The sequence below is a fragment of the Vigna radiata genome, chromosome 3 (genome assembly GCF_000741045.1).
Source record: "Vigna radiata var. radiata cultivar VC1973A chromosome 3, Vradiata_ver6, whole genome shotgun sequence".
NCBI lineage: Eukaryota > Viridiplantae > Streptophyta > Magnoliopsida > Fabales > Fabaceae > Vigna > Vigna radiata.
Window position 1 is genome coordinate 1,663,077 of NC_028353.1, and position 58,854 is coordinate 1,721,930.

Consider the following 58,854-nt stretch of genomic DNA (forward strand, 5'->3'; position numbering starts at 1 on the left):
ATATATATATATATATATATATATATATATATATATATATTTTCATTACTCTTATGTCTATTATCGTTCTTAGTTGCATGAATTGATTGATTATACATTTGTAAGTATCTATTTATTGGATCCGATGTTGGAACCTAGACTAAGATAGAACAAGTAATTGATTTTGCATCTAGGCATAAAGCCTAACGGTTAGTCATTCAAAACATCTCAACTTAAAGCTTAATGTGAACTTTTAATAAAAAAGATATAAGAGATTAATGTTTTTATTAATAAGTTTAGACTTATCTCTAAGACATTAGAAGGGTCTAAATAATGATGTGAATGGTAGAATTAAAATTAGAGTTATATTGTTTACTGTTTTCATATTGATTTGGTGCATAAAATATAACTCTAGTTAAATCTTTACCACATAAGTATATTCATAAATTTAATTACATTCTAGATCTTGACATTATTCTCATAAAAATTAATTATTTTCATCATTAAAAGCTTTTATGCATAAATTAATAAATAAGTTTTTTTTAAACAACGTGAATTTTTTTCTAAACAACATAAATTAATAAATAAGTTTTTTCAAAGCTTTGATTAATATGATTCATATACTTCCCAATATCCATGACACATACCAACTCAAAGATTGACTCTAGTCCATGAGGCTTGTGTTGTTATTTAGGTCTTGTGAGTTTCTTCTAATATGGACCTTTTGATTCTGTTGACTTTAACACATGTAGATTGAATACCTAAATCCTTTGGACTAGAGCCGTCAAAATGGGTCACAATCCGCAAGCCAGTTTGGCTCGTCAGGGTTCGAGTCGGGTTGGGTTTGAAAAATACAACCCACTTATATGCGCGTCAGATTTTAACTCGGCTCATTTAGACCCGGCTCATGCGGGTTGAACCCGTGGTGAGCCGGGTTGGCCCACCAACCCACCTACCTAATTTTATTTTTTAATTTATTATTTTATTTATGAAACCCTAAAAACTAAAATATTTTTTTCACTCACTGTATATACCAAAAAATTAACTTCTGCTCTCACAAATCACTCTCACGGTACTTGCTCTCATTTGACGGTGCTCTCACCTTCACTTCACTTAAATTCTTCAAGGATCAGGTAAAACACCCTTCCTTTTTTCTTCTCTTTTCTCCACATTTTTGTTTTCTCACTTCTCTTTCTTCTTTTTTTCAAAAACCCTATAATGACAAAAATAGGGGTTTGCGAATTTGTTTTTTGTTCTTGGGGATTTGAAGACATGGAATGATTTTTTCATGTTCTGACATGCTTGTATCAGATTTTGCTCATTGTATTTAAACAATTTGAGTATGCATTATTTGAACAAACTCTTTTTGATATCTTTGAATTTGGGAAATTATGTTACAGATTAAACTATTAATTTTTTGTTGATGTTGTTGAGTACTGGTTCTCTTTCTTTTTACTAATATTTTTTTATTGATTGTCGGAATTGTTCTGATATTAGGAAAATCTTTATTAGTGAATTTGAGACAACAAGAACAGGGGTCAAGGGTTACAACAAGAACAAAAAATGATGATTATAAAAAACTTATTTGTATGTTTTTTGTGTTTGTTTTTGAATGACATTTGGATTATATTGTACTTTTTATTATTATTTTGAATTGTCTTTAACATAATTTTTTTGGAGTGAAAATTGTTTAAATTTAAATTACAGAAAATTTGTATTTTTTTTATTTTAAAAAAATGTAATTAAATGGGTTAGCGAGCCAACCCGTTTACCCACCAACCCATGGTGGGTCGGGCCGGATTCAAGTTTTTCTAACTCGCTAATAAATGAACCGGGTTGGGTTGGCTCACTAAGTGACCAACTCGTGGTGGGCCGGGCCGGATCGAGCCGGATTACCCATTTTGACAACTCTATTTTGGACAGAACCATCCTTAACTAGAGTTTATTATATGTGATTAGTAATATCCATATTTTATGTCAAATCCGTCTCACTTATTAATTTTTTTTATTTTGAATTAAATATTTTTCAAACTTTTTTTTTATTTTAAACAATAATTGTTTTTGAACTTAAATATATTTTATTCCTTACAAAATGAGTCAGTATTTTTATTTATATTATTTGTTTATTAATTTTGAAATTTTTATTATTGGTTCTTGTAAAATATATGAATTTCAATTTTATCTCTATTAAGTTTTTTTTGTTGTTTTTAGTTTTCCAAATTTTAAATAACTAATTTTAGTTGTGGCATAAGTTTTAGAATAGTTAATAACATATATTTAATAAAAAATATTTATCTTACTTGATTACTTTTTCCCTATTATTTACTTGTTTTTATCCATTTTACTCCTTTATTAACAGAAATTTCAATCCACTCTCTCGATTTAAAAAAAATGTAATAATGTTAATTTCTTTGAAGATTGAATTAAGTTCCTCAATTATTTACAACACAATTATGTGTCTATTTACGACGAATACAAATTAGGAATTTAGTTGATTCTTTTATTAATAGTGCAACTAAATTAAGATAAATAAACAAATAAAAATATAATTAATTAGTTTTTTAATATACTACATATAGACATATTATATTACACTTTATTACTTAAAAATATATAATTTTATTAATTTTATGAATATTTAATTAAAAAATAGAAAAACAATACAATTTGAGATACATATATAATTTGTAAAAATAGTATTAACAAAATAATATAACCATTCTTTTTAAAAGATAAATTATTTAATTATTCCAAAATAAAATAAATCATTTATGTATTCTATTAACTAAATATTATTTTCTTAAAATAATATTAAGAAATTTATGTACCCTTTATTTTAAAAACTATGTAATTATTTAAAAATAAAGAAAAACGATTTAATTATTTGTGTTAGTAAATAAAAAATAAACAAATTTTATTTGTTAATGAATAATTCATTCAATTAAAAGATAACTTTTTCAGGATACGTCAGCTCTTAACAAGTGTCAGATAACTATGATAGAAAGAAATAACCTTTTTTAATTTTGAAAGAAATAAAAGTAAAACGTCTTTCATAAAAATTAAATTCAAAGAATTAAAAAGCATATTTAAACCTTCTTATTGTTATTTTGATATTTAAAAAATAAAAGGTATTGAATAGAATTCGTAATGAAGTGTTTTTATGTAAGACTTCTATTTAAAATTAAAATAGTCTGTCGTAAAAATCCTTAGAGATTTAGGTGTCACCGACAAGATAAAGCAAAGTCTGGTAAAAAGAAATAAAACAATGTTCAGTTAGTTTAGAGGAAGACCTTCGAACTGATGATAAAGTTTGGTAAATCTCAAATAGAAATCAGAAAAAGGAAAAGAGAAAGAGACATCAAAGGAGAGAAAGTGCGAGAAATGTGCAAATGCTTGATTGAAAATTAACTATTGAAAAAACAGAAAAAAAAAAGTATTTATATATATAAAAAAACATCACACACAAATGAAAATTTGATTGTTTTAAATTTAGTTTTTTATTTAAAAAATCATATTTACCACGTATTGTTTTTATTATTATTCTTTCTTTAAAAATGGAATATCTTATCGAGACTTTGTAATGATACCTGAAGTGTTTTTCAAACTAGTGATGCGACCATCAGAGATACGTGTTGTATACGGACAAGGAAATAAGTTAAGTCCTTAAGAATAAAATTTCATGTATATTGTAAAATTGATAAAGGGAAGAATACTTTATTTTTCTTTTCAATTTTTTGCACATACTTTCATTCTTTAATGACGTTGAAACTCACGGACAAATAATCATTTAATTATTATAAGAAGACATAATAGTACTTTTTAAATTTTCATATTTTGCAATGAATTTTTCACTTTTAAATAGCATTAACTCACCGACAAATAAACACTTAATTGTTTAAACTCGCTTATTTATTTTTATTTCAAACATTCATTTCTATTGCTAGCTGTTACTATTAAAAGAATTGAGACAAAAATAATAATTTATTTAAAATTAGTCTTGAAAGAACTAAATTTATATGTAAATACAGAAATAATGCAGGTTAAGCAAGTTAAAGATTAACCTAATAATTCTCTATTGTTTGATGTAACATTTAAATAATATCACAGAAACTATTGTACCAACTAGCTGATATTTCTTTTATTTCATAATAAATGAGAATATTGTTTTAAATTATTTTATCATGTAAGTGACCTCGGGACAAGACACTCTTTATGACATTTTCTGTATAACTGTAAAAAAATTCATAATCTTGAAATTGACATTAAACCAACCAAACTAGTGACGTGGGTTAATTTGGTCAATCCATTAACTCCAACTACTGCTTCAGACGCAGCGTCTTTGAAGATGAATAATTCACATGACAAAATCACCCTTTCACTTCTTTTCCTCCTGGACCTCATTCTATGCTAAATAAACTTATCCTTTAGCAATATAGTGAGGGTATTCTTGTCATATCAGAGTCACGCGCTTCAGCGCCCATACCCAAAAAGCCCCCAAGGAATGAAGATTTCAATACGCAGTCTGTGTCTCGTATCATGCCACCGTCGTGACCGCGAACCAATCGGAAACGAGGAGGGCATTTCTGGAATTCAGAATCATAATCCGCCACGTGGAAGTCGTACACGTGGCATCTTTACCCTTCTCTCCTCGTTTTCTTTAAGTACCCATCCCTTCTGATCCGCTCCTTATCCTGTTCTTCCTCACCGCTCCACTGCCAAACAAATAAACAAAAGTTCAATCAACACTCTCTCTCCACTCTCCGCTGTCGCCGTCCGGCGTCACTAACATCGGAAATTTTGAGCCACTCACCGGAGATTATGGATGCTCCGGCTGCTGATCTCGTTTTCCTAAAGAACAACAGCCATCGCTTCTTTGGGAGCCCCAATCTTCTTATCTGGTAGAAACCCTAAGCAAAAGCGATTTAACTTGCCAAGAGTTCATTAGTTATTCTATATCATCCCTCTTGAAATAATTCAAACAAATTAAAACGAAGAGTGCTCTGCCAGAAAAGCATTTATTGCATATCATAATTGTTGCATCTCTCATTTAGCTAAAATCTGCAGTTTCTAGTCAACTTACTGCAAAGTTGTTTGTGCACATTGAAATCCAAAAAAGCGGTCCAGCTTCTGCAGAGTTTCAGTTTCAAAGATTTAATTAGCTTTCAAATAGATTATAGATTAGTATTTTTCTCTGTTCTGACTCCCAATTTAAAATCAAGCATCGTGCTTCGGAAATGAACCAGAGGGAGGATTGAAACTTGAGAGAAACTAGTTGTGTTCCGACACACGGTCATATATCGTCATCATGCCTTTCACAATGAAGATTCAGCCAATTGATTCCCCCGGTCATGAGGAGGCAATTCGGCTTGAGCCGGTGAAGCCCATGATGAAGTCGCGGCTGAAGCGACTCTTGGAGCGCCAGTTCTCTGGTGTCCTCCGCAATTCGGCGGCGGAGAAGATCGTTGCTGAGGAGCTGCCACGTTCCGGCAAAGATGGTTTCGCTGATCTCGAACCGAGCTCAGTGTGTCTGGCAAAGATGGTGCAGAGTTTCATGGAGGGGAATCACGAGAAGCATTCCGCTGCCGTGAAATGCGTCCGAAACCGCTACAACAGCTTCGAGGATAGCTCTGACGCGGAAACGCTAGCGTTTGGTAGTTTCAGCGACTCGAGTTATTCCTCCTCTGGTGAAACGCTGGAAATCCTCAAGGTATTTTGAATTAATTGCTCTGTAATTTATTGTTCCACTGCGAAATACGGTTTCCTTATGTTGTTTTTTTGTGTGTTATTTGGTAGGGTTTGGTGGCATGTGCGAGTGTTTATGAGAGGAATTTGCTAGCGGACACTACAAAGATCATTGAGAAGAACAAGGCAACGTGCAAACGAAAGGACGATTGTTGCAGAAAGATCATCACTGAAGGGTTGTTGGCTGTCGGATACGATGCTTCTGTATGCAAGTCTCGCTGGGAAAAATCAACGTTCTGCCCTGCCGGTACACACACTCTCTCTGTCTCTGTTTGGAAAATCTGGCTTACGGAATTAATTGTTCAAACAAACACGAAATCCAAATTTAGGGTCTTGTTGATAAATTATTTGATTTGTGCAGGTGAATATGAATACATTGATGTGATAATGGGAAAGGAGCGGGTGGTGGTTGACGTTGACTTCAGATCAGAATTCGAGATTGCTCGACCCACCAAGACATACAAAGCGATCCTCCATACTCTACCTTACGTGTTCGTCGGCACGTGCGACCGGTTGCAGAGCATCGTGGCAATCGCTTCGGAGGCGGCGAAACTGAGTCTGAAGAAAAGGTGCATGCATGTTCCGCCGTGGAGAAAAGTGGAATACGTCAGAGCCAAATGGCTCTCCCCCTACACGTGCTCGCGTGGAGTCAAAGAGGAGACCGAAGAGAAAAAGCAACTTGTGGAAGCGTTGTTGGTAACTGCTGCTGCTGAATGCGATACTTCCCGTGAAGATGATGAAAAATCAAAGTCAAAGTTGGTGTCTAAGAAGCCACTGGAGATGAAACCCAAGAGCTCACAGTCCGGTTTGGCAGCTGTGTTCCATGAAAAGCCGTAATTTTTTTGTCTTTTATTTTTTTGTTTGTTTACTTTTTTGGCTTTTTGTTTTATATAAAGTTTTCAGAGTGAGATTCTAAAAGGCTGTGTAAGTAGTTTTTCTATGATAACTCTGTGCCCTTCTTCTTTTTATTGTAAGGGATGGATTTTTAGTGACAGGAATAAGAAGTAAAGGTTAAAAGAATTATATTGTCAGCTATTGGCGAGATTGTGAGAAGATGATTCTTTACTTATTTGATAATTTTAGTGGATTGCTTTCTCTTTTTTGTTTGCTTGGCTTGAATTATCTTCTATTCCGACAAATTGTTTTGAATTTGATTCGGTGGGTTGGAAGGGATTTGGAGTGAAGATAGAATGATAGAACATTTGTAAGTTACTCCTTTGTTTGAAGCTTGATTCTGATTCTTTTCTTGAAGAGGAAGTGATGGACTTGACAAACAAATCTGCTGCCACTGTAGATGCCTTCAAACACACTAAAATATGTGAAGATCAAAGAGTATTGTGTAATGTAATCTTTAAAATCATTAAACTGTACACCCCCAAAAGAATGCAAGAGTTGAAAATGTTGGAAGATACTCTCTCTCTCTCTCCTATTTTACTTTTAGAAAATTTCTAAAGTCTGTGACACAGGATGCTTCCCCATATTCATCATCACTTTCTGCAAAAACGCCAGGATTTCTTTTTCACATAGTAAATATTCGTAAACAATTGAGTTTCCTTCGAGGAGATGATATCAGAAAATGTCATTCATTCTCTCCCCGGGAATTGTGCAGTAGGGTGACTTGGTTTCACAGATAATGTTGTCGGTATCTACAAACTATAGTTATAGCTCCCTTCTGTCCAACAGTGCATCCTTTTTCTTTTCTTTGGGTAAAAACACCGTATTCAGTCCTCCAACTAGCCATGGAAACTAGTACGTATTACTGTTATTAATATTAATTATTTTATTATTATTATTATCTGGACAAATAACATATAACGATTAAATATTATTAGTTATAGATTATATATTTTTGAATTTTTATTTCCCTAGAATAGATAAATATAATAATAAATATTTATTTGATGACTAAATGATTGGATTTATTTAATTAAAATAACTATAGTTGCTGTTAAAAATAATATATTATTCAAAGAGTACAGTAATATTTTCTTTTTGGTAATTAACAGAGTATAGGAAAGTCTTAGTCTTAATTAGGATCGTGAGTTAAGGTCGATCCATTCATTATTAATGGATAGGTTAAATTGGTCAATCCATTTAAATTTTCAAAATTTGTAACTTCTAGGTTAGAGAAGTTGCACAGTAACTTCCCGTGAATGACGTTGCTGAGAAGCAGAAGCTCGATGTGGAGTGTAAAAACGGTAAGACTATAGACAGTGAGAGATAATTTTGTAATAATAAAAGTATATATATAATAATGAATTATAAAAATGAGGAGATACTATTATACTAACTTTTTAATTAAAATATTAGAGTCGTAAAAGGATTTTAAATGTAAATGTATCATCATTCTTAAATATGTGAGAAGATATATCCTTTTTTTAAAAATTTCTTTTCTATTTCTTTTTTTCTCTCCCACATCATCATCAAGTCAAAGAAAGCATTGGCGAAATTTTCACCCTTCAAATATGCCCTTGGTTTCTTCATTTTTAATCAAAGTATTTGCTGATTCAACCCTACTTTGTCGTTTTGAGGCACCTTGCTTAGTTCTGAAGATACACGTAGTGACACGGATTGGACTCAGCTTTCAGTAATTTATTGCTTTAATTATTTTATTGCCATTTATCATTAATGAATAGCATAATGGATAAAAAAGTAAAAAAAAAATACCATAATTTAAATACGCAAAGTCAATGCATGGGTTTTGAACAGAGTACTACCAGTAGGAGGCGTAAATATCTAGATTATACAGAAATTGTATTTTCTTTTGGGTTGACTAAATAATCATGTTGAATTTTTTTTATCGAATGTAATTGAAATTGAGTAGGGGAATAGCTTTATAAATTTAAAATTAAATAAATCTAACTAAACCAACCATATAATTAATAATCTGTGCATGTGCCGAGCTACAAGGATTTTCTTTATTAACCTTTTAATAATGTGTTGGCAGCTGTATATGCTTGTAGAACAACATTTACAGATTCTTTAGAGTGATGTTTGAGAAAATTCGAAATGGTGTTATGATTCTTATTGTTATGTGTAAAAGTAATAATAATAGCTTCAACGTCTTAAAGTTTTAGGACAATAATCGATTATAAAAAGTAGAATAGTCCTCTAAGATGTATTTAATCATACTTGCATTTTCAAAATTTCGAAATATACATTGTATAATTTTTGGTTAACTGTGCTGGGAAAAAGCGAATATTATAACTTTAGATTTATTTGAAAAATAATTGTTTTGTAAGGGAATTTATTTTAATAATTTGTAAACATGTTGCTTTATACATTATTTGGATTAATAAGCTTCTAAGTTGATTAAGAATGCATTAGAAATTCGGGCGTGGAATGGTGGACTTTTTGTATGTTTCAATGCAAAAACGTAAAGAAAATTTAGTTAGATTTACAATATATAATATTGTGGATATTAGTAAGGTATTTTAATGGCAGATAATTGTTTGAAGAAGTTCATAGTTGATTGAAGAATGATTCTAAAAACAAATTGTAGATGATGATGCATTGCCTATGTTTATTTGAATTCAATATTTGGTTGTAAAAATTGAAGTAGAAATAAAAAATGGAATACATGTTTTAATGAAGTTATAAATCAGAATAAATAAATGATGGTTATTACAAGAGAAGTCTCAATTGAGAAATATTATTTGTGAAAGTTTGCATTTAGAATCTTTAACAAAAGCTACGAGAACACAACATTATATATTTATTGACTAATTAAAAACTATGCTAATTAGAATATTTGATAGTGTTATTTTATTTTGGTCAAGAAGGTGGGCGCCCAATTTGACCAATTGCTGTTCAATAGTATGTATAAAAATATAAGGGTTCTCCACTTTCGTTAAATGTACTTATCCTCTTTTTAGAAAAAAAAAAGTTTTATCCTATGACAGATCATTACTTTTATTCAATTTGCTTTCAATTATTTTGTTTCATTTAATCATCGTATATATATTTCATTCCGTTTTCTACAATTAAGTGATATTAAGTTAGATTATCAATGAGAGTAATAAAATGTACACGAAAATATGATATTAAAAAAGATACAAGATGGATTATTCTGATATCAATTTAATTTAAAATGTTTGTAATAAAATCCATGATAATTTTTTTAACAACCGATTTGTTAGTCATGTGTATTAACCAAGTACATAGAGATAGAAATCATTCATAATAGTCAGAAAATGTTTAAAATCACATACGAAAAGAACATTGCAAGCACCTATATATCTATGTGAATGAGATGAAAAAAATGTTCATTGTATTAGAGGTGCTATTATGAAAAAGATAACTTTTTGTATTTGTCACGATGACAAGTATCACATATGTATGTGAGATTATGAACAATGGAGGATATTTAAGTTTGAGACTATGCAATTTGATATCAGAAGGATGTCCTAATCTTAAATGTCATAGACCAATATTATTTACAACATTGTTGGCAAAACTAGAAGTAGGTGTAAGCATGTTTGAAGAAAAATCTGAAACATATAAATCACCAGTGAGTTTAACTATAAAAACTTTCTCTTTGGTTCGAATATTATGTATGGAAAGAAAACGTCAAATCATATTTATTAAAAGAGATCACTTTAAATATGGAGATAAGGTTGAAAGAAAGTTGTGGAACATAAAGAACATCAAAGAGTTAGATCTCATGGTTAAGAATAATAATTCCAAAATACTCAGAATAAATAATAGTATCATTAGGTAAGACAATTTGAATAAGTTTGATTCTTTTATAAGAAGAAAAACTTTGTAAAGAAATACTTACATGGTTTGTAGTTTCAGAATAAAAAATTCATTTATTTTTAAAAAACATAAAGGTAAGATAAGAACTGATATTACCTAAAGAGGATTAGTTGTTGAAATAGAACTGGTGAGGTGAATTTGAGCCAAAGTGAAAGAGCAATTCAGATTGTAGCTTTTGAGAGCTCTGGCAGAACTTGAAACTGTTGTGACGTAAGGAGAATGGTATCGATATTGTCAGAATTACTATCTTTGGTATTTCCTTTGTCTTCTTGTGGTGAATTTAAGCATGCTTATTGTAGAGCTTATGATAGGGTACCCATGTTTCTTTATAGCAAACCTCCATTGTATGACCGCTTCTATTGCAAGGAGTGCAATGTCTTCTGCTAGTCTGAATGTTTTTGAAACTTTTGCCTTAATTAGGGAAACCATTCTTTATAGCTGATTACTTCATTGTGCCCATATATGCCACAATAACCATAAGTGGTGGAAGAGACTAAAGCAGTGCAAGTGGTGACATTATTAGAATTATTGTTATCTTGAATCCTGGCTGCAGTAATCAAATTTCTAGAAGATAATTGTCTTTCTTCCTGAACCACTAATGAGAAAACCTTGGCGATAGATCCAAAAGAAGCACACGTGAAGCAACATTAGAAAATTGATCATCCAACACCCATAAGAATTGCATAAAACTTGATCTTCTTGCTTTCTTCGTTTCACGATATTCAAGACTTAATAATTGCAACTAGGGCTACAAATATAGACAGGTTTTGGTTGGAAATTTTTTATCTCATCCTAAAGAATACGAAGTTTAGTAAAGTATTTAGAAATGGTAAGGTCACCTTGACGGAGGGTAGCAATGTCAAGTTGAAGGCTTTATATGTAAGATAAGCTTATTTAAGAAAACCTATTCTTTAGGTCATTCTAGATCTCCGAATATTTGTTCATCTTTATAATACTTTGTCTGATGGTCGTGGATACAAAATGGACAAGTCATGTTATTTCCCCGAATCCAGGTAGCATATTCAAGCTTATCGTTTTTAGGTGAATGGAATTGCCAAGGACCAACATAACCTTGCTTTTAGTGTTAAAAGAAGTTAACATTGATTGAATCCAAGAATGGTAGTTGATATCGTCAAAAACTGGCGACATAAGGACAATGACGGGATTCTCACTAGGATGAAGGTAGAGATAAACTGTTGTTTTCTATCATGACAGAGAAAACAAGAGCAAAAACAAGAAGAAGGAGAATGAGACATGAAAAAAGGTAGAGTTACGCATAATAAAGCTCTTCAAAGGAAGAACTCTGATACGATAATGCAATGGTAGATGCAATTATTAGAGTAAGGCATGATCGAGAAGATGACAATAAAGTTCATGATGAAGAAGGCAAAAACCAACAATAAATAAGGGAGACAAAGGCAAGAAAAAGAGAGGAAAATTAGACAGTGAAGGATTGAGCATAGACTCCCCCAACATGTCTCGAAGGTTATACAAAAGCATAAAAGGAAAAAGAAAGTGTGTGGTGATTCCTAAAACAGGCCCAGTATATCAACTATCAGGCCAGTCTTAACATTATAGAAACTTGGGGTTTACACATACCACACTCTAATGACCACACTCAAGTAGCATATATATTATCTGAAAGCAACAAAAGGACCAACAAATAGTTTATTAATTAATATTAACAATATATTTAATAAATCTGAGAACATTTTACAACAAACGATAAGATCTTATGTACGCTCGAGACCATACCATAAGCCTTTGTTTAGCTTATTTGCAATAAGTTACATGAAAAAACTTATTAAATAAACATTTTTTGTGTATTGTATGCTTTAACTTATGAAATAATGCTCTGATTATAAAGACATACATGCAAGATAAGAAGATTAAAATGGCCAAACAAAAAAACATAGTAATTGTCAGAAAAGATAACACAACGCAAAAGAATCAGATTACACGTTCTGGATCCATGAGTGCAGGGTCATCTTTCTCTCCAAGCTTTGCCTTCACAGTGCTCCTCACGTTGACTCCCTCAATACTTGTAAGCATGCATCACGTTGAGTGTCATTACCTTGACACCGTCATTCTACTTACTTCCAGTTCAATGTCCATGCATGCTCGTGCAATCAATCCTATGTCTTTGAGAGTAAAAGCACGAGATTGAAAACCATATCGAGATCGAGAATAACCTCAGAAATTTTCTGAAATCAAAAGCGTGTACTGAATTGATTAATCTGAAATGTATTTTCGAAACCTTCAAGAAATCGTAAGACCTAAAGAAGTCCCAAATCGAGCCTCGTCCATAGCCACCGAGAACCTGCAAAAACCAAAAAATTCAAAACAAACATTAATGGTAAGACAAGAAATCCCAAATTAGGAACTCTAATCGTGAGTTCATCACGAATAAAAAAGTGCCCAACCCTCTGCAAAAAATCATCCAACCGGGATCTTTGATTGTTAAAGCTAGGGTTAAGGAGACTCCAAAGTCAGTATGCTGAAGCTCATCATTTTCACCTAGAGAGGCATTTTGGAATGAGGCAATTTTACTTGCTGACACTGAAAGAAGCATCCAATCTTCCCTTGAAACATTTTAATTTTTCGTTTCAGAACAATAGTTTAGAAGAAAACGAATAAATATGTACATTCGCTAAAAAACATGAAAATAAACGAAAAAGGAAAATCTGCGGAACATTCTTCATCTTGCAAAGGTCGAAGGTTTTTCGCATCAAATCTAACTTTGTTGGCTTTATCATCACTATGGGTAGAATCACGAAACTCGTATGTTACCGAGATAAGTCAAAGGGTTTATTTTCTTTTATCTTTCGTTGCTATCGCCAATCGTATCAATTTTCGGACATGTGCACAAACGACAACATTTGTATCTAGTCGCTTCTCGTTCCAATTGTGTGTTTCTTGTTCAGATTGTGAAGTTAACAAAGTTTAGGCATCTCTTTGTTTGTTTACAATTTTTATTTTATTTTGTTTTTTCATGTTAGAAGAAAAAGGGTAAGAGTTGTTCTATGTTTGTTTGATGAATTATGTTCAATAAGATATTCAGCAAACTCCCTCGAAAGTCATCTCGAGAGGTTCCCGAACACGGTGGAAGTGGAAAAGGCCATCATGGCATTACCACTTTTACGAAGAACAATGATTCTGTTAGTACTTCTCTATATGGCCGTGATTTCGAAAGTTTGGCAGAAAAAACGATTATGACTGATTGTGACTGACATATTACATACAAGAAAAAAATGAACAACTCATCAAATTTTGTATAGAAGATAGTTACACCGTTTAATTTTTAAAACTGTAAGAAAAAAGGATTAACTTCACCGTTTTTTAAAAAGTTATACTTGTAAAAAAGTAGAATCATTTTAACATAACTCCTTATTTAAGGACCTATAGATATATTAAGCTGTTGAGTAAAATAGTACAAACTGCTTGAGTATTTTTCTTTTTCTTATTTTTTTGGTCATTTTAGGTGATAATATTCAAGCGTATCTATAGCTATAAATATTTGTTTTCCGAAAATATGCCTATTATTTTATTATTAATACATTCGTTTATCTGTATTATTATATGAAAGAAGATTTTTTTATTTTGATGTACACATCTATTTTTTTTATCTGTTAAATAATTATTATTTTTAAATTAAAATAATTATTTTATCAATTTTATATTTAAGTCATCGTTTTTTAAAATTGATATTTTTTATTTTTATCTTTTCTTAAATTTGATAATTTTTTAATTAAAATAATTATTTAAAATAAAATTAAAAAAGTTCTTTATATTTATTTTTATAATCATGATTATAATTATAATTTTATTACATTTTTTATGCAAAAAAGACCAACACAAAACGCATGTATTTTTACTGGTACTCAATAGTTCAAATTGTCTGTTTTTACTATTAAAGATGCCATTGTTAACTTTTTTTTTACAAATACACAAAGCCCATGTTTAATAAAATTGAATTTGTAACTCTACTACAATTATTTTAAGCAATATTTTCGTATTAATTTAAAATTGAAATATAAACATTTGAATTTTTCTATAATTAAAATAAAAAATGTCAAAAGATAAAGAGATAGATATAGAAGTAGACTGTAAAAAAGTAAAGGGGGAGACAGAAATAAAAAGATTTTCCAGTAGATGCTTAAAAAAGTTGTTGACTAATTGACAAATTCATGAGATTAGTAGATAATGATTTGTAGATAAAAGAGGAAGACATGAAGATTTAGTTTGGTCAAACTAAGGTTCAACTGATTAAATTATTCAATAATTAAATTTAAATTTTAAATAAATTTTCCTCTCATTAACAAAGAACGGAAACCATTCTGTATATGTTAAATATGACAACAAAACCCACGTGGCAGAAACTAAGTAGCAACGTTGGCACTGCAGAGCAGACGAAATCGATCGATCCCTTCATACAATCAAGCGAAAGAGCAAACCCTAACATGGAGTCGCACGGCGGAGGTCCCCTTCGTTCCCGCAGTTCCCAGTCCCCTTCACCTTCCCACTCCGCCTCAGCCTCCGCCACATCCTCAATCCACAAGCGCAAGCGTGCATCCGAAGACCACGCGCCTCCCTTCCCGCCCTCCTCCTTCTCGGCTGACACTCGCGACGGCGCCCTCACCTCCAATGACGACCTGGAGAGCATCTCCGCCCGTGGCGCCGACTCCGATTCAGACGACGACTCCGAGGACGCCGTCGTCGATGATGACGAAGAGGACTACGACAACGACTCCTCCATGCGCACCTTTACCGCCTCCAGACTCGGTAACCCTCCCTCCGCTCCCCGTAATACCAAGCTAAAGACTGATAACTCAGCTGTAAAAATCGAGAACTCCGACGGCGCAAAAGACGCCGCAAATGCCGGAGCTGGTGCCATGGAGATTGGACCCGTCCCTAGCATTGTGGTTAAGGAAGACCCGACTAAGATATTTACAGATAATTTGCAAACGAGTGGGGCTTATACAGCTCGGGAAGAGAGTCTCAAGAAGGAGGTATACCACTTTGTCTGGTTCATCTTAAATCTAGTTCGATTCTATACCTTTTGTGAATGTGAAATTTCAGTCCATTTCAAAATTAACTGTACATTCGATCCTAGTTTGTCAAAATTAAGCAATTCCCATGATATCCAATTTCTGACGGAAAAGATAGAAATTTGGAGGTGTCAGTGTTCGTTTGCAATTTTACTTATTCATGTATCGTATTAATAGCAATGTTTAATAACTAATTTTTAACCTATGTTGTCTCTTAAAAACCATGATTTTTTTTTGCAATTAGATGATGATATAGTAATGTTGAACAAAAATTGCTTAATTTTGGAAAAGTGGATAACCAAATGTGTTATTAAATTTTTGTAGGGATCAAAGTTGCCCGTTGATGAAATTATGAGGGAGTAGAAGTGTATTTAAGCCAAAAAATTATTAAATATTTTTTAGGTTCAATTATTCGTTTGGTTCCTTTGTCCCCTATGCCTGATGTATATGAATATTTTCTCGCATGTCAATGGTTATAATTATTATATCGTTCAATGTAATGTGATGGTCTTTTACATTTGTGGCATTTTCGTTGGTTTATATCTTGATGAATAAATTGTTAAAAAAATTATTTGAGATGATAGGTATTCATGGTTGTGACCTACTTTATTGAAAATTTGTCAGGAGGAAGCGGGGAGGCTTAAATTCGTATGCCATTCAAACGATGGTGTTGATGAGCATATGGTTTGGTATGTATTTTTCGTTTCCCTTTAACATCGTGTCGCCCTGACCATGTCACTAATATCATTATTAGCATATATTATCCACTCGTACGATTATACTATCAAGCATGTAATTTTATATAATATAAATATAACTAAAAAATTAACATTTTTATTTTTGTGATGGAAAATAATTTAAAATAAAACAATGTAAAATATAAGGACTACGTTGACATTCTTCACTGACATTGAGGGGTAATTTGATTCTAATTAATAAATAGAAGACAGATGTGATTCCATGTTTATATTTTACAGCGTCTTTGGGTTACAGCTCAGTTGAATGCAACAACATTTATTTTCAATCCACCAGTGTTGTTCCTTTTCCATTGTGTGTTGGGGAAAGTATGAACTGATGTTTCTAACCATCTCAAACGGAAAACCAAATAACCACGCTTAAGGATAAAAAATCTAAATGAATGTTTACTGTAAAAGTTAAGATATATTAAAATGCAACTTGTCTAAGTTGGTGAAATAGACCTTGGTATATTTCTTTCGATTAAAATTGTTTATTTGTGTTTATGGAGTTAGTAGACAAAATGATCATTAACATATAACATAACGATTACTTTAGCTTTTTCAAGAATAAGACTAACTCCTATGCCATATGTTTAATATGTAAAATTGAAAACATATTATGCCATAACTCCTCTCACCAGTCTCTTCCGGTTACATCTACTTGGCATATACATTATACCCTACCATTGGAACTGGCTTAACGAGATTGAGTTGGCAATTTTATTTGGATTAAAACCTCGGCAAATTTTAATTTTAGCTAGATTATAAATTGATCATTAATGATAATGAGTTCCATTCTTGCTTTTGTTATTTGTTCCTTAGGTTGATTGGATTGAAGAATATATTTGCTCGACAACTTCCCAATATGCCCAAGGAGTATATTGTTCGACTTGTCATGGACAGGTAATGTTACCAATCTATTGTTTGGCATATATTGTGATATTTCTTATACAAATTGCCCATTTTTAGATTGCAGATATGTTCAGTTTTTCTTAACTGACTCTTCTTTCTTCTTTTGTTTAAAATCATAAATCCTTTATTATAAATTTGTAGGAGCCACAAGTCTGTAATGGTCATAAGGCGTAATCACGTTGTTGGAGGCATTACATATCGCCCATATGCTAGGTAACAATTTTTCTACGGTACTTTTTCTATATGCAAGTCTCTATTTTTTGTCTCAAATTTATATATTATGTTGATTCAGTTGAAAATATAGTTGATAAACTACAATAGGACATTGTAATTAATTACAAGTTCGTTGTTAGAAGATTCTAGAAATCTCTTTGTATTCATACTTTAGGATTGGGTTCTTGATTTATAGAGGCTGATATACTGTGTCGAAGAATCAATTCAATAATAATCTTTTCTTTCATTCAGGTTAATCCTTTTGAAATTATTATGACATTATTTTGTTATATTTCCTGTTTAAATGTCTGAGAACTGTTTTACAATGGTTACTACCAATGTTAGCTAATAAAAAAAGAATGAACTATTGCCTGATTGCCATCAAATTTATATATTTTGACATTATTGCGTTATTGTCTGCTTTTATTGTTGCAAATTGCTGCTTTGGTTGCATATGATAAAAATGCTTCTCAAAGTCCATATAAGTGGATCGTATGGGATTAGTCCGACTGATTCTTTTATAGAAAATATCATAGATATGATTATAATTTAATTGTTTTGCCTTGTTATTTTTTGCTCTCTTTCGCACCTGCTATTCAAGTTTTTCTCGTTCTGGACTCACTTCCTTGCCAAGCTAATCTATGGTTTTGTTTGTTAATACTATTGTGCATTATGATTGACAGCCAGAAGTTTGGTGAGATAGCTTTTTGTGCAATTACAGCTGATGAGCAAGTAAAGGGTTATGGTACCAGATTGATGAATCACTTAAAACAGTATGCACGTGATGTGGATGGGCTGACACATTTTCTCACATATGCTGACAACAATGCCGTTGGCTATTTTATCAAACAGGTTTGATTATTCATATTTAAGATCCTTACTATCTGGGATGATGTTTATTCCTTTTATGTATTAAGTCATAGCCCATAGCAAGAATCTGAGAGAAATATTTTACTTTCTAAATCATTTCAAGTCATATTAAAATGAAGTACTATACATATTTCTAATGTGTAGGTGCAATGTGGATTGTGCCATCCGTGCACTGAATCCCACTTGGATTGTGCCAATAGGGATTGTGCAGCCATTTGTAATACAGAAAAAAGTTTGTTATGGCTAATTTTGGGAATTTGTATCAATTAAAAAATGACTAATTTGGGTTAAAAGACCTTACTGTCTGACAAGGGAGATATTACAGATAGTCATAGTTGGTTTAGTTAAGGAAGAGAAACATACATCATGTATTATCTGAGACATCACCAGCTGGCACTATACTGTATTTTATAAGTTCCCTTCATGTGAAGCCAACCTCTCATTTACAATAGAACATATACAACTATGTCAACAAATTCATTTTTGAAGTCTTTTCTCCTTCCCAAGCAACATTTTAAAACCTGACTCTGACTCGTTAATGATAAACTGGTGTAAAATTGGATTGAGCCAGTATAATCCAGTCTGAGCGAACTGAGGATGTTCAAATTTGTGCCTTCATACTATTGCAGCAGTTTTTCAAGTCTCATGCACATGAGCACAGCTCTTCACACATCAGTGTTCATTTTGTAATTGAAGGATCATTCTTTGTGTGCATCCACCCTGTCTATTCATGTTCTTTAACCAGTGACCCACTAGGTGAACTACTAACCTACCATCTATAACTGTCTGAGTTTTAGATTATTTCTCCCAAATGTAGAAAATGATTGTTGAGCCAGTCTGTAAACTGTAAGGACCCCATAATTTATAAGGCTATTTTGCCCTAGTAGGAGGCAGCAGGCCCATCAGAATTAGAACACTTGGCTTTAGGAGGGGTTCCTTTTTCAAATCAGATTTTCATTTTACTCATTTTCCCTTCTCTCTCTAAAAAGGCTCTTATGTCCTAACCAAATTTCCTCTGCCTTCTCTCTACAACTCCAGCATTTTGAACCGTTCAAACTGTGATTTGGTGCTTCCAATTTGTTCCTGGCGCAGAGGGCTTTAATTTGCACCGAACGTTCTTCAATTCCGACTGGTGAATACACTTTCCCCTTTTCTTCAACCATTCTTGAACCTAGGGCTTGTTGTCCTATAGATTTCATGTGCTCTACGTCTGTTCCTTTCCATTCGTTACTTGGTAATAGCCCTAAGAAATTGTCTCCATCATCAATTTGGTGATTTATAGGTTATGTCCTGTTCAGCACAGTGTAAGGGTTACTGTTGGAGCGTTTCCTTTAGTTGTGAGCTTTCCAGGTAAGGGGAGTTAATTATATGAATTTATGTGTATTGGGAATTGTTTGAGTGAATGACTGAATCTGTTGTGTCCTTTGCATGTTAAGATTTACCGTGATGTACTGGGTGGGAATTGAATTGCTACTGTTATGTATTTTTAGCATGTTCTTGAATTGATTTGAGTTACTGCTTAACAATTGATTTTCTGTGTTTGGACTTGATAAATATGGTTTGTTCTGAATGAGTTAAATATTGGACCTGGATACGATGAAACGTGTTTTGAGTTATTGAAAATGTCATTATATTGTTGATCTGATGAGGGGATATGGGCTGTGTAGAAAACTTAGGTCTGTGAGTGGAAGTGAGGCACTGGTAAGGGCAATTGAGGACTAGAACACAGTAGCTTAATCAGGATACCTTAACTGAACCAAAATCTATCAACAATGTCATAATTGAATCAGGGCCCCTAAGTCTTAGGAATGAATGTTTTAGAGTTAAATTCACACCTAGGTCAGCTTATAATCATTATAAGAATAGTTTAAATTGGTTAAACATGTTTCATATCAATATTAGTGTTACAGAATTTAAATTGAACAATTGGATATGTCTAATATGTACTAAAACCAGAAAAATCAGGTTGCTGTCAAAAACTGATGAGAATAATCGATTATCTCACTTGATAATCGATTATTCTGGTCAGAACTTCATATTTTCTTCACATTNCTCGTAAATAATCGATTATCACATGTGATAATCGATTATCATAGGTAATAATCGATTATCATATGTAATAATCGATTATTGTTGTCGAAAAATCATACAGGACAGTTTTGGGTGGTTTTCGGGGTTCGGGTATCATTTTTGGACGTTCCTTAGGTCGTTCTGGGGGTTTTTGACCCTTCCGGAACTATTGGTGATGGTTTCAAAGTTGTTTCGCATGTCTAAGTATGAGTTTAAGGGGGATTGGGTTATTTAGTGGTTCTCCTTGAACTGTTATTGACTGTTAATGTATATGAAATGGTTGCTATTTGTGGGGTATTAATCGAGGTTCTTGTTACTGTTATGTGGAGCTTGACTAAGTAATTGTATGGTGGTGCAAACATATAAGTTCTCAATATTTAAGTTATAATTCAAGTTGTATAACATATTCTATAAGTTCAAGATCTCTTGGTGAGATCTTTAGTGTTTTAAAATGAAAGTAGGGGCTCAGCCTTGGGAGTCATTCTGACGCTTCAATGGTCAATCAAACTCACTTAGAGAGGTTGAACCATGTGGTGAGAAGTAGCAGGAGGTCCTTAGTCTTGGGGGCTCCCAGTATGCCTCAAGGCGCGGAACGGACTAACCTCGTGAGTGTGGCAGGGTGGGAAACCCAAGTTTCATAAGTCACCACGGGTGCAAGACTCGCCATAGCCCGACTCTCATTTTAAAGTCCGGACGAGTCAAGTCTAAAATCTTACATGTTTAGGTTGTTTGCTATAAAATGTGGTTGCTATCCATGTACTCTCTTATGATTAAAATGTTTAACCTGTTGTATGATGTTTATTTATATAATTAGCTCACCCTTGCCTTGTTTTTGTGTATGTTGTATGTTTCTCTTTTGCGATGATCATCCTTGTTGGATGTTTTAGAAGACCAAGACAACACTGATGCTGCAGCTTAGTTTTTTTTAGGATTTAAAATCTGTTAAATTTTATTTGAACTCTGATGTATTTTGACGAACTTTAGTATCTTCCCTCGTGTTTTAAATTTCTTCTAAATTTCCTGGATTACTGTAATCCTAACTTAAGTACCTTAACACTCTAACTGCTTTATTATATGATCTATGGTGACGTCTTGATTTTTATATACTTGTAGGTTATAAAATAGGGATGTCACATAAACTGAGTTTTTTCGTTCATAGGAGGTCATTGGGTTCAGTTTTCCTTCAAGAAACTTTCATGAAGATGTGTGTTTCTTGTTAAGTTTGTCTAAAATCTGATAGACATAGAAGTAAATTCTCAAATGTAGTAGTAGCTCTATAGCAGTGATAGAAATCTGTATCTTGTTTTTTGGGTTTCATGTTTCAATACTCTTGAAGGTATTTTTGTGCATGAGGAGAGGAAGTTTGTGAAATGACTGTTAAATTAACTGGATTCTGTTTTGGATATCTTAAGGATGTTTGATTCTGTTTTCAGGGATTTACAAAAGAGATTCACTTGGAGAAAGATCGATGGCAAGGGTATGATTGTACTTGATATTCTTGTGTGGAAAAGGTCATTCATTTTAAGATTTTATTTACATTCTTTTTTTCATATCTCATTAGATAATGATTTCATCATTCATTATTTTTATATGCTGTATACTATCTATAATGATTCATTTTATGCAATTGTCATTTCAGTTATATAAAGGATTATGATGGAGGGATTCTGATGGAATGCAAGATAGATCCAAAGCTCCCTTACACTGATTTGTCAACTATGATCCGTCGTCAAAGACAGGTAAGATAATTTCTATTTGCTACTTTTATTAGTTTTTCGTTACGCTATTTGAGATGCTGTTTCTGATTCGCATGTTATAAGATATACTAGTGGAAGTTTTTGTTAAAACTTCTGAATATTTCTCAGCTAAATGTACATTTTGTGCTTGTTTCACTTGAAATTAGTTTTTCTTTATGGTAAAACAGACCTCTGTTTTACAGCTTTTGTTATAGGCTTTTCTCTTTACCACATTCGCAAACCCACTGCCAAAGTATGTGTAGTGCGGAGGGGGCTGTCAAAAAACATTACAGCTGAGAGATATGAGACCTTATTTGTAATTGCATGCATTATCCTTGTTTCTATCTCGTGTATAGACTGTCTGCCTATTCTTTTCTCATTTAGTTTTATGTTATCAATTCATGATGTGTTATGTCATTCTTGGTTATAATTGTAGGCTATTGATGAAAAAATCAGAGAGCTGTCAAACTGTCACATAGTCTATACTGGAATTGATTTTCAGAAGGTACAAACACATTTTATACTTTTGTGTTAGAGAAGATCGTCCATTTCTTGGCTGAAGTTACACATTTTTCTTCTCTTTTCTTCTATTAGTAAAATCATTTATTGATGGAATATTAACTAGTGTTGCTCGTGGTTGTTGATATGATGTGCAGAAAGAAGCGGGCATTCCTAAAAAAATTATTGACGACATCCCCGGTTTGAGTGAGTTCTTATTTCCTGATCCAAGTTTAACAACTTACGAATTATTTTTATTGTACCTTTGTGTAAAATTATGCATTACCTCTCTAAAGATAGCATGCTTTGTGTCAATCCTTTCATATATTTTTTAGGTTTTTGCTAACTTACTGGGGTATGACGAAATGTCCACCTCCTGTCCAAGACCTTATGCTTGGTCCTAACCTTTTGACTGCTTTTCCCCTCCGTCTTTAGTGCCCCTCCATATCAAGTGTCCAGACATAGCTTAATAGATTAGTTTGTCTAGCAGGGTGTTGGGAAAAAAATTGATCGATAATAGAGTGAGATGATTTATTTTTGTGTACTTTGATAACTTCCTGATTAATGTTTCACTGAATGCAATGACAGGAGAGGCTGGATGGACTCCTGATCAGTGGGGTCATTCTAGATTCAGAAGTCTAAATGTCTCTACTGACAATACTACTAATCAAAAACATTTGTCTGGTTTTATGCGATCACTTCTAAAGGCAAGCTGGTTATATGTTCTTTACATTTACTTTAATTTCCATTCATTTAACTCGTTTTAATTTAATTTTCGTTGGAAACTCTGCAAAATTCCACAAGAGCATTGATGAATAGATCCTTATTCTTGGCAAATCAAAACATGCATGAGACCAAAAGAATTACACGATTGAGAAATTAATTCTTATAATTGGATTTATCTTTTTGAGCAGTCTATGCTTGATCACGCTGACGCATGGCCATTCAAGGAGCCTGTTGATGCACGGGATGTCCCTGATTATTATGACATCATCAAAGATCCAATGGGTAAGTATGTTAAATACTTCATATTGACTACCAGCTACTTTTATTAATCACATTCTTATGATTTCCTCTCATCAGCTATTTCTTATTTGGAGCTAGCTTTATCTTTGGCACTTTTGCCTGCCCGCACATGTGTGTGTGTTCTACATGTAAAAGAGGTTTGACTAAATTGAATTATATTGTTCAGTAAACTGAACTGCGTAACAATTTAGGTGAACTGAAGTGCTTTGGACTATTTTGAATTGTTTTTGTTGAACTATTCAAATTGTTTGAATTATTCTTAGTTAATCTCATACACTTCAGTTAAGGATGGTTCAGATTTTAAAAGCTAAAGTAGAAGAATACTTTAGTTTAATTTTTTTAAACAGATCAGTTTAATTTTGTTAAAAAGTTTAGTTTTTTTCATTGCAGTAAGTTCAGAACTAGTGTGGTCCAATTCAAAATATGTGAATGCACCCTTGGAAAGTCTTATTGTCTATGTCTAATATAATCGTTCTTTTGTTGCAGATTTGAAGACAATGTCTAAGAGGGTGGAGTCAGAGCTATATTATGTAACATTTGAGATGTTTGTTGCCGATGTCAGAAGAATGTTTGCAAATGCGCGCACTTATAATTCTCCAGAAACCATTTATTACAAATGTGCTACAAGGCACGTGCCCACACTTCCACCTCCTAGTTTACCCTTTTCCTGTGATGTTTCTTACATTTATGATTTTCAATGCAGGTTAGAATCCCACTTTCAAAGCAAAGTACAAGCGGGTCTTCAGTCTGGCTCAAAAATTCAGTAGGCATTTCAATGGAGACCGTTGGGCTCTTCAATAAACTCCATCCGAAGTATTTTGTTTATGACTAAGGTTGATTTTTCTGAGTCCCAACAAATTTGTTGTTTCATAGTTATTCTAGCCAATGCTGTCACTGTTTGAAAAATAGATTCTGGTACCTGATCCGAATGTTCTGATGTAAATATTCATAGTATGTAAAATTTTTATTTAATTCATAGCAATATGTTTGTATTATTACAATGCATCAACATTATGCATTTGACACGATGTAAGTTTGTTTTTCTAGTTATATTTATTTGTTGAATGGTGGGTTTGATAGAGGGGAGAAGAAATTGATTTATAAAAAAGAAAAGAGAAATAAGTGATAGATAAAGTGAAAATATGAGCTTTCGGTTTAGGAGAATTAAAATGAAATATGAAAGGAAAAACACTGACAACTTTTAATTATTAAAATGAATTTTACTTTATGTTTTTAAAATGAGCATGATAGATTATATTTAAAAAATAAAAATTGTAGTGATTAAGTGCCACGATTGGAAAAAAATGGTCCGTATTTGACCATTTTTAAAGATTAAAAATATCTAGAAAGTGAGCGGTGGTGAATTTTAATCACACATTTTCTGCTATAAGAAATGAATTTCATTTGTTAAGACATCTAGGTTACGAATATAATTTAAGTGTACTTAAATCAGTATTAACAATAAATATATTTTCGATTCTAATATCTCCCGCTTTCTTAGTAGGATGTTAGTTTAGCTTTAAAAGAGTACCTCCAAATGAATTTATTCAATTACAAGTTTAAGATATTTTTTTAAGACTGGTGTTATTTAATAAAAGATTATTACTATTTTTCTTACAGAACAATCAGAAATATTTCTTAGTAAAAGTTATTCCCTCTGATTCAAAATAATAAAAGTGACAACATTTTCAACAAGTACATATATTTCCATAAAAGGTACATAAGAAGAGGAGCAAACCCAAAACCAACGAATAACGTTTGATGACGGAGAGAGCACAAAAACAATGGGAAAGGGAATAACCCAAAAATCAACAACAATACAATCACATTTTCCTATTCCTTTTATGCTTTTTCCCTTTCATTTGCTACGCATAAATTTTGTTACCACATCAATAGTCCTTGTGCCATGTATGCCATGTGGCTGGTCGCATCCTCTCGCGCTTAAATAGACGATGATGCTCTTCTATCAATACCCTCCACTTTAAGATGCTGAAGTCCCATATTGTGAGTGACGAATCTCAGAAAACCCGCCTTAAACTAGAAATAATATTGAATTAAAATATAAAAGTGGATTCAAATCTCAATTTACAAACTAATTTTATAAAAATGAATTAAACTTATAATAATGAGTCAAGAAGGCACTGAAGTTTATTGAAGACCATATTGACAATTTGAAACTCATCATCACCAACATGTTTCCTATCAGCCAATTGCTTCATTCAAACTTGTGCTAAATTAAGATTGGCTTTTCGTGTAAATAAGACAATGTCACATTGTTGCATCACGAAGGAAATCCCACAGCAATGGTGGAGCCTGGCGACCATAAACAAATAGGAAAGGAGTCACATCAACAATTGTTTGATAAGCCATTTTATACTAAAACTTAGCCCATATTGAAACCAAAGACAGGGTTTGTCATGGACACAACACTGAAAATACATTTCAGTGCAGTTTCATGATGGTGAGCAATGCTCATAACCAACTCGGTCCCTTAACTTTTAAGTGTGACGCAAGTTACTAGAGAAAGTTTTGGCACAGCACGACAAAATTTATATGGACATTTATTTCAGTAACTAGAAATCTCATCATAATTGAAAAGGAACAAAATTTGCTGATACCCTACATCATGATCAGAAAAAATAAAATTGAATCATATTTTTATTCAAATCCAATATATATAATGACGATAAGTACTAGAATTTTGAGCTCTTAAAGCTTATTTTTAAGGAAGTGCCTCCTTTAAGGAACGGGCAAAAGCTTTCAGCTCTTTCAATCCCTCTTGAGGAGATTTGGCTTCTCCAAGCACCTTCACCATGGCACTGCCAACAATCACACCATCAGCTCCCCATCCTGCTACCTGTATCAAAGTATATGATTGATTATTAACCAAATTGCCTGAGGTAGAAACATATATACATATGGACTGAGAAATAACCTGTTTAACATGCTCGGGCTTTGATATTCCAAAACCAACAGCCACAGGTTTAGTTGTTGCCTGAATTGCAATTAAAAAAAAGGATTAAACAAGTATAAATATTGAGATTGACCAAGTTGAATGGTAGACTATTGTTTTTATCATAATCGATCTGATAAAGCGGCAGGACCAGAGTGGGCCTAAAAAGGGAGGGAAAGAGAATTGAACTTTGATGAAGTGATCAGAAGACAACCACCACATCATACAACATGTAAATAGAGTTGAGAAAAAGATTAAAAAGACAAACCTCTTTAATTTCCTGCAGAAGAGACTGAACATTACCACTAACTGATGATCGGGCTCCAGTGACCCCCACCGAACTCACCTAAATTAAATCAACAAATGATTAATGACATTTGCCAGCAGATGATGAACTGAGGTACTAATGCAAGATATCTTCTGTTTTCACAATCACAGTATATTTTTCTATCCAATTTCCAAAACTTTGGGATAAAGGTGACTTTACCAAGTTCTAGGCGCAAAATATATCAAAATCAAATGTTTGGAATCGTAAACATGCAGTAATATGAGCAAAAATTAATTACAAAAAACAAGCATGAACACAAGATAACACCAAAACACAAGATAACACCAAACTTTCGTAAAATAAGGTTAAAAATTAATCATTGTCAATTTCAAGTCGGCTACTGTAAAAAGAATGTCCCGATCCAGCCTAGTAAATACTTCAAAAAGCTACCTTCAAATACAGAAGGTCAAAAGGCAACTGCACCAACTACAAACAATAGTTTTGTCTACTTGAAGTGCAAAGAGAAGGTCAAAGAGAGTTAATAAACAGAGGAATAAATAAAACCATTGGCATTTTGCGATATACACTGGTTTCTTTGAAGACGAGAAAACAATAATAGTTCACGAGTTTTTGGAATATGCCAAATGCATGCAAACAACATAAAAAGAAAAATTAAAATTTATTCTGATTTCACCGGCTTAAAGCAGGACCAAATTTGCGTTCTAATATTAAAGAAGGCAACCGGTTGGTGAATGGCTAACTTCTTATCCAGTCTATGAATAAAATGTTTGGAAAAAAATATAGAACACAAATAAGCAGATAATGGAGTTATAAGAAAACTAAGAAGCGTAGCCCAAAAACAGAAGTTAATAAATAAGGTTGAAAGAAGTTCATACAAGGTACACAAATCCTTCTGCTGCATCAACAATGGCCTTCATTCGGTTTTTTGGAGTGGTGGGTGTTGTGAGGAGTACCTTAGCAGTAAATATGCCAAATTAATTAGGTATAATTTATCCAAACAAAATTTAAAAGGAAATAAACTATAAAATGTTAACCAATATATATACTAACATATTTATATGATATTGCGAAATATATAATGCAATAGAATGGAATGCTGTTAATCACAAGAAAAGTTCATATCTCCACAATAACCACCATGTCTCCTTTGGTGTGGCTAACAACTGGATTTCATATTTATAGTACAAAAAGGATTCACCACTAGTTTTCAATCATTGGGATCAATGGTATAAGAATATTAATCTGAAATCCAAAATAAAGCAAGAGATCATTTAACGGTAAGCAAACCAGTTCAATTCCATTTTTCTTAGCCTCCACCCTTAAAGTCTCCGTCTCCTCCAGAGGGACATCTGGGACCACGAGGCCTGCATAGCATACATACGGCAAAGAAAAGAATATCGTTCGAATTACCATACCACAGGAAAAAGAGACAAAACGCAAACAAGATCTTGCTTCAAACTTTACAATTTGAACGAAGAAGATGACATAGAAAATGTAACCAGGACTAGGCAGGACAGGAGAGTGAAGATACATTTTCTTAATGATAAATATGTAAATTAACGAAACCAAAAAATCTAACTTTTAATAGTACATGGTGTATGTAACTGGAACTGCTCCCTTATTTTATCTATGCATTTTACAATATTGAATTATTATAGAACTAATACAGAAATTAGACCCAAGTGAAGCATGGCATAATGTAAAACTTTGGAAAATCATTACTTGTGTTGACCCGTACCATGTACGCCCGTTTCTCTTATAATAGACATAAATTTCTCAGTACCACGCTTCAGTATTGGATTGTAATATGTAAACAATGCAATTGGACATGACAATTCCGGAACAACCTGCCAAATCAATCATTGCAAAGAAACACCAATTCAGGAGCCAAGAGAAGCTACACATGACAAAGCAATAAGAAATGGTTTCTGAATCCTTACAAAAAGGAATAATTGTTGTAACAAGGTACAACAGACAAAAAATCTCTCTCCAAAGGTTCAAATTTTGGGAAGTTCAGTGTATCATAGGAAATTAGATATCTGTATCATATATCCTAGATTTAGGGATATTATTTCCTATTTCCTGTTACATCCAGTATCTATATATCAAGGTAAAATAAAATATTGCTTCAGTGAATTGAATCAGTACAAGTCGTTCAAGTTTATTCTTCTGTCCTGGTTTCAAGTAAGAAAAGGGATATTGGATGGATAGGCCTCACTTGTTCAAATTTCATAACAATCTACCAACATTGGTTGTTTGTACTACTAACTTGTAAATTGAAGGAATGAAATTAATTGCTAAATCATTAGCTGTTGACAGTGATAACTAATTAATGGCAAGGAGTTGCACAATTACCTCCTTCAACATAGAAATGATTGCATTGAAGTTGGTCCCCTTTGCAAGAGATCTTGTAGCAGCAGCCTGTAGAGAAAGATGCTTCAGTTTGAGAGTCAGGTNGTATNAGTATCACAANAACANNANAAAATGGAAAGCNTCAAACCTGGATAACNGGACCATCTGCCAAGGGATCAGAATATGGAACACCTAGCTCAATTATGTCAGACCCGCATGAATCAAGCACTTTCAGTGCTTCTGCTGTGGTTGAAAGGTCAGGATCACCGGCTGTAATATACGGTATGAAAGCCACCTTGACACAAACATCTTAGAAAATATTCATTTGGCAGTCAAGAATAGCTCTCAGATTCATTTCTCTTTGCAGTAGGAAACTTGATACGGTACTAAAAGTAACCAACACCATTCCATTTTTATAATCAGGCAGATAAAAGTCATTGATTTGAAAAGGCAAAAAAAATGGAATCAAGTTGAAATGTGATATAATAGTAAACATGACCAACATGGAATCCATACAACTGGAAAAATAACTACTAACTTTTCCTTCTTTTTTCAGTCTGGTGAATGTTTCGGAGAGTCCCGGAACTTCCATGGTCCTCATAGCAGCCACTGGAGTGTATCTCTTCACAGAGATTAAAGCCTTCTCAGAGGAAAAACAAACATGGAAACCGACCTCAGGTTTCTTCAATTGCAAGAAGCAACTTGACTTGAGTGCAAGAGCCATAAAATTGATAACTACTGAAATTTCACATGAAATTAAGCATAAGGGTTCCCAACAGAAGAAAAACCCCTGACCGCGATATTACAGAAAACGAGAAAATGAATCTTCACGGTAAACCAAAAATGCACAAAATCCAACCCTTCAATATCCAAAGAATTTACAGCAGTACATTACGGAACATTCTAGAAACCCATTGAACAATGACAAAGCTTTCACCATAATCAATTGGATAAATGCTAAAGCAAAGAGACAAATGACATCAACACATGCATTTTCACATTCATCTTAACCAAAATACAGTGTTTTCTGAATGGAATACGGAGGTTTAAATTCAACGCAAGTACCAAAAGAATTGTGGTACCTAAAAATTAAAATAAGTGAAAATGAAAGCTGAAAAAGACAGAGAATCGGAGAATGACCTGATTGTTTTTATGTTGGGTTTCTTCTCTCCTTCCTGAATGTGAATCCTATTCTGAGTCTCTCAACCTTTCCTTTGTATATAATAGATTCACCTTTTCTCAGACTTGTGGACAATAAAGAAATTCAACTATGCATTGAATAGTCTTTTTACCCTTTATTCATTCAACGTTTCTGTCCTTTGCTTTCATTTTCATTTTCTTGTCTGCTTTAAATTAAATTCACCGGGGAATGAATTTCGTTACTCTGATAGAATTTAATTTATTTTCATGTAAATGATAAATTAAGTCCTATATATTTTCAATATTTAAATAAATTGTCTTCAATACTCTTAATTTAGAAAACTGGGCGAAAATTTTATCTTCATGATATGCAAAACGATTGGTTAAGTTGAACTATGATATTTAAAAATTTTACTAAAATGATTTTTTTTTTTTGCATATCTATTATGTTCAACGAATTCCATTCATAAAGCAAACATCATTTTGAGACTTAAACTCATTCAACATATTTATAATTTATTCATCAAATTCATATAACTTTTCTCTCTCATTTGAAATTTTCTTAACACATTCAAATTTGAGGACAAATGAAAATGTTTTTTTTTAAGCGGTTTAGAAGAACGTTTAGGTTTTGTTTACTTGAAAAGATTTGGAGAAGAATAACTGAGAGGATTTGATGATAACTTTTTTTGTTTATTTAAATAGATTTGGAGGTTAGTAAGAATGAATTTAGAAGTAATTTTTTTTTAATTTATTACATAAATTAAATCCTACACTAATTCTCACAAATTTTACTTTCAAATTTACTTTTACTTACTTCCAAATTTATTCAAATAAACAACAAAAAAAATTACATTCAAATCTTCTCAATTACTCTTTCTCAGATCGATTCAAATGTACAAAACTTTATTATTTTCTGTTTTCCGATACAACAGTATAGATTCTTAAGACCTATATATACACTATGTACTTTCTTTCACCATCAATATAAAAAATACAGTTTCAGATTTATGATTACTTTTCTCTCCAATAGTCTTTATAATATGGTATCAACACTCAGAAATCGATCCACAACCGTCAACTAAGTTCTCATCTTCACAACACTCATGATATTTTTGTAGTTGGACCAAGCTCGGGCATGACAGCTGTGAACTGATCTCCGAGCAACCTGTCTTGAGAATAAAACCATGCGCCAATTCTTGGGAACCATAAAATCCATTATTGATGAACTTGCTAGAATAGGGTGTTCTAATAATCAAGAAGAATATATACGGTAAGAAAAATAGGTACAGGTATTATTGAAGATGAAAATTGGTCGAAAACATAAAAATTTATCAATAATGAATTGTTTTTACGAATCAAAACTTATCAATAATAGTATAGTTGGTAACATGTTCCGACAAAATTCTATATCCACCATTAATTACTAAAGGAAAAAGGCATTGATAATTACTGGAAAAAAGTCATGGGTAATTATTGAAGAATATACTAATAGTTAATTGTTGAAGAAAAAAAATTCTTCAATAAATATCATGATCCGGTTCATCTTTATCATATAATGATCTTTAAATGTTCCTTCATCATGTTTTCATCACTTCTAGCAACCATGGAACAAACCCCATTTTTTATTTGCATTTCATCATTATTCCTCTCATGCGTCCATGACGCCCTTCTCCAATCAATTTCATCTTCATCATGCTACACACAACCACTCATGCACCAATCATAAAAAATTACGAACCTTAATCTCCTTCGTTTTTTTTAACGCTTCATTCTCAACACCATACCAAAACAACTTTCATACTCTATTGTCGTGATGATGGATTGCATATCGTAGTGAGACTTGCTAACAAGGGACTTTGGCGACTCTGTTTAGCATTATTTCAAATAATGGCGCCTCTAATAGCCGGAGAACATGGCTAACGAGTGAAAATGCAATGGCAGGCTTGGAAGAAATCCTCGCGTGGAAAAGCGAAATTAAAGGGAGAAGAGGGCAAAAATTGTGATGACATTGTGTGAGCTCTCAGACACAACAAATGACAACCACAAACAGAGCTCGGTAAAGATTATGCCATTGGGACAAGAACAAAACCCTACACAAAGAGAGAGGCTCATCGATGCCATCAACATAGGTCGTCATTGCAGGCACTGCGGCGACAATGAGCGATGGTGGTGTGAGCAGGTGACCTAGTTTAGGTCTGGTGGCTTGTGAATGTGAAAGAGATGAGATATATATGTTGGTAAGAAGAATATGAGATTATGTGGACGAAAATTTTTCCATTTTTTTATTAACAAATTTACCGATAGAAAACCTGTTAATAATAAACATTTTAAATTATCAAAGGATGTTACTGACAGATTTCAAAATTGTCATTATCGTAGGATTTTACCGTTGAAAAAACTTGTCGATAAATGAACTACCGTTAATAAATCCTTTCGGTAATTCAAATTTATCGACATTTATTTTTGTCGGGAAAGTTTCATCTATAATTGATAATGTTAAATTTTACCATTGTCTGAAGTACAATTTCTTAAAAAAATCAACTCTTCTTTAGCTTGTAAATTTCTTAATCTTCACTTTTATCTTATTTTTGTAAATAGATTTATTTTAGGCACTTATTAATTTATATCTTTAATCCCCTCTTTTTGTATCTTATTTTGTAATAGGAACAACCTCTACCAAACTACAGAGTTGGGTAACCAAAGAAGTAGAAAGAACAACAAAAAAAAGGGAGAACATGAAGTCCAGGTGGCATTGAGCGCCACTACCTTGCATTGAGCGACCACTTTACAGAGCACCCCCTATCCACCACTGAGCACTAGCATTACAAAGAGCAAATATGATCTTTATGAAGACCTACGCTGAACAACAAACCTTGAGTGTTGAGTAGTAGACCATGAGTGTTGAGTGGTGCTTTGCTGATGTGGCAAAATTGGGCCTTTGGATGGTTGAAGGCACGAAAACACTCTTTGGAGAGCTTGAAGGGCTATTAAGGTTTTTGGGAACACTCCCTTCTTCCTCTTAGTTTCTCTCCTTATTCCATGTTTATTTTGTAAGTTTAAGGCTCTCCGTTCATAGAGAGTCAAACCCATCTTGTTTAGGGTAATTGTAGCCATTGAACTCTTGTATATCTTGTAAATGATTTGAATTTATACATACATACATATATACATACATACATACGTATATACATACATACATACATATATACATACATACATACATATATACATACATATATATATATATATATGTATGTATGTATGTATATGTATATATGTGTGTGTGCGCGCGCGTGTGTGTGTCTTCCAATAAATGTTAGCTCTTTTATTTTTTTCTCTTAATGCTTACTATAATGGGAATGTTCATAGCTTGATTCATTGTTATTAGGTTTTGGGAAGAATCTCGTGAAACCTAGACTTGGAACAAGATGCCTAGTGGAGCTAGTATCTAGGAATGGAACTTGACCTATTAATTTTCTTAAACCCTAGATCTTAATGCATGTTTGTTCGTTGAATGATCAAGGGAATGATGCTTAATTAAAAAGCCTAGGTTTTTTCACCTAAGAGATTAAGGTTTGAGTGTTCTTGTGGGTTGACATTAATATTTTGATAAAGAAGAGATGAGTTTGTGTATACATGAGAGTGAAGTCGGTGAAATCTATCTCAACAATAACTTTTCGTACCATTTCCAACCATTTTTCATTCTTTAGTATCATCAACCTCCAAAGTCCAACCTTTATTCTTTATCTATTTATTTTCTTACACATAATTTTAATCCATGAAATATTCTTTAATGTATGAGTTATTAATTATAAAATTATCTAGTATTACAAAAGACTTTTAAGAAATCATACTTAGTCTTATCACGTATTTGGTATGTTTGTCGAGAAAATAACAGTAATTTTATATTTTAATATAATCTATGTGTCATTATGTGATTGGTTCAAAATTATTCTACAATCAATAATAATAATCATAAGCACTATTATGAACCAATCACAGAATGACACCTAGATGATATTAAAATATTATAAAATAATATTGTCAAAGTATCATTGTCCCTCTCCTGTCCGAGTAATTTTAGTCATCCAAGAAGGCAAGTTTGAAACACGGTCATCATAGAGGTGGAGGTGCTTCTTCTAGCCCATGAATCCTGCACATATCGATTTTGAAGAATGTATCAAGAACCACAATTGCATGGGTTCTCCAGATCGAGTCACTCGTGAACGCACTGAACGAGGACGGAATGAAAGATTTGCGATCTTCTAACGTCAAATCTGCCTCAAATATGGACATATTGCCAACATTTGCTTTTATCAAACTTACACTTCTTATCAACCGACTGAATATCCTGTTCTTTATGATCTTTACATTCTTGCATTATGAAAAATTGTTTTTACAATATTAATAAAGTTTGAATCGAATTCTTGTTTTAAATTGTGAAAAAGTAAATAATACATGTATTTAAAATATCAAAACCCTTTTATATTGTCATTGTAAATAAAGCTTTGTTTGACTTTTTTAATACTACACTAAAAATATATACAAATTTTTCGAATTATTTGATAGTGTAAAAAATTACATTAGGAATACACGCATGTTACAATGTCTTCTAATAAAAATATCATTGATTAAATTTTATGTCAAACTTATTAAATCAGCATGTTTTAAACATTTTGGACCCAAAATGAAAAGGTTTCGATAAAAATGTTTATAATAAAACCATTGAAAGTTCATATGAAAATTATTAGTAAATAGGATCAAGTAGTAAGACTAAACAACTCACAATCTTATTTAAATGTCATTCAATAAAAATAAAACTACTTAATCGTGTTTTTTTTATATAGTAAATGACTAACTTTAGTTCCTTGTGATTTCAATTACTGAAATCAAAATATTTTTTTTTTAGAATTGACATTTTGTCCAACTCTTATAATTTCATCTTTTCTTCCTCTCATGTTTATTTTTATCTAATTTGTATTTGTACATATATTAACTTAAAATGATGGATGTTAACTTTTTTTTTTTTTTTTCAACTGTACCACATCATCATTACAAATAGTATATGAAAGTTTTAAAGTATTGTTCTGATAACACTTATTTGTCTTTAACTTAGATAAAACAATAAAATAATGATTGATTTCATAAGTACGGAAATAAATTGTAATGACAACAATTTTAGAGATTATAATTGTAATTAAGATGAAACTTCATTGGAACTGAGTATCATAATTTAACTTAATAATTATTCACCTTAATATAAACTTTGTACAACATATACTATTTCATTCAAACATTCACATCAAGGTATACTCATTTTAATTCCTTAAGATTGAGTTTTAAATATATATCTTAAATTACTAATTCCTTAATTCGTTTAACATACAATTTGTACTAAAGTGTATAAGAATGACCAAAAATAATTGATATCATTCCTAGAACCAATCCTCTTAATTGTTCTATCTATCTCTATGTTCAAACTTACATTCAAATAGCATCATATTTTCATACAATAGTAAATTCAAAAAAGAGCATATGAACGAACAAAGATATATTGCACAAAAATTTTACATCAAAATGAGTTCATTACATCCAATCCCAATAAAAAATGAAATTAGCTACTTATAATAATCTAAAACATATAAGTTTGATGAAATTCGGTTGAAGAACAATGTCTTGATGCCTTGTAGCCTTTGTCAATTTTTTCTTCGTCCTTTTCTAACCAGAACCCCTTTCACTTCTTTCTTTCTCGACTAAATAACCACTCCCAGAATTACACAATTTGTTGAGCAAGCATGTATGCGTACGCTGAGTAAAAACTTAAATGCTTCTCTGTTAATTGATTCCACTCATTGAGTGAGCCACTCTACTCGTTGAGCGAATGTCCTTCTTTTTAGCTGAGCAAATCATTATTGGCTTAGCGAGAAGATCCTAACATATTCTTCAATAATGTATCAATTTCTTGTATAATGACCTACACAAACTTACCTAACAACTATTACATCTTTCTACAAGGAAAACACATAACTCATAAATAAATACAAATTTGAGAGTATTTATAAGCATGAATAATAAGTATTTTATATCTTAAAGTATATCTTTTTAATTAAATTGAAAAAATAAATTTTACTATTTTTAAAATTTACATAGAAAATTTTTTGAATATACGTACTTTTTATTTATTAATTATTTCAGCAGATAACATTGGACGTATCTTTACTTATCATCATACATACACATAAAAAGAAAAAAAGAGGAGAGTAAAAAACAAAAGAAAGAAAAAAGTATAAGTATAAAGTAACCACTTATTTAGAATTTGTTAAAAAAATCTATTATAATAAAATTGATTAAAATCTGCATAAAAAGATTGTGATGTAGTGAGATCTACCTTTTATAGGTGTGGTCTTTGGTCTGATCTCATGAGTATTGAGTCATTAAATCTCAAATATAGTAAATAGGTCCCATAATATCAAATTGATTATATGATTATCCAGTTGAATAAACTTAATTCTAATTATTAGAAAAAAAAATTACAACTTGATGAGGCGCATAACTTATGTTGCACATATCTTACTTTATGGTGATTAACCCGAAATAATAGCGACTAAATAATCAACTTTACTGATCAAAATCATATTTAAGTTAAAGTTAACTGATTGAAACTCAAATTTATCAATTCAGAACTCATAAATCATGATTAAAAGTTAAACCCTTCAAATCATAAAAAATATCAAATCCTAATCATGTTTATCATGCATGCATGAATTATTATAACCCACTAATAACATAATAAAAAAAATCAATAAATCTTGCGCAAAATTTGCAATTAATGAATTAAGTAACCAATCTATTCCATCAATTATTCTCCCTTTTCCTTAAATGAGAAGAAAGAATAGGAGATGCAGGTGCTTCAAAATTGTGTAGAAAAATGAATAAAATATGAGGGAGAGGAGAGTGCTGTTGATGTTTCTCGTCAGCAACACAAAGAAAATTTAGAAAGTGTGTTTAGAGTAAAGTTTTATTACTTAAGTAATCAAATTATTAAATGTTAAATTAATTCATTTTAATTTGAAATGGTTATTATTATTATTATCTGTATATTTGCCAACTTTCACTTCTATGTCAATAAAATGGATTTTTGGGCTGAAGGCACGTCCAGGCCCATATATTCACTAAGAAAAAAATATTTAATATTCGTCAGTTATAATTATTTATAAAATAATATAAATTCTCTCTAAAATATTACACAAGCCACTTAATTTTATCTTAATAATAATTTTCAAATTTAACTTCATATTTTAAATTATCATGTAAAATAAACATAACAATAAAATTATACAAATTAACCATATATAAAAAAGAATTAATATATATGAGTTTTTCTTCCTATTTTTTTTTTTTTTTTTTTTAGAAATACTTGTGGAGAAATTGATCTCGATGTATACCATATTGAGGTTGCTTAAACTAGGTATCTTGTTGCCAAATAAATATTTCAACACCTGAAATTCTTGTTTTAGGACTTTTACATTGGTGTAGAGTGTAGTGTTGAGTTTGCACAAGTGATGCCTTTTCTCAGCAAAAAAAATTAACAATAATAGAATAATAAGAATTTGGTAAGGAAAAACGTGAAATAGTTTTAATTGATTGTGATGCAAAATGTAAATATAAATTGAGAAACATAATAATTGTTGCCTCTTGGATGATTGCATTAGGACAATAGGATGCAACGAACACAACATGAGTAGTGTTGTAAAGTATATGTAATAGTCATTAAAATTTTATTATTTTAGAAGTTATATGATATTTAAAAATATTGAAATTACTATCTACTTAGGAAAAATGTCTGATATTAATGAGAGGTTCTTTCCAACACGCGATTGGTATGAATTTGTTAATAAGAAAGAAATTGAGGGAAGAAGGAGAAAAGAAGAAGTGTGTAGTAGAAGAACTTCCCAAGTCAATAATAATAGGTTCAGAAAGGGGGAGAAAGAAAAGAGGGGTGGACTTGGGTGTAAATACCAAAAATAGAGCCCCTTTAGAAGAAAAAAAAGAAAGAAAGAAAGGAGAAGCTTTTTGTAAGCAGGATAAAGGCACACGCACTCATTGTGCAAAGTGGGAAGCTAACTACCCAGTAGAGAAAAAAAGCACGGTTAAGTTAGTGCAAAACCAAGAAACAAAACCAAACCATTTTCACTTTCCGTTTCATGTAGATTCTCCGTTCCCAACTCGTTTACCCGATTCAACCTTGACTCGTCCCGGTTCAAGCTCAAACTTCTACTCATGGCGAATAACCCTTCCGACGCTCCCGCAGACGATTTCCTTGAACAAATTCTCGGCCTCCCGACCTTCGCTTCCGGAGACTCGGGCCTTGCTTCTGCCGATGTTGGACTCTCCGGTACTACTTCTCCGGCTCCGATGATGCTGCAGCTTAACTCTGCCGACGCCAACGCTCACCTCACCGGCGCCGCCTTCCACGCGCCGGTGTATCAGTTAGGTCTTAGCTTGGACCAAGGCAAAGGAGGGTTCATGAAGCCCGAGGAAGCCTCCGCTAGTGGAAAGCGCTATCGCGACGACGTGGTTGATGGTAGAGCTAAGAATGTAAACCTCTACCTTATTTCGACTCTCCTCTTTTTTTTTTTTTATATGATCTTCTATTGAGACTGAGCTCTGTGCTTTGCATCAACTAATTGTTTCGGTCTAATATGAGCGTTTGTTTCAGGAAGAGGTTTTATATGCTTAGAATTACTTTAGTTGAATTGCCAAGTTCAACTTACCACCATTGCATTTCCGTAGAGCATAGCGAAACGGTTTAAATTAAAGGTTAATGAAAATAGTACCAAGCGGTGGAACGGTGATTTCCTTCCAAATTAAAGTGTATAAAATAATGAGATTATTCGAGTTTCATGTTGACGGATTTGTTAGGTGTGTGGTTGTTGTTGATGCTAGTCAACTTGGTATAGACACGTCAATAACATGTCTCGCTGTAATTGCCCACGCTGTTGGGTATATTGTCAGATTTGTTAGGTTTGAGTATGATTTATTGAGTTAGGTTAGTTACACCTTATGTAGGCACTTACGGTTACCTTCTGTAATCTTCAAACCTCTTAAATCATGTAGTATATTTATGCTTGACTTTGAGTAATCTTTGAATGATTGTTTTCTTGTGAGAATCTTCGTTTTCTTTATACTGTTCTCGTTCTTACCGGATCAAGTAGCATTTGTTGTACAGTTGATAATTCATAACCCTCTTTTAGGTTTTTCATGGGCAACCCATGCCTACTACTATGCCTACTGCTCCACATCCTCCAGCAATACGCCCTAGGGTGCGAGCAAGGAGAGGACAGGCTACAGATCCACATAGCATAGCTGAACGGGTAAGTTTTTAGATGCTTGAATACAAACTATTTGATTAAACTGTGGGTTAAGATCGTATCTCACTCTGTCTTCCATCTTACCTTTTGATTACAGTTGCGCAGAGAAAGAATAGCAGAAAGAATCAGGGCGTTGCAAGAACTCGTTCCCAGTGTCAATAAGGTATGTGATTTCCTCGAATTGCTAGTTGTGGTCTTGCATTTATCATTAGCAAGTGGAATAGACTTTGGTAAAGTAAAGGATTTAATCATGAATTGTTAAAAATGATAGAGTATCAAGTTAATCTTTACATAAGATGCGTATTTATTACTATTCCCTTTAATTTCTAGCTTGTTGACTTCATAATAACACAGTTTATGATCAATTTCAATTTCTCGCGAATAAAAATGACATTAGTATTATTGCAAGAATAAAAAAAGCAGTGCTAAAAGTGACCGCTTTCAAGGCTTGCTTGTGACTTATCTGTCTTCTTTCTTGGGGGATATCGTTCATTACATACTTGTTTTGTACTTCACCCATCTCCACTTACACCATTGGTTTTCATACATTCTGTCTTCCTTTTACAATACACCTTAGAAAAAGCAGATGTCATTACTTTTATAACTTTACTGTGAACATGTAACTTTTACAAATTAGGTTGCTTTTGCATGTAAAAATTGCTTCAATTCAAGAATATTGGGACACTTCTGGCTTTTCAAGAGCTTTTCTTTACACAAGGCCTGGTTAAAGCAATGAGTTTTATTAAAGCTGAACATTATTGTATAATGTGCGGAGCTTGCTTCAATGCAATGTTTAATCCAGGATAACTAGTTTCTGGTAGTGGAATAACATCTGCATATATCCTGATCTGGCGTGCATGCAAATGGAATTTTTAAGAATACTTGGTGTCAAATAATTGTACTGGATTTCTGATACGGTTTTGTATGATATGTGTGATACCTCTGTTTTGCTGCATGGCTGCTGAGTGTTTGCAGAAAAAAGATAAGAGTACTGAATTTTTTTATTTGTTCTAATATTGTGGTGCATTTCCACTTTGTTCAGACGGATAGAGCTGCCATGTTAGATGAAATTGTCGATTATGTCAAGTTCCTAAGGCTTCAAGTGAAGGTAAAAATGCCATTGTTCTCCTCAGCGATCCTGCTTTTATTTTCTAGGTTTGGTCTCTATTTGTAACGGTGACAATTTATAACGACTTATCATAATTTGTTGGATATTGCCTGTTAAATTTGTTAACCTTCACATTTTTATCCCCATGGCTCTGAGAGGTCAATTAGTTAGTGTTCAACTCGTTATCATGAATCCCACAATACGGTGGTGGCCACTTGCCACTTTGGATGAGAACTTGTTGGCTGATTAAGACTGAGGAATATCTAAACACAGTCAAATGGTAGCATTTTCAGGGTGCTTAGTGCGCTATATTTTTTTTAAACTGTCCAATAACTTTGAAGGGTTTTATGTTGAAATACAGATTACTGTTTGAACCATGGTATCAATATAAAAGCAGAAGGTTTTCTCTCTAGCCAAAGTTAGCTTTATAGCAGTGTGAGATTGAGACTGCAAACGACTTCCAATGACTTGATTCATGTACCTTTCAGGTTTTGAGCATGAGTAGATTGGGTGGAGCGGGTGCAGTGGCACCACTGGTAACTGACATACCGTTATCATCAGTTGAGGTGATTATTGTGAGGAAATAGTTGAAAGAATTTTATTTTTAATATCCTCAAGAGATTTAACAAATTTGGTGATGATCAGGAAGAAGGTGGTGAAGGTGCAAGAAACCGACCAGCATGGGACAAGTTGTCAAATGATGGCACAGAAAGACAGGTAGCCAAGCTTATGGAAGAAAACGTTGGGGCTGCCATGCAGTTTCTTCAATCAAAGGCTCTCTGCATCATGCCCATCTCACTAGCATCGGCAATTTACCAGTCACAACCACCGGACTCTTCTAGTATAGTGAAGCCTGAAACTAATCCTCCTTCATAGACCTTAGGCACACGTGTTGAGCAATCTACTATTGGTCCCGTGACGGGCTCACCTAATACTGCTGGGACCCACGCCTAACGCGTTATTTGTCTGTTCCAAACCCCCATAAATAAGTCACTGGAAAGCATCAAGTTGCAATCAAAGTCAGATGCCATAATTCTTCCTTTTTTGCCTTTGTTCCAGCTTTTGTCAATACAGGGTTCGATGTCAATGCCTTGGAAAATACAAGCAAACCCCTATCTTGTCTTACCGAATTTCAAGTAGAGAGGAAGAAATTGTCAAAAGTTGAAGTGATATGCGTCTCTTTTTTTTGTGTCAAATGGTGGGGGTAGTGGACCATGATGTTAAGCGCTTTTGTAGTGGGATGTGGGACCTTCTAAAAGGTTAGAGTGGTGTGTATACTTTTAATAGTGAAGCTGAAATGAACAATAGTTGCTTTAACAATGCTGGGCTATGGCCAGTCTTCCAAAAACTATGATGGTGCTTTGTTTTTTGTTTGGGGCGTGTGTGAGTTGTTTACTAAAAAGTAATTGGACGACTTTTCTCTATTCTTCTGAATCATCATTAAATTTTGATTCATCAGATGGAAATGGAAGCACAAATGTGGGTGCCCCTTTCACCCAATCCTTTTCAATCTGTATAAACTGTAACCTTATTCAATTCAATTGACAGGAAGTCTTCGCTGAACTCATCAATGTTCGGGTAAAGAAAGGCAAACACATTTAAGAGGATATTCAGTTCAGTTTTCCAAGCCTTTTCTAAATGAAAATAATTCTTGTATATTTTCCAAGATGTTTTTTTTTTTTTTTCATTTTAGAAGAATGTAATGGTTTTTTAAAGAATTTTTTAAATTTATTTTATGACTTTTATTTAATTTTGATTTTGCAAGATTTATAAAATATGAAATCATAATTTTTGAAAGGAGTTTATTTACTTGCAGAAAACTTGAAGGATTTCGGTGTAGAGGACAAGACACAATATTATACGTTTCTCTATCAAGATATAACAACTCTTCAAGAAGATAGTATAGATAAGAAGATGAAGACACAACACTTTCGTAAACTCTGGTGTTTATTGTTTGTTTTCTCCATATACGTAGGTGATATTTATAGATAGAAGAGAGAAACTTAGGAATGAAATATAATTAATCTTATAAAAAAATAATAGCTGATAACAATAAAATAAATGCAAAAAATTATTTATCATAAACAACATTTACCTTTAAAATTAATATTTCTTAAAACATTAGTAGAAGCAGGATTTATTTTAATATTTTTTAAAAAAATTAAATTAATATTTCTCACAATCTCCCAAATAATTTAAAAAATATATAAAACTATATTATCTTTTAAAAACAAAATATTGTATTTCAACATAAAGAACTCCTGGAGTTCGAGCCTTATACTTAGTGTTTATAAAGTTCCACGTGATAAAAAAATATAGACTTATGTTACTAGATTTTATAAATAACACATAATATTCACATTTATTATAGGTTTTAATGAGTGGTTGCACATTACGACCTTATGCATGTATCTTGTTTCATGATTGTCACATAGAGACTTGTTCATGTTTCATAATGGTGGCCCCACCATCACATTAAGGTAAACTCTGAAAGAATAGTTTGTGATTCACAACCTTACAAAAATTATCATTGGATTTATTAAGAGGCATTTTACAAAATAAGCATAATAATACATATACATCAATCTTATTATGCCACAATTTATAATACATTCCGCTCCTCCTAGAAATGAGACATATCATTTAATCAAATCAATTGGTGTATTTTAATCACCAACAACTTCCTTATTATCCATTGAATTTCATTTCATGGGATTGTCATTCATGTGGAGATGGATGTCCACTCTTGCAACTAATTTATGAGTTTTAGTCTCATTTTCATCAATGACTCAAGTACTTGTTGACACATCAATCCTTTAATAAATGAATCCATTATATTTCTTTCTGACCTGACGAAGAGAAATAATACCTTGAGTAATTAAATTTCTAATAGATTTATGTCCCACTCTTAGATGCTTTCTTTTTTTTCATTAATTTTTTTGTTAAACACTTTATATATGACAACTTGATTGTCACAATGCATAGAAATAGGAGGTATAGCTTTATTTAATAATGGTAAATCATATAATTTTGTTTTTAAAAAATTCTAATAGCAATATCTAAAATAATAATCTCTTCTTCCATGGTAGATCATGAAATATTGTTTATCTGATTTTCATGATATCCACCTAAAATAAAAACATAACCAATAGTTAACTTTGTCATTAGAATCAGAAATTCAATTTGCATCACTATGACCTTCAATAATAGTGGAAAACTTTGTATAATGGATTCCATAATTAATGGTTCCTTTCAAATATTTAAACTCTCTTATAATCCAATGAAAATGATCAAGATTTTGTGTATATTTTCCTAACCTACCAATTACATATGTAATATTAGGTCTAGAGAAATTTGTCAAATGTAATATTGAACCAATAATTTGAGAATTTCTGAGAAGAAATACCTTCACCTAAATTTTTATTTAATTTAGTAGATGAGTTATAAGGTGTTAAAACCTATTTTACATCAAAATAATTGAATTTCTTAAACAATTTCTCTTCATAATGAGATTATGTTAAAATAATGTCACTACTTTTCTTTAAAAGCTTATACCCAAAATATGTCATATACGTATAAGCATAAAATAGCATAAACATCATCATCATATTGTTTCACATACACACATTTATATCAAAATCATATGAAAGAATAACTTGGTCAAATTTTCATGTCATTGCTTTTGGTATTTGTTTTAAATCATGTAAAGACTTAATAAATTTACAGGTTGTTTAATATATATTTCATCTTCTAAATCATCACTTTAATAGACAATTTTAACATTCATTTGATAAATTTTTAAATTAAAAATGCAAGCAAGAGCAATCAAAACTCTAATGGTAGTTACTTTTGAAATATGTGAATATGTATAAAAAAAAAAATCTATTCCTTCTACTTGTTGACAACCAATAACAACAAATCTTGCCTTAAATTTATCTATAAACTCTTAATTTTTTCTTAAAAATCCTTTACATCCAATACTTTTACAATAAAGAGGAAGACAATTAAAAAACCAAATTTTATTTTCTTTAAAAGAATTCATTTCATTATTAATAACTTCTTTCCAAAAAGAGCATAAATAGATCTCTTTGCTTCACTATAAGTTTTAGGATCATCCTTAAGCATAAAAGAATAAAAGTCAGAGCGAAATCTTTAGTTTCTCTATTTTTTATACTCTTTCTAGATTTGTTTTGAACAATTTTATTTATATTTTCACTTGAAGAAAAAACAGAACTAAAAAATATATAATATAATATAAATTAAAATTTAATTTTAACTAAATTTAACTTAATAAAATATAAATTAAATTTTAATTTTAATCTTTTGTAAGTAATATATATCTGAATGTATGAATAGTATGATACTCACTCTACCCGTTTATAAACGGATATTAAAATACTTAATATCCATAAATACTAACTATGTGCAACGAATTTTATCTGTGAATACCTACGGATACAAGTAGCTTTAGAAATCACATAAAATAATTCTATTTCAGTGAGCCAAAATTTTATATACACATAAACAAGTTTCACTTATAAAATTTTCAAACTTACTTGAGAATGCCTTAATCATATCCATGGTAGACATAATATTCTCTTAAATTTGTTCAATAAAAGAAATAAAAAAATTATATAAGAATTTTTCTCTCTAAGAATGTTAAAAAAAATTATGAAAGTAAAATAAAATAGAGATATGGATAAAAAGAGATGATGAAGTCAAACAATTCTTTAATAATAACAATATAAGATAATAATAAGGAAATGAAAGAAAGATTTTAGGTTGACTCATATAGAGCATTATCCTTAATGAGAAAATACTCCCATTACACAAGGCAAGACATAATATTATGTCATTCTCTTCCAAGATACAACTCGTCAGATTGATTGAGTGTCACAAAGGATCTTTGAACCTTATGGACACTACTATTTTAAAAGATAATATAAAGAAGAAGAGATATAACACCTTTGTATGATCTCTAACTCTAATGTTTGTTATTTGTTTTCCCATGCACCTAAGTGGTATTTATAGATAGAAAAGAGAGACTTAAGAATTAATTGTAATTAATTTGATTAAAAAATATTAACTAATTATCAATAAAATAAATGTAAAAAATCGTTTATCATAAACATTATTTACCTATAAAATTAATATTGTTTAAAACATTAGTTATAGTAGGATTTTATTTTAACAACCTTTTTTTTAAATTATACTAATATTTCCAACCAATATAGACAAAATATAAAGAATTGTAATATAAAACTAAATATATTTCTATCACTTTTTTGAGATTGAGAAAATTTTAGATGAAAATATAAAGTGTTATAGTAGTTGAGGAAATCATGAACAAAAAAAGTTTCTTGAAATGTGTATATTCACTGTTCGTAAGGACTTATTTGTGGTGTGTTGTGCAAGTCTCACAGGATACAACAGGAACTTTCTTCTGGATTTTTCAAGGATCTCAGAACTAGCAAAAATTTCTCTTAAATAGTAAATAACCTAAAACTTTAAGAAAAGATAAGAGGGAGAGAAAAAGAAAATCAGATAAGAGAAATGGAGAGAAATATTTGAAAAATGTGTGTTTTAGAGGTTAGCATAAACCTCTTTTAATAGATGCTAGAGATGGGTTAAAATCTCATGGCTTGTGGAGTATACTTGCAACAATCCAACTTCATAACCATGGCTTAGGAAAAAAAGATTTGCAATGTCCAATTTGAAGAATCAGTTGTAGCTTTGAATACGGAAGCCTCATTCGAAAAGATAAGCACCACTAGATTTCAATTTTTATATAAAGGAAGGAAGAATGTTGTAGTTGCTTATACTTTGTAAAAGCCACATAATGCAATATTTTTTGCAATATTGTGATTATTACAACAATCTCCCACATATTACAAAAGATAAGATATAGAAAGAAGAGAAAGAAGATAAATCATGAGTTTCATATAAGATGTAATGCATCAGAGCTCGCATAACAAGCTATATGAACGAGTTTTAGATTAAGAAACTTAGCACATAGCGTAATCGGTATAGCAAACTATACGAACCAAAGACAATTGATGTGTGTTAACAGTTTATAAATCATAATACATTGCAAAAATCTTATTATCATTGTTATGTTATGCTTATTAGGTCATGCATGTGCCCAGATGAGTGCTCTAAATTATGCTAAGATTTCATACAAGCAACCCCACTTGATGAAATATAGTTGATTTAATCAAGTGTATGTTGCAAATATACACCACCTATAAGAGATATAAAAATAATTTAAAACATTATTTAAACTAAAATTCTTAACCATATAAAATTTTAATTACAAAGTTTAACCTCTCAATAATGCAGTTTCTAGCGCTTTTACACATCATAAGAATGGACATAATTGATTTAAAATCAATTTAGTGACATTAGAACTAACAATTCACTTGTTTTTACACATATGAACCTTATTTAACAACTACTTTGCCAAATTATGTCTCGATTGCATATGTTAGTTCTTTCCATTGTAGTTCTTGCTTTTAGCTATAACTATTGTCGATGGACAATCATAATGTATTGATACATATGGGGTTGATTTCATTCTGAGTGAAATTTTTGCTAAGAAGTTTTTCAACCACTCAACTTTACTGTCCGCTATTTTGAGAGCAACAAACTCATATTCTATTGTTGATCTTGCGATAATTGTTTTCCTGACTGATCTCCATGTAATCGCACCACCCCTAGGTATGAATACATAACCACTAGTGGATTTTGTCTCATCTAAATCAAAGATTCAGTTAACATCATTGTACCCTTCTAGTACTATAAAAAATCTACTATATTTATTGGCATAATCCATTAAACCTCTTAGGTATCTCATAAGTCTTGCAAGGGCATCCCAATGTTCCTGATTATGGCATTCAGTATACCTACTCAATCTACCTATTGCATAAGTAAATCAAGTCTAGAAAAACTCATTAAATGTAGTAAGCTTCTAATTATCTAAGCATATTATGGTTGAGAAATATATTACCCTTTATTTTTCTTTAGTTTAGAGTTAGCATCATAAGAGGTACTCACTAGTTTGAAATCATAATATTCAAACTTCCTAAGTTTCTCAACGTATTGTTCTTGGGATAGTAATATACTCTCTCCCTTCCTTATGACTTTAACACCTAAAACCACATTGGCATCTCTCATGTCTTTCATTTTAAATTTGGATCCTAGAAATAATTTAGTTCTAAAGACTATATAAATGCATGTACCAAATATTAACATGTCACCCACATATAAACGTATAATGACGCATTCACCATTTTCAGATTTAGAATATACATATTTATCAACATCATTAGGTGAAAAATCATCACAAAGCGACACATTATCAAGTTTTTCATGTGATTGGTTTAGTGCTTATTTCAACCCATACAAAAAGTTTAAAAGCTTGCATACGTTATTTTCTTAACCAAGTACAACACACCATTTAGGTTGAGTAATATAAATCTCCTTCTCTAATTCACCATTTAGAAAAGCGATCTTAAAATAAATTTGGTGTATCACTAGTTTATGGGTCGTTGTTAGAGCTAACAATACTCGAATAGAGGAAATCCAAGTCAAAAGGGCAAAATTTTATCAAAGTAATTTATGTTGGGTTTTTGGGTAAAACATTTTACTACTAATCTTGCCATACACTTCTCTATGGATCTATCTGAGTGATACTTTTTCTTAGAGATCAACTTACAACTAATGGGTTTTGCTTCTTTAAGCAAGTTTACTAAGGTTTAAGTATTATTCTTCTCAATTGATTCAATTTCAGTCTTAATGACCTTATCCTAATGTGTTGCATCAAAAAGCATTAGTTGCTTCTAAAAACCGTGATGAATCATTTTCAATTAGATATGTATGAAAGTCATCTTCAAAAGAAGTTTTCTTCCTCTATTGTTTACTTCTTCTCAAATTCTCACACATGACCTCACTGTTAGTATCTATAGGTTGTTGTAGTATCTCATTAACCTTTAAAGAAAATGTATGTTAAAAAAACTTACTACTTTTTGTCTTCATTATAATATTATGCTTAATCATTACTTTTAGGAACAAGAATAACCAATACTATGGGCAAATGCATACAAACTTTTATTCATTTATATATATATATACTTTCTTTTAATCAAAATAATTTTATTTTTCACTTTCTTTTTTTTTACTTTATCAAATCTATCCTTCAATTCAAACAAATCTTTATTAATTGAAGTTTATAAAGTGAAGACGAATATTCATTTTTGACACCATAGAATTATGTGATTTGATAAACAATTAAAGGTATGTTCAAAGAGTAAATTCTAATTCTCAGTTATTCACAAGGCGGTGTAAACATTCTATTTGCACATATAAAATACTAAACTAGCTATCTGAACTCAATCTAAATTTTCTATCCACCAATCATATAATTCTTGCGTTATAATCTAGTTAGTTACGGTTTAGGAGGCTAATAATAACTAACCAAACCTAATTAACTATTAGATTGAAATTGAAAATGTCAGAATCAACTTTCATGTAATTTTTGGGGCCATATAACATATTTTTTAATATGTACAAGAAATTTATTTAGGTGAAATTAAAATATTATAATCTTAAGCCTTGAGATTTTTTAGGAGTGAGTAGTGAAAGAAAATATTATTTTTACAGTAAAATCTCTATTAGATCAAGTCAAAATTTGGATAAGGATACAGGCCCAAAAAAAATATGGACTTTGTTGTCCAGATTTGACCCGAAACCAAATAATACATGGGGGAGGACCTCAAATTGAATGAAACATTTTATAATTTAAAAAATTATTAAATTTGAATTGTTTTAACTCAATTTTTTTTAATGAGGATTATAATATGCATGCAACACACTCTAAATTAAGACATCCCAAAAAATATATATTGAAGTATACCAATTTTATAATATTAAAAATTGTTTAAGAAAAGGATGCATTTAATCCATATATCCAGCCTACTTTAATGAACTTCAGGATAGAAAAATCTAACAAAGAAATATTCATATAACCCTTGCAAAATGCATGAGCAATTAGTGCTTTTATCATATTAATAGCATTAGTATAATTAAATTGTTTTTCCTCAAATTAATACTCTTAAAGTTACCTATTACCAACCACAAATATCTAAGTTTACCACTTACTTCCTCCTTTATGACTCATATCCCATCTTATTTTCTGCTCAGTTTTCAGATGTTGATACTCTATTCATTTAACTCTAATATCTATTTAATGAGCAAATATTGATATTGTAGTTAAGGCATTTTAATTACTATTAATAAACTTAACCGAATATTTATACTAATACATATAAAAATAAGCAGAGAATACTTATATGTGAGTAACATTTAGATATTAGGTTAAATAAGATTAACAATGAAAAGAAAGGGAAAACACACTTTAAATGTTCTAACTAATCATAATCATAACTAAAGAATAAAAATAATTAAGAAGATAACGTCAAGATGAAGAAAATTTGACGATTTAATAAGTTGTCGTTAAGATGGATAAGTTTTTAGTGAGTATGTGAAATTTAAAAAAATAAAAGTTTATTAATTAAAATTACTTGATGGAAAAGTCATTTTAAACTTTACTTTTCTTATAGAATTTTCTTTCCTTTTATTCTATTATAGTATTTTTTTTTCCTATAAGATTTAGACGAGACATTAATGATAAGGAAAATTGCATATTAAAATTTGGAAAATAAGTGAGTATTAGTCTAGAATTGTGAAAAGTCGTTTGATTGTGATTATCAAAATAAAAACTAAATATCATTAATAGAAAAACTTCATGTCCACATTAAGTTTCTTAACCAATATTGATTGAGAAATAATTGATTTAAATTGAAAAATAATTTCAGTAATATTATAATAACATATACTGGCTTTGACTAATAAAAACAACATGGAATTATATACCCAATTGAAATAGTGTTACAAACATCGCTAAAAAAATATATAAGTAATAAGATGAAAAATAGTTTTACTAACAACTAATAGATATCCCAACTCAAACTAAATTGATTATGTTCTAATCAAAACCAAAGTGACAATACCTTAACTAAAGTTAACCTGAGGATAAAGTAAATAATAATAGATAAAAGGAAGATAAATAATTTTCTTAAGTAGAACGTAAAATTCTTTGATTTTTAATAACAAATTTTAAACTTTCATATTTTCAATTTCTTTTTTTTTTCTAAAAAACAATTTATATTTAGTTGTGGTAAACTATTTAATATTTATGCTTAATTCTTGAGATAAATAATTTGCTGCATGCCACTGAACTTATTACAAAAATGGATTTGTTGTGCAGTCGTAAAGAGAAGGGAGAGAGACGTGCTTCATGATACTACAATTTAACTCAATGACTGCTTAAAACGATAAAATCATAGGAAAAAGAATAATTAATTATTTTTTTACCATATTCAATAGTTTTACATTTCTTAAAAAATCAAATGAATGTAAATACTTTTTTTATATTTGAAGACAATAATTTTCTTCATCGATCATTTCTTATATATTTATTCTTTTTCCTAGTTGTAAAAATTATCACTATAAAAATAAATATTTATCTCTTGTCTATATATGGTTTGGTTAATGAGTTTATGGCCTTAGCATGTTTATGGAAAGTGTCGTCAACTTTGAGTTTGAAAGATCAATAATTTAAGGTTACAGCTCAACCTTAAATGATATTTGAGATTAGGAAAACATTTTTTTAACAATTTCTTTTATAAACTTTTTATAATAATTTATGTGATAGTTTATAATTGATATATTTTAAATATATGAAATAGTAATATCAAAAATTATTAAAAAAATTAAGAAAAATTGTTAAAAATTATTCCAAATCTGAAACAACCAATCAGTTTCCATGATAGACGCTGATTCATAGAAAACGGCTTCTTCCATAGAACACATACACTTCCCACTTTATTCAGGTATTGACAATGGCTAGGTTTTTAGCTGCTTCCACCAAAGCTGGGTAACACTCATCTCTCAAATCAAATTCATATCTAAATATTTGGAAAAAGTCTTTTTAACAACTCTTTTTTGACAACTTTTTGATAATGCATACGCGACAATTTATGATTGGTCCGTTTTAAATATTTTTTTAAACATAAATTCAAACAGACCAATAAAATGATAACACGCGTCCTGTTGTAAAAAAGTTGTTAAAAAAAAGTTGTCAAAATATCATTTTTCTAAATGTTTATCAAGAATTAAAGTTTGATTTTAAGTTTTACATGGAATATAAAAATCAAAAAGTTCAATTTTACAAAAACAAAATACTATGAATTTATATTCTTAAAATTTTGAATTAAAACATTATCAATCTCTCTTATTTGATGTTGAATTTAATAGTCTCTCCAACAAAACAAATCATAATTGATAATTAATTTTAATGGTCGACTGAAATTCTAAAAATTAAAAATGTTTTTTTTTTCTTTTCTGGAGTCTTGTATATTAATGTGATGGTAACCTGTAGTGTGAGATCAATAATTGTGTCAAGTAGTATTGATTCTTTCTGGGTAAATTGAAAATTTTAGTTATACATTATATAGTGTAAAAATTAATTAAGGCCATAAACACAACAATTTTAAACTATTTAAGAATTTCTTCATCTATAATATAAGAATTCTCCATATGTAATTGACATATTGGGACAGAGAATTATAATCCTTTGACTTGAAATCTATCTCATGTTCGTGCTCATCCACTCACAATGGTGGTGGAGTTCTCAATATTCTTAGGGAATATTCGACTCGTGTTTAAAAAGCACATTTTTTTTTTCCTTTTTGTTGGTGTCATCCATGATTGTTCCAAAGTCCAGTAATTATCTTCAAACTTTCAAAACATGAACAAAATCAAAATTTCCGAAATTTACAACCTAAAATCAAACGGAAAGATATATAGCCTTATCAAAAGAATAACTTCTCCCCCATAAACATATCTTACTGGGACAAAATGAGATCATTATTATATTCTCGATCTGTACAATACAGCGTTAGCTTTTCTTATATTTTCTTTCTCTTCTATTTTTTCCCATTTGGGTTGAATTTCTTTAGAAGACTACATATATAAGGAAGCAGACCTCAAAGCCGGCTCTCTTGAAATCAATAAAGGAAAAATAATGTATACATAATAAAACATGTTTTTCTGATAAACTATGTATTAGTTCTCTCCTCATAATCACCTTGCACTTGCTTGCACAACAGAAAGGGTATTATCTTTGAAGACCTCATCACTATATATATCCTCTTTTTCCTTTGCAAATTTTCTATGATCATAAACAAGCCAACCCCTTTGCTTCTGATCCTTTGATTATTCTCAGCCTCTTACAGGAGGATACGAACATGCTGCAATTAATGAAACCAAAACAGCTTATGAGATGAAGAATATACAACAGAAAACTTAGTGAGCTATGATGAAAACTATTCAACTATATGAATATAAAATGAAAGAAAGAAATAGAACAGAAGACTTACTTCCATGGAACATCTCCAACCAGCATCCAGTCACCATCCTTGTCTTCATAAGTAGGAGCGTATTCAGATCCGTTGTATCCCTCCCTTTCTGAGTATTCACCTGGAAAATTAACCATGGATCATTATTCATTAGCTCAAGATTCCATATATATCAAGTTCTGCTTTTGCTAAATCAATTGGAAAGCTAAAAAGAAAAGTTATCTGTTGCTGGTTCTTACCAAATGTGCACTTGAACAAATTTTGCAAGGCCTTGAGGAGTTCTGGGTAGCTTTTGTAAACCTTGAGATCTATCTTCCTCAAGTAAGGTGCACCAGCCATGCTGACTTTTACGTACATTCCAGTTCCATCGCCCTGCTCCACCTTTTTCTGTTGTAGGCTGTTCTTCCTAAAAGATCTAATCGGTGGCCATCCCACTACTTGTACCCTGTCATCCATTCATGTATTCATCATTAATTTTCATTCGATATATATATATATATATATATTTAAAAAGTAAATATAAATATGTAAGTTGCTTACTTTGCAGGTTGGACACTGTCTTCGTTGTGGTCACTTGTGGTTGTGGAGTCCGAAGAATCAGAGTTAATGTTGCTTTTGCACCTGGACTCTTCCAATTCTGGTGAAGATCTCTTGTTGCTGCTTCTGACAACAGAGCCACTGCACGGACGTTTCTCTTGAGGTTCATCACTCCCGGGCAATCCCAACCTCAACTCTGTGGCCCTAAGATTCAGTTCAGTTTCATAGCTCCCCATTGAATTCGATCTCAGAGCTGTGTGTTATAAATGTAAATGAACAACTTCAATTCCGAATGGAAAAGCTGCTAAATTCTGAGTTATGGGAAGGAGAGAGAGATATATATATAAATAGAGGTAGGAAGAGATTGATTGAAGATTGAAAAAAGATGTGGTGCATGAGTTAGGAGGTGGTGGCTCGTCAATTTTATAGGAACGTGTTAGTGAGGGACGATAAATGTAGCTCACATATGCTCATGGTGCATGAATTGCGCATAGCGAGGAGGGATAACCTAACCGACCATGTCTCTTCTGTGACACGCTCTTTTCACCCACCAATCGCAGACTGACAAGACATCAATGGGAGAGTGGGCCCAGTCCACACGGTGGAAGCGGATGACAGATGTGACTGTCTGTCACATGAAGGACAAGAAAAAGCAGGTTGTCGAAATGAGAGGGGACAGCGGGGCAACAAACACAGCCAATGACAGTGACAAACGTGGACCAGCAACCGACGGCTCAGATGCTGTGAACTTTTGGGAGTGGTTTCAGGAGCGTTGGATCTGTGTGAGAACAAATCCATGTGACAGGGCTGTGGGACCCACTTGGGTGTCCTTGATGGGATGGGCATGACCATGTGGATGTTAACCAGTGGGTGCATGCCACGTAAGATTTGCATGTGCTATGCTCAACTCCTCCTTCCTTCCTTCCTCACAGATCATCCTATCTCTGCATTCTCCAACTGAAATTTTCTTTTTAAAATTAATTATATAAATAGTATACTCTTAATCTACAATATATAGCATTGAATGAAATTCCAGTGGATTAGGTCAATTCTGAACAATGCATCTTTATTTCATATATATGCTGCCAAGTAATCCAACCCTAAACCTCATCAAAATCAAACATTTCTACATAATTATATAAATTGATCTATACGCATAACCAAATATCTGATTTTGGTTTTAATTTATGCAATTCCAGATTTTATTCCAAATTGATTTAATATTAAATCGGGTGTTTAAAAATATGGGATTTGACCATTAAGATATATGTTTTAAAAAAAAAAAATACTTTGAATGTGATGGTAAATTTTCAGAGGGAAGGAACAACAAAATTTATTAACACAGACCAATTAAGTGTATGTGTGACATTGAAGACGTATCTGATATGAAATACCAAACGCAGTAATAGAGTAAAATTTTATTGGTTTGATTAATGGGCATTTAGATGTGTTGTGAAAAATGTATGTAGTTGAATGATAGATGTATGTGTTGTGAATGAAGAGAGAGGATATTAGGGTTGATGAGCAGTTCCCTTTCTTGACATTAATTTGTGCGCCTTCACGAAAAAGCTACACAGAACAGAAGGCAGTTATTGGTTGGACCACGCAACAAGTTAAAGCATGCAACATAGATATTGAAAAGGCTGACGTTACATGCAGAAGCATCTTTTGCATGCAATCGAAAAGTGAAATAAGAGTGCAGGAAGAAGGAGGGTTGTGGAATTGGAAAAGGCGGTGATTAAAGAAGTAATGTAATGTTTAATTTGGAAGCATAGTAGTGGCAGGTAGCGTGGCTATGTGGCGTATTATGAAAACACACACGAGCGATGTATTTAATTTTGATGGTGATGTATAATGTGGGCCTTGAGCCACACGTGGGTGATAAGATTGAAGCCTTTTTGTTTTGATGTTCAAGAAGGAAGGCCCAATAGTTAAATTAAATTAAATTAAATTAGATTAATTAAATTAGATTGAATTAAATTTTTGTGGGTAGTCCCCAGTCCCACAGCTTTGTTGGTTGGTTGGTTGTTCCCCAGGATGCGAAAGCATTGAATGTGATTGATTGTTTGGGCCACACACGGGGCATGAAATGCTATGAATGCACCTTCTTTTTAAGATATCTCTCAGCAACAGCTAGCACAGACAATATTAAGCAAGGATGTAATATAAGTCTACCTCTCATTCGCGCTGCACTGTTAAAGTTAACTTCCCTCTTTTCCAAACTCCATTTTTTAATCATTCACAGAATATTTTTAATTAAACATGAATGGAAGTGAACTATTTTTTATTTTATCTGTAATGTACTAGACTGTATTGAATTGTAATATAAACTTAACTGAATTGTTATGTATTTTAACCTATTTTTAAACTATACTAATTTTAAACTCAACTTCATAATTCTATTCTTGAAACAAACTCCATTAATTTTGAATCTAACTGCAATATAATTGAATTAAAAATATAAAAAATGTAGTATTTACAAGCTGTATTCATAATATAGATTCTTTCATAAAATTTTTTAAAATAAATCGATCAGACTAAAGATTGAGACGAACCAAGTTAGGAAAAATGTTAAAATAGGTCGAGGTTGAAATTTGATCGAATTCGGTCGAGATAGGTACAATCAAAACTCAACCGAGTCAACCTCAGCTTAAAATTGATCAAAGTAGACCAAGAAGGCAACTATTGAAACTTAGTGAAGTCGGTCTCAACAAAAATTCGATCGAGTTGATCCTAGTTGAATATTACAAAAATTTCCAAAACTTGCTCAATTTAATCTAGGCCAAAAATCGATCGAATTCAACTAAGTTAATCTCAACTAAATATTCGTTGAATTCGAGCAAGTTGGACACAGTCAAAACTCGATCGAATTAGTCCTATTTGAAATTTGACTGAGTTAGCCCTTACTGAAAATTTTCCAAATTTGACAAGTTAACTCCGATCAAAATTAACCAAATTTGACCTAATCAATTTCGACTAAAATTTGATCTAATCGATAATACTCAAACTAAACCACAACTTTAATCAAGTAAAAAATATAAAATGAATTAGTTTTAAGTTAATGACTAGATAAATAAACTATAACTTTGGAGATTTAGTTTTCTAAACTTAAACTATAAAATAATACAATTCAATTTTTATTGTAAACCGTTTAATTTTCTTAATTCAATATAATGCTTGATAATTCACTGTAATTCAATTAATTTTGTGTATCTTAATTTAAATAGAATAGATGTAAACTATATAATAGATGTAAACTACGTTGAACTTATTACATCGATTAAAATCAACATCAAATTCAAAACTGGTATAATATGTTTAAAATCATATATGCAAATGTTTTTTAGTAATGAATCCAATTTAAACAAATAATATTGTACATATAATTGCTAACAATAACAATTTTGCCATCTCTACCATATAGCCTATGAGTAGATATCTGAAAAGTGCATATTTGTTTTGGCTAACGAATATATGAGGAGAACTTAAATTCAACCTACTTCACATTCAAATTAGAAAGATCTCTCGTTATAATTGAATTTACCTTCTTAACTAATCAAAACTTTTATATTACAATTGACTAACATACTCTTTCATGGGTCCACATTCTAAACATAAGTTGACTTAATGTCCATGATAAGTTGGTTAAATGTAACATTCAATGCATCCTTGAGCCTGCAAGGTAAACTCAGTATAAAATATATTTATAATCATTGAATAAACGTCAACAATTGAAATGGAAATAAGTCAAATTCGTATATATATATATATATAAAAAATAAAAATTTATTACAACTTTTACTGATTTTTTAACTCATATTTGTTGGTGTAAAGTATTATTGCTGGTTTTTAATATAAATCTACAGTGACAACATGGATAACAACTTTTACAGAATTTTTCTTTATAAATATATATTTTTTCCTACTTAATATCCAAACTCAAAAAAAAAAAAAAAACTAACATCGGTAGTAATAGTTTTAAATATTATTGTACTTATTTTAAAATTTTAATATATTTTTCTTAGTTAATATTGTATATATGTTGTTATAGAAATTGAATAAGAATTTGTTTAAGATTTTATCAGGACTATTCATGTTGATTGAGATTTATTATGTTTATAGATTTAACTTAAATTTATTTTAAACTTTATATGTATTATTTGTTATTTCGGTTTATTTGTATAATTTATTCGATATTTCTTAATGTTAAACGCTATAAATGTATATGAGAAATTATTCGAAATTTTCTAGTGAGAATAAATTTGGGTTCTTTTCTAATTTATTGATGTAGTCTTCTTTGACTTTTAAAATATATTAATTTGGTATTTTAAAATATATTAAAATTAGTGTATTTTGAAGGTATAAAAAAGGAATAGCATAAAAAATCCAGCATAAAATCTATATTCAATAAGAATCTTCTACCCTTAATAGGATTTAAGAAATCCTAATGCATATTTAGAATTATGATTGGGGTGTTATTTTCTAAGATAACGTTCTTCAGTAACTTGTATTTCTTCCTACTATGAATTACAAAATTCTTATAATATGGAAGTATTGATAACTTTAGGGCTAACATCACGACCACAAAACATTATTAATTGGTTGGAAGCGTAATCATAGAGTTACAGAGTCTCACTCATAATACATTCATCAGTGAACAGATCACTCGTATATAATATCTTTTGATCTTTTTATGAAGTGTATAACAAACATGTACGGTTAGTCTAGTAAATTATATAATTATATTTTTTAGTGTCACTTTTATTATTATGGTAATTTAAGATTTATATAATTTTCTAAAAAAAATAAAATTGCAATCTTAGTGCATAGGCAATACCTGTATCATACAAAAACTTTATATATTTTGTAACATTCAATAATTAACTTATGAGCCATCATCATCTAATTTAATGCATTGTCAACAAAGTTAGAAATTAATTAATACACAACAAAGCATTTAATACAAAAGCTTCCATCATTTTTGTTGAATCTTTATCATTTTCTTTTTCAAGATTATTAGATTAGATGCACCATTA

General features: G+C 31.4%; 5 protein-coding genes across 7 annotated transcripts; 3 read left to right on the forward strand and 2 right to left on the reverse strand.

Annotated features, from left to right (window-relative positions):
* The first annotated feature begins 4,655 nt into the window (after positions 1–4,655).
* On the forward strand, positions 4,656–6,798 carry LOC106757882. The gene is made up of 4 exons (XM_014640724.2): positions 4,656–4,877; positions 5,199–5,686; positions 5,773–5,968; positions 6,083–6,798. Exons 2-4 carry the CDS (start codon positions 5,285–5,287, stop codon positions 6,556–6,558), a joined length of 1,074 nt encoding a protein of 357 aa, XP_014496210.1. The 5' UTR covers positions 4,656–4,877; positions 5,199–5,284; the 3' UTR covers positions 6,559–6,798.
* Positions 6,799–14,839: 8,041 nt separating this feature from the next.
* On the forward strand, positions 14,840–24,654 carry LOC106757920 (histone acetyltransferase GCN5). Its single transcript, XM_014640776.2, has 13 exons — positions 14,840–15,488; positions 16,152–16,216; positions 17,087–17,167; positions 17,318–17,389; positions 18,073–18,241; positions 21,763–21,806; positions 21,969–22,068; positions 22,502–22,570; positions 22,722–22,770; positions 23,152–23,270; positions 23,478–23,571; positions 24,076–24,217; positions 24,293–24,654. Exons 1-13 carry the CDS (start codon positions 14,940–14,942, stop codon positions 24,354–24,356), a joined length of 1,617 nt encoding a protein of 538 aa, XP_014496262.1. The 5' UTR covers positions 14,840–14,939; the 3' UTR covers positions 24,357–24,654.
* A 1,567-nt stretch (positions 24,655–26,221) lies between these two features.
* On the reverse strand, positions 26,222–30,492 carry LOC106757991 (tryptophan synthase alpha chain). Of its 3 annotated transcripts, none has more exons than XM_022779102.1 (10): positions 30,324–30,492; positions 29,722–29,918; positions 29,332–29,478; positions 29,187–29,252; positions 28,570–28,678; positions 28,119–28,195; positions 27,707–27,784; positions 26,811–26,888; positions 26,525–26,584; positions 26,222–26,446 (listed from the first exon to the last, which is right to left on the reverse strand). In XM_022779102.1, the coding sequence occupies exons 2-10, from the start codon at positions 29,905–29,907 to the stop codon at positions 26,312–26,314; spliced, it is 936 nt and encodes a 311-aa protein (XP_022634823.1). In that variant the 5' UTR covers positions 29,908–29,918; positions 30,324–30,492; the 3' UTR covers positions 26,222–26,311. The 3 variants fall into 3 exon arrangements, with proteins under 3 accessions (XP_022634823.1, XP_014496353.1, XP_014496354.1); XM_014640867.2 differs by having other exon boundaries at positions 29,722–29,921; positions 30,324–30,491; XM_014640868.2 differs by having other exon boundaries at positions 29,722–29,823; positions 30,324–30,490.
* A 7,874-nt stretch (positions 30,493–38,366) lies between these two features.
* On the forward strand, positions 38,367–42,178 carry LOC106757952 (transcription factor UNE12). Its single transcript, XM_014640816.2, has 6 exons — positions 38,367–38,924; positions 39,581–39,700; positions 39,795–39,860; positions 40,740–40,805; positions 41,294–41,371; positions 41,451–42,178. The coding sequence occupies exons 1-6, from the start codon at positions 38,607–38,609 to the stop codon at positions 41,679–41,681; spliced, it is 879 nt and encodes a 292-aa protein (XP_014496302.1). The 5' UTR covers positions 38,367–38,606; the 3' UTR covers positions 41,682–42,178.
* A 10,595-nt stretch (positions 42,179–52,773) lies between these two features.
* Positions 52,774–54,110, reverse strand: LOC106757071 (auxin-induced protein 22E). The gene is given in 4 exon segments (NM_001317316.1): positions 52,774–53,173; positions 53,303–53,402; positions 53,521–53,726; positions 53,822–54,110. Coding segments are annotated over 4 exon segments (612 nt in total). The 5' UTR covers positions 54,055–54,110; the 3' UTR covers positions 52,774–53,100.
* Between the last annotated feature and the right edge of the window lie 4,744 nt (positions 54,111–58,854).

Bases quoted from the DNA above. Each gene is read 5' to 3' on its own strand.
- LOC106757882 (XM_014640724.2), top strand. From the start codon at position 5,285: ATGCCTTTCACAATGAAGATTCAGCCAATTGATTCCCCCGGTCATGAG. The intron at 5,687-5,772 runs GTATTTTGAATT...GTTATTTGGTAG, and splicing joins AAACGCTGGAAATCCTCAAG to GGTTTGGTGGCATGTGCGAG. The intron at 5,969-6,082 runs GTACACACACTC...TGATTTGTGCAG, and splicing joins ATCAACGTTCTGCCCTGCCG to GTGAATATGAATACATTGAT.
- LOC106757920 (XM_014640776.2), top strand. From the start codon at position 14,940: ATGGAGTCGCACGGCGGAGGTCCCCTTCGTTCCCGCAGTTCCCAGTCC. The intron at 17,168-17,317 runs GTAATGTTACCA...ATAAATTTGTAG, and splicing joins GTTCGACTTGTCATGGACAG to GAGCCACAAGTCTGTAATGG. The intron at 22,771-23,151 runs GTGAGTTCTTAT...ATGCAATGACAG, and splicing joins TGACGACATCCCCGGTTTGA to GAGAGGCTGGATGGACTCCT.
- LOC106757952 (XM_014640816.2), top strand. From the start codon at position 38,607: ATGGCGAATAACCCTTCCGACGCTCCCGCAGACGATTTCCTTGAACAA. The intron at 38,925-39,580 runs GTAAACCTCTAC...ACCCTCTTTTAG, and splicing joins TTGATGGTAGAGCTAAGAAT to GTTTTTCATGGGCAACCCAT. The intron at 40,806-41,293 runs GTAAAAATGCCA...TGTACCTTTCAG, and splicing joins TCCTAAGGCTTCAAGTGAAG to GTTTTGAGCATGAGTAGATT.